Genomic DNA, 71,721 nt, shown 5'->3' on the forward strand with positions numbered 1-71,721 from the left:
TCAGTCTATCCTGTGCACACCAGTGAGCTGTGAGCAAGGATGCTAGGAGCAGGGAATGCAGCCATCCCCACAACACAGGTAGCTGCTTTTGCACACCTTTTTGCCAAATCATGTATCCACCCCTGGACTTCCCTCACTGTACAAGCTGCACCAGCTGCACTTGGCCCCCAACACACACTGTGTAGGCTGCAGTGGCAGTATGTGCCCCCCCCCCCACCTCTTATCACATGGGCTGCTTTACCTGGCTGATTCTGGAGGCTAAAGCGTTCATCAACATTATTTAGACCCTTGGGGGCCAACTTTTTGGCAGACATCACAAATTAGCCCTATTCCCTCCCCAAGTGCCACTCCAATTCCCTTACCCAATCTGTTGTTCAGCTTTGTACTGTGCCCAAGCTGCTGCTCTTTGTGCCCTGTGCTCCTTGACTGATCTGATGCTGATTTCTGCTCCCTACTCCATCTGCCACAGGGTTGCCTGTCCCCTCCCTAATCTTACTCACAGAGGTTGACTGTGTTACTTGGGGCATGTGTGCTGCAATTTACCCCCCTCCCCCCTTTAGATAAATCCTCATTGTTACTGAGCCTGTCCCTGGTGGACTATCCAGATGCTGACCTCAAGCTGTATCTCATTTTGCCTATCAGCATGGCAGATAGGGCTCTGGCAGACAGTAGAGCTCAGAATCTGTAGCACATTAGTGCCTTACTCCCACTTTGCCTTGCTTTATGGGTGGATCTTTCAGGGACCAGGACAACTTGTCTGGTCAAGTTTCTGCACCACTGGAGTTCTCCCTTAGTTAGATGCAAGATGATGGGGCCCCTCTCCACCCTTCTAGTTCTACCCAGCGTGCAACAGCCAAGGCAGGCACTCAAATTAGGGCTGTGGGAAGGTCCTGTACTTGGAAACCCCTATGAAGTACTCTAGGAATCTCTGTTTTGGTAGTAGGTATTCACCAGCTATAGCGATGGGCAGCCTAGATCTGCTTTAGAGACATAAAAAACAAGCACCCCCCCCATGCATTTTTTTTTCAGTTTTATTATTTTTTTGTAAAAGTTTAATGTTTGTCTAAAAGATAGTATTTAAAAAATTAAACCCAACAACAGTGAGCATGTAGTAAAATTATATGAAGGCAGCTACAATGAACATGGCTACATAGAAGGAAAGGAGAAAGTCACGTCTAACCAGTGAAGAACATATACACTCAGCAATAAAATTAATACCTATATAAAACTAGCAGTGCAATGATACAAACAGGAAGCAGCTTTACATTAAAAATAGAGCTTTTTAAATATAGAAATAGCACCATTTACAAAGAAATTGAGAAATGTAAACGTGGTAGGTAGATTCAAGTATATAGGTTATACACACACCTCCCAACATGTATTAGAACATAAATTTTTCTCAAACCCTGCATATCATTGAGCATGTGCACTTTCCTCAGCGTACACACAAATCCTGCTGTTCCTAAGCAAGGGTTGTCTGTCTAATGAACACTGTGATAAGAAGTGTAGGCTGCCTTTCCGCCTTGTCTATCCAAAGTACCCTAAATCTAGTTCAGCAGCTTAAATACTGCAAGCAACATTGGTTTGACAGGTTGTTTAAAATGCAGCAGGCCCCATTTCCTTCTTCCATTTACCTCAGTTAGAGCTTGGTCATTGATGTAAATGGGATGGTTCTTCAGACACAGTGTCAACCTTTGCCTACTCAGTAACTTCTAAATTGGCCTGATTTTACTCTCATTAGTACTGGTCAAACTCTACAGGCTTTGGTGGTGGAGTTACTCCTGATTTACATTAGTGTACCCAAGATCAGAATCAGGCTCAGTAGGCTTTAAGGGAAAGGCAAAATGTGGAAGTGGAAATTGGAAACTGAAGATTTATTTTCAGTCCCTGGATTTTCAAGTACAGCGAGGCCAGCCACAGACATGATACCCAGACTGACAAAGTGAGGTGATTTGTGCAATGATGTTTTAGCTGTGGAGCAAAACAAGTTTCAGTATTTTAGGTGATCTTTTCCTCCTCCCCTCTATAAACTGACATTCCACTAACATGCTGCATGTGGTTTATGAAAATGGAGAGTCTACAATACACTCATCACCTAATCTGGTTCCATTTCAGACCAGCTCACATACTGATTTGTACTAGCAGAGGAAGAGTAGCAGCATCAGCAGCTTCACCATGTGCTGCCACTAATTAGAGACTTAATTTCCCTTTGGAAAGCAATTTATGAGTGGGTGTATAAAGAAAAAATGATTCTGATACAATCACTGTAAACTTGCAAATTGTAGTGTAAAAAAAAAAAAAAAAAGACACTTAAAATTTAGCAGTGGTAAGGGTTCCATTCCCCACATTTGAAGTTTCCTATTAAAATTCTACTATACGTTTCTTTTTTTAAAAAGAGGGATAATAATTCCTCATAAGGCTGTTACTTTACCTACTTCTAACATAAGGCCACCACACTCCAACTTCCACCTCCACTAAAGTTCATTCTTAAATTCCATTTTTATAACATATTTCATTACAAAAATACAAAAGCATCTTTTTCTCCCAAGACCAGGGAAATAGCACATCAGACCATACATCTATTCTCAGAGAGAAATACCAGTAAACATATAGGGCGTCTTTATATGTGCTCCAGGATGGGTGGGGGTAGAGGGCATTTTAATTAGAGCATCTCTTGGCAGCCACTCAAATTAAAATGCCTGCAGTGTCTGGTGTATTCAGCATCCTGCACTTAAAAATGGCAGTGGGGGCACTTTAACTAAAGTTTGTTCAATGATCTTTAGTTACAATGCCCCATGCTGCCATTTTGAAACACGGGGACACTGAGTACATGTAATGCTGAGGCTGCTGTAGCACACTAATTAGCATGCTCCAGCTGACTCGATTAATCAAGTGTGCTCTGACATGTTCTAATTGGAACATGTCGGAGCAGGAGTCAGGCATGTGTATAGGTGCCCATAAAGTTCTCACCACGTGAAAAAAGAGCTGATATGGCTATCTATACATTTGCTAAAAACCCAAAGTAACATGATGACAATATTAAATAAAAGGAGAATGCATACTTGTAATTACAGGCTATTCTGTTAGAGAAAACACATCCAAAGTCAGTACTAACCATTACATTATTCTGTATTTTCCTCAAGCACTGACCAATGTCTGGGGACTTAGAATTCTAAATATGACATGCCCCATTTTTCTTACTTCCCTTCTCATGAGGGATAGCAACTGTTTCCCCATGAAAAATGTACGACTCCCAGTCTTTGACAACCTTTTTCCAAAATTTACCCAGGTATGTGCCAAAATGCAATACCTTTCATGATCTTCCTGTGTACTAAGTGTACTGGTCATGGCTTTTCCCACCCTGTCCATCTTGAGCCATATTAAAAATAACCAGTTGCAAACTGAGTAATGGCTACTGATTTTCCATAGATCAGGGCTTTCCAGCTAGGGGCATGAGGCCCAAAAGAAGTTGAAGTTGCCACCCCTAGGTTCTCACCCAGTCACTACTCCCTCACATTTCTATGGCTCTGACTGCAGCCATGGGCTCTGGGCTCCCCTCCCAAGCCTCTCCTGCTGGTGCATGCCATGAAGCACGCATTCTTGGCCTCTTAGAGGTTGGACAGGCCTGCTGTAAATGAAGTTATGCGTTGGACACAAGTCTGGCCATATGAGTAACTGCTCACCCATATTACTTGTCTTTAGAGTCCAAGGCATATGTTATGGGAGATGACAGGTTCACTCACACCTTTTAGAGGCTCACCATTCCCAATTGTATCAGATTTGTTTAGGAACTGGCTTTTGGGTTCTTTATGTCCATTCACTTGTACTGTCTGCTCAGAAAAGGACACACACAAAAAAGGACTAATACAGTTAATTAAACACAACAACAACAATGTTAAAATTCACAGTTATTTTGGTCTTAATCTTTTTTCACATGTATACATTCAACCATATCGTATTATTAAATTACTAGGCTTTTGTAAAACAAGTGCTGGGCAAATTGTACAACAACCAATCGACATTCAAGTAGTCATACCCTGAGGAAATCTGTTCTTCTGAAACTGGAAAATACAAACCAAAAAATCTTTTTGCACTAAATCCCATTCTAATGTACAGAATAAATAACAAGACTTTGCATTGCTGAGGCAGAACTTGACAGACTGGAAGTAAGGAAGCAGCTGGTTTTGCAACTGCAGGAGATTATGTCTTTCCACCACAGATTTACTCAGGGTAAGTAGAATACATGTAAAAAATGTTCACCCTACGTAAGTGCTAGACAGCTCACCTGAAAAAATATAAAGCCATGAGACTCCAGTAGGTCTCTGTTTGCATCTCCCCACAGCAATAACAGCATATTTTTAAATTAAAATTACAACAGTAATTTAATGCTCACATTGCTGTGCCAAGCACAAAGTTTGAATCCAAACTGGTGTTTAAATAAACCATTAATAAACGTATTTTAGCAGTAGGTGATGGCTCATGAGGAAGAAAGTTAGCAGACCTAGTGGGCAACCACATAGCAGGGAAGCATGCCAATAGGGACAACATTTTACCATGCATCTTTTGTTATGTTATAGCTGTAATAGCTATTTGCCATGCAATAGCTTTTGTAACAAGCATGAAGTCCTATTACAATCTGCCCACACTTAACTGCAAGCTGAGTTAGTCAGTGCCATTACTACCAATTTCTAGTCTTCTCTGAACAGAGCTGGAATTTCTGGTCTGGTTGCCTTCAGTTTTTTTCCATGCCACAGGGTCTCCAAGGCTGCCAGGTGTTTTGAAAAAGGCCTCGTTATGTGTAGAACGAATGCTTTTAGGAGTAAGGGGGATTGATGATTGCTATTTTATAAAAGAGAAAAGGCAGTTCAGTAGTGTCTTATCAATAATAGTAATAAAAATACACATGCATGTGTGTTAAGTGGAAGGGACTGAGTGAATCACCAAATAGAGTCCCCTGCTACTGCAGGCAAGCACATCATGAAACTCCTTTTATCAACTGATCAAGCTTCATCTTAAAAAGTGGAAAGAGTTTTTGCATGTCCTCCCCCAACCTCCATCCTCCCTGTTCTTATGTGCGTCAGAACGTCTTTGCTTTTGATGGCAAGACATCTTCTAATTCCGAAACTTTAGACTGGGAATCCATTTCCAGTTTCTACCCATTTATTCTTGTGCCCAACATTGTATTTTTGCTTAAATCACCCCCCACAACCTTTGGTGCTTATCCACACAGGTTATTTCTTAGATATAAGGCTAAAGTTTTCAGAACAGTCTTTTGAATTCTTGTTTAAACAAATGAAAAAAATCAGGTTGTTACTGCTGTATGTGCCTGTCTCATTTTGGAATGTGGATTTAGAAGCTAGCTTTAGACATCTGTTACCATTTGGCCATCTCAGTGTGACCATCTATTTGGTCATCTAGGGTCTCAGGGCCCAGACCTGGGCTGTCCAACTTATTTGGCTCCAAGGGCTGTATACAGACTGCAGGGCTTCTTCTGGATCAGGCAATCTACCTCTGGCAGAAGTGGCAGCTTGTTGGCATAGCTCTTGGGCTAAGGAGGTAAACATTGCTGCCTTTCGTCCCTTCTTTTCCCCTACTGCTGTTTTGCCAGGGGTGACCAAAGACCCTAAATTCAGTGATAGGCAAGAGGGCACAGAGGCAAATGGTGGTGACATTCACTCCCTGGGTTCCAGAGCTGTACCAACCTAGCAGCTCCAACAAGTCACCACCCCAGGGGCCACAATTTAACCCTTTTCAGGCTGCAAGCAACCCACAGGCTGCTAGTTGGACAGCTCTGACCTAGACAACCAAATCCAAATAGGAAGGATTTGATGTTCTAGATTCTTTTCTCAGGGCCTTGTGACAAGGTATTTAGCAGAATTCACAAAAATTTGTTGGAATCTGACATGGCCGTGCCGTGAGCGTTTCTGCTATGGCCTCAACCTCTGGGCTTCTAGTCGCTCGCTGCAGTGTCCATGCCACCGGAGTGGGGTTGGAACATCAGACAATAATAAAATGTCACTCCTACTCTGAAAAAATAAAATAGCTAAAGGTTTATATAATAGCTATAATATCCTTTTTCTGTGGATCCAAAACAATTCCCTCACATTAGCAGTTATATTTTACTGACTCACTTTTGTCAGCAATTTGCTATTGGAATAATTTTTTTTAAGTTTCCAGTTTCCATATCCCAAAAGTGTAATACATTTTAACTGTCTTTGTCATTCTCCAACACCCAAATAAACTATAATTTGAAAAAAATAAGACCAAAGCAGAACCAAGCATAATGATTATGAAGAAGGAAATACTAATGTATTAATTAATGCCTATTTGATCCCAATTATAGTATTAAGCACAATTGAATTCCTCCCCTCTTCTGAATTTGTAATTTCTTTACCCAGGAAAAACCACACAGAACAGTTTATTTTCTTGAATTAAAATCCTTGTTCTTTATGTAGCTTTTGCATTAAATATCTTCACCCCCTGTGATCTAACATGACCCTGCCTGCTAGGAGGGGATATTTAGTGGTTAAGAAATGAGTTTGGCTGGGGGCAGGTGGGAGGCAGGAGGAGATGCACAGACCATACATGATTTTTCAGTGCACTGGCCTCTGAATTAGAACAGAGCCCTTCTGAGCTTGCCTACTGGAGCGACCATGTGATACAGGCTTCTAGTGGGAATGTCAAATCCAGAGTGCTGGGAAAAAACATTGACTCAGATTTCTGAAAATGAGTAATCCCTATGTTCTCTAATGCAATATTTTCTTAAAGCTGACTGCATTATCATGTTACATTTAACCCCCTCTCTCCCAGAGACTGAAATGTAATAACCACTGTAACAGAGCTTATGATCTTCTCTAACAAATGGCGCGCATGCTCACTTAAGCAGAGTAAATACTCAAGGACCAGTTCGCTTGCACTCAGGCTGGCCCAATTATCTCTATCTTGTACAGCCAGCCATCCTTAAACTAATGTTATAAACCAGGGATCCTGGTTTTCTCCATTTAAAAATTGCAAATTCTCTGATAAAAATCTGAAGTTCTCCCATTAAAACCCCCAAAACCGCATGTTTTCTGCGATTAAAATAAAACTCCACTATATCTATAGATATATCTATATCTCCATTGAACACAACGTTTCATTGATATATTTACAATTTTAAACTAATCTGGGAAGCTTACCAATGTCTGACCTGAATCATTCTAACAAAATAAATTCTAAATGCCTCCACAGCCCAGTGGGTAGGACCCAGAGCAGGAAGGCAGAGCAACGTGGTGAGACTCATTGCTGCCACTGGGACGCCGGCACCAGTTACGCCACCAGCCGCATGAGGAGTAATGGACCAGGGCTGGGGGCCCATGTTGCCCTCACCTCCTCCCACCACCAGCCGCTCATGCACTGAGCTGTGGCTCTACCCCATTGCCATGGACCGGCCACTGCTGCTACCCCCTCAGGCTACCCACATTGTCTCCCACACCTCCCCTCCAGGGTAAAGCCATGGCCTGAGGGGAGTGGCAGTAGTGGCAGTAGTGGAGCCATGCCCCAGCATGTAAGCAGCTAGCAGCAGGAGGAAGTGAGGGCAGCAAAGCCGCCCCAGTCTGTTACTCCTTGTGCTACTGGTGGTGTGGCTGGTGCAGAGGTCCTGGAAGCAGCAGTATTGAGCCTCCCTGCCCTGCACCACCTCCTGTGCTGGGTCCCACCCGCTGGGCCATGGAGGCAGCTCCTGCCTATGCCAGTCCAGTCAGGCTACAGTCCCGTGCCCAATTGTGAGCACAGAAATCTGGGAGACATGTGCCCCCCTGCCATGTCACTTATGTCCCCTTATGCATTGCCTATGCCCCCTCTGCCCCATAGACTTACCCGTGAGGAGCCGCTCTCCATCACGCTGCCTAGCTGCCATGTGCATGTGTGCACATGTACATGTATGTGGCACCCCGTGCCGGTGATCATCCTCCTCCTGCTCCCCCAGCCCCAAGCAGCCCCTTGCGGGCTGGAACTGCCAGCCTGCAAGGGAAAATGCACTGTTTCCCACATTTTTCTCCTCTAAAGGGGAAAATTCATGTTTTTCTCCTTAAAGGGAAAATTTGCATTTTTCCTTAGCGAGCAGAAAACCCCCTTTCCCTGGTTATAACTCACCTGCTGTAGCTTACGAAGAGTGACTGGGTGACCCATACAAACTGGGGAGTCCGGTTCAGCAGTGCTGCAGGATCTTCTGAGTACAGGACTCAGGTGCACAGCAAAATCAGCAGAATGAGCCAGTTGCTGTGGATCCACTGAAGGTAACTGGGAGGTCTTTGGAGTAACCATTGCTGTGGTGCCAATGAAAATGGGTGCTGTTGATGCTAGGCCAGGCATAGTGAAACTCATGGATGCGGCATTTGGAAAAGAGCCAGGAGGAACAGGGGAAAGTGGACTGGTGATTGCTGGAGAGCAGATCAGAGGGAAGGGTGCAAAGGCTGTAGATGGCATTACCACACAGGGAACGCTAGGCGAAGGTAACTGGCTTGGAGACAGACCAATTGCACTGTGAGGCTGGTTTGCCGAAAACAGGAAGTTAAAACCACTTAATCCTAAAGCAGAGAGAGAGAAAAAAATATCACAAATTAATGCAGTTGGCAAACTGAAATTATGTTACTACCTCTTTATTCAAAAAGGGGAAAAATAACAGAAGAGAGTGAAGTTGCCTAGGAAACACCAAAAACACAGAAAGTAATGGACCACATGCCTGAGAGACCTGCTCACTATTTATTTTGTACTACACTCTATTGCGTTTTCTCTCAGCTTCTCTCTCTTTGTCTATTTAGATTGTGTTCATAAATACCAACTACCTTGGCTACTGCATAAGTAAGCAATGAAAGATCTATAAGGTGCACCCTGCATGTATAAATTGTTACCACACTAATAGAAATAATTTGTTATTGGACAACATATATTTAAACTTGAAATCAAACAACCCTGCTCCCCATATTCATCGTAGGCCCCATCAAAATTTACTGAATTTAATGGAAAGCCTTTCATTGTTTCCCAATGGAATTGGCCTCAATTTGCCTGATCTTACAAGCACTTTGACTGATATTTTCCTACTAAGGCCTCCATCCTGCAAACTCCATGCAGATAAACCTCTGTACCCACATGAAACCCTGTTGACTTCTATGGCCTCTTCGTCACAGTGAGAGCAGATTCTGAGGCGGTAGCCTCTAAATTCCCCAGCACCCTTCCCTTCCCTCTATCCAGCATGTATACAATCCAGAGTACTTAGTGGGTGTGTCTACACTTGCATTAATGCACTATGGCTACAGTGCATTAAGTTTAGTACCTCTGAGGTACTACATAAATGCACAGTAGTCAGTGCTAAATGTGCAGTAGCAATGGTGCATGGTCTTTTTGTGGCACTTAATACACAGTAGACTAATTCTACTGCACAATAAGCGCGTTAGCACGGTTTTTGCTGTGATGTGTTAGTAGAATTAGTTTACTGTGCATTAAGCATCTCATGTAGATGCACCAACTAATGTCTAATTCTTTGACTGTTTTCAGTTGTTTTTTCTATTCCCATTCTGTCCTCTAGGAGGCCACTTCTTGTCCCTCAGTCTTTTGATGTTATCCAGATGACACCCCTGTCAAATGTGTACCAGTTAACAGAAAAGCTTGTACCAGGCTTTAGCAAGTCAGCTTCTCAGAACCCTAGGTCTCAGTTGCTGTGCTGTCCTGCCTAATTCACCAGCCTAAGCTTATAATTTTCTATACTCTTGAATGCAAACTGTTTTTTCTTGCCACTGTGGAACACCATGGCACTTGTGGTAGTCGCAGACAGGACTGGGAGTTAAAATATAAAGTTTCAGGTACCCGGTAGATTCAGTATGGCCAATTCTGGCAGAATTGCAGATTCTGCCAATCATGGCAGACAGTGACTGAGGTCTATGACATCCTGGAACAAGGCAGATTCCAGGACTATGGAATCCACAGAACCTTGTGTGAAGTTCTCCTAGAATTTTTATTTCACGTCCTCTGCAGGCTCATGCGGCCACCACTGCACTAGTTACGCACATTTAAAGTTTTCTCTCTGCTAGCAATTAGTATTTTCTTTTTTAGGGATAAGAAGGTTTCTAAGGTTCAGAAGTACAATTGCAATGTGAAGAGTAAGGCAGGTAGCTCTGGAATACTTAGAACCCTAGCTATTCACTTAGATCTGCATTTTGCTATTTAAATAAAAAGTGGCCTAGTTTTCAGAGCTGCTGAGAACAAACAGCTCTCACTGAAATCAATGGCCTACTTAATCCACAACACTTATGAGAATTAAGCCATTGCAGCTTACAGAAATACAGATTGCAGAATCTAACTTTAGGTACTTATTTTGAAAACAGGCCTTCATCCTTCAGCCAGAATACATCTAGATGTGATTACAATCCTTACCAGCAGCAGGCTGAAGATAGAGATACTGTGGGAGAAAGGGCTGTTTGCCATTTTCTTGCTCTTTTTCTTGAAGGTCTTTATTCCTCAATGGCTCTTCTTGCTCCAGAGAATCTAAAGGTTTAGCTATAGCCTTTTCTGCAGACTTATCATCTGCAGGAGTTCCTAGGTCAAGATGAAAAGCTCCTATGTGCAGTGTAGATGCACAGCTGCCTTCCAGGAGAGATTCCCTGTCAGCTGACTCAAAAGGCTTCTGAGTGAAACAGAATTGGAAGTGAAGACGACAAATTAAAATAGTGCCATGCTGTAACCTCACACCCTTCCTTGATTTAAAAGTGAGAGTCACACCAGTACAGAGGGGCAGCACAAAAAATTGCACAATTCAAGTTTTGTTCTGAGAGGTTAGATGGGAGGTAAGTGTCTAAGTGGTGCCCAGGCTCTCTGCACAGGGCTGTATTTTGTTTCCAGTGGTTAGGGATATTATTTAGTTTTTATTCTCTTACAGGAACACTCAGGATGCAGCACTGTTTCTTTTAGTTGATTTGAAGGGGAGGAAAAAGCCGCCACCACAATGCCTTTCTATACGCTTCCAACACATCCAGTTCATAACACTGATTTGGAGCCAGAGCACAGCTCCTTGAGCACTTAGAACTCTGGAACCCTCCTCCCTTTGCAGGTGGCTCAGTGGCCCATACTGCAGGGAGTAACTGTCGGATTGGGATGCTATTGAAAGAAGCAGACGGGAGAGAAGGGAGAAGATACCTTTCCCTTCCCTCCCCTCTAGCTCTATGGATTGAACAATGCTGCCAGGCTGGGTCTCACTGGGGCCAGAGCCAACCAGTGTTGAAGCATGGGGCTTCCCAAAGATCTGCCAACTTTGGAAGGAATCTCCATGACAGAACTACACAAAGGGATACAAACAATGGCAAGACTCCTTTCCTGTAAGTTTTTCTAAGGTAACAACTAATCAGGGCCTTGGTTTTGTAGAGCATCTAAGCTGTACCTCGCACATCAAAGCAGATACGTTTCACTGGAAGCACAGTGCACATCTTCCAATTAACACTACACCAGATATATATACCATCAACCCTCCACATTTATATTTGCATGTGGGAGGTGGCATAAATAGATATTAGCAGTGAATTTTCATCTGGGAAAAGACTATTTCAAGTGAGATAATAGCCTTTCCCCTGCCATTATTACTAGTGCAAAACCCAAGCGCTAATTAAATGCACACACTTACCTTGGGTAGTACCAGTGAGATAGGGGCATCACTCTGCTCCATAGCTGGCTTTTTGGCAGCTGGCTCTTCACTGCTCACAAGCATAGAGGGCGATGCTAATTTCTGGGAGCTGCGCTTGTGGCAGGTAACTGAACTTACAGCAGCTTGTGGGTTTAGGGGTGAGGCCTGCTCCTCAGGGCTTCGGTTACCCTTTTCTCCTGAAATAGGGAAGTTCTCCCTTGAGAGACTTTCCTGTAGATTGCCGTACAGCATAAACAGGGACGAGGAAGGGAAGCAAACAAAGGGCTGGTTGGGGAGCACAGCTGGTTTTCCATTCTCTGTTTTGGAGACTGTTGAAATGGCAGGCTGCAGCACTTGGCCATTTGTTCCATTTGGCAGAGAGAGGTACAACATGTCTGATTGAGCAACAGGAAACACTCGGTGAGGCAAAGAGTTAAGGGAATAATCTGAGTCCCTAGGAACCAGAAGAACAGAGAAGGGAGAGATTATGGTTGGGTTCCTTGCTAAATTCAAGATGCCTTCAGGGGCACAAGTTTTATTCCTAAAGAAGGTAAAGAAAGGGGAAATGCATTTAGTGTAGAATTAAACTCCATGCCCCATCCTTGAATAAAACCGTTCTCTGGAGCCAGGTGTGGAGAATACCTGACAAAATGAGTTATTTTCAGATATGGTATGAAGAGAGTCATTTACATTGCATGTCAAATCACTTAGAGGCTGATTCATCAATTCTGCTTCTGCTGCATTATAATTTAGTTCTGTCTGTCAAGGGCTAGCATGGCTGCATAATGACATCCACAGATAAATTCAAACCACGATAGGTACAGACAAAAGATAAGATCATCAAGGAAGCTGGATCGTGACAGTGGAGCAACTCTGCAGTGTGCTTATCTCTTCCCATCACAAAGGTCTGTCCTGTTTTCAACCCTACTCTCTAGGCAAGTGGTTCTCAACCTTTTTCCCCACCTGACCAGATGGGCAGTGCCTGGGGCCAATGGGCAACATCTGGCCATGTGGAGCGGGGCAGCAGGAAGCCTGACCTGACCCTGGCCCCACAGGGGGGAAGGGAGCTTCACCTAGCTCCACAGGGGACCCAATCAGAGTGGGGAGGAGGGGATTGAAAGGGGCGAAGCAGGCATGGCTCAGCCCTGCAGGGGAAGGGGGAGTAGCTCAGTCACAACCCAGCCCTGCGCAGGGGGAGGAGGAAGGCAGGTGTAGCCTGCCTCTGTGTGTGTGGCCTAGTCCCTATGGGGGAGGAAGGGATAGGGTCCCAGCCCATGGAGAAAAGAGGGCATGGCAAATGTGACCTGGCTTTGACCAGGCACATAGGGCTTGGGAATTTGGCAAGAGGGAGTGATGGCTGTATTAACAGACACTGCTCCCCCAATGCCAAACTTTCCAACCTGTGGCAAGCCCCATAGGCCAGATACAATGGTTCTGCAAGCCACATCTGGCCAGTGGGCCAGAGGTTGAGCTATGTTAGCTCTAGACTATGTAGAGGTATTGCTTCCAATTAACATATTGTACCCCAGTTAAGGAGTTAAGTAAGCATTAACTTGCATATAGAACTGGCAAAAAAGGTTTGGAACATTTGGGCTAAGGACAGAAGTTCTACACAAACCGGTATAAATGATCAGAAACAAATTTCAAATGTGTAAGAGAACAGAAGTTCAAAATGGCTGAAACCAGTTTAAGATAAACTGGGATGGATGTATCAGACTTCACTATTTAGTTTAATTGGTTTATTGAACTTCTGTCTCAGGTCCCCTTAAGGCACTCCCAAGGCTGGGAAGGCCCAATGAGCTGACTGGCACTCTTAGCTGCAAGCTCGCCAGGCACCTGGCTTGTTACTCGCCAGTGCAAGGGGAGCCCAGGACCAGCCACAAAATTACTGCATGCATTTTATTAAATAATTTTGTGGCTTATTCCCTGTTTTATTGCACCATTAATTACATGAACATCTGGCCGAGTTACTACTTAAGACATAAATTAACTGGTTAATCATGTCCAGGGTGGATAAAAATCAACAACTTTTTTAAACCACATTTTTTAAAATTGTTTTTCTTAAAATGCTTTTAAAAAAAAAAAAAAGCCTATATAAAGAGAGTTTTAATTTAAGATATGTTAATGGAATAGGGATTATAACTTCTAATTACATACTATTTGAGACAATATATTCATGCAACCTTTTTAGAAAAGGTTTTATAAATAGGTCACAACAGGCCATGGACTATATTAGGGGCCTGATCTTATGGGGTTCCCAGAGGTTTCTCTATAGATTAGTAAAGATTAAAGAAAACCACTTTACCCAGTGGAACTTAGTGCTCAGTCTAGAACAGGGGTCAGCAATATTCTTGGGCAGAGTGCCGAAAACACCCGCAACCTCGACTTGTATGATGTTGGCGCGTCTGGGGTGGATGGTGGGGGAGCCACAAGGTGCCTCATCCTTGTTGAGGCAGTGCAGCCCTGGCCCCTTCCCTGCTACCTGCTCTGAGGTGTGTGTGCCAAGCAAAATGCCTTTGAGTGCCACACTCTGGAAACCCGTGCCGGGGGTTCCCTACCCCTGGTCTAGAAGATCCCATTAAGCATCTCTGTGATGCTTAGTTTCAGTTCTCAAAGTGTGGATTTGTGTCTCCAGAGACAACATCCCTGTTAACAGCAGTATATGAAGGTAAGAGAGAACAGACCTGATTACCCACCTATCAGCCCTGTTGTCTCTCTGCAAGTCTATATACAGAGTCAAGCCCTTACCTCTCTCTAAAAGTGCAAAGTTTCAAGAAGTTAAATGAAGAGGATTATTTGGGGTGGAGTAGATCTGGGCTAGGAGGAGGAGTCTGGAGATGAATGCAAGTAGGGAAGGGCAGTAAAAACAAGAGAGAAACATTTTGGGCAGAATATTTCAGAAGTCTTTTGGAATAAGTTTCTGAGTATAGCCTCTCCATTGATTTGAGATCTAGTGAGGGAATGAATGGTATGGTAGAAGGGAAAACCTATCGTGGTAGCAGGTTTGCTAGGCTGTAAAAGAAGAAAGTGAAGAAAACACCAAGCTAATAACATACGGCTGCAGCACTCATTTGATGTCCCCCTAATACAGCATGGCAAAAATATCCCCCAAATACCCGTGATTAATCTAGTGAATTGGAGACAGTTCACCTCCCAATGACTTCATAAATATCTGTTTCAATTAGCTTTGGTAAATAAAGTAACCAAATCATAATTCAGTTCTCTAATGTAGCTGCAAAATTAATTTGAAAAAATATCAAAATAAAATCACTGCTTTAAAATGTGTAGTGTGTATCTTCTAAAAATTAAACCTACCTCCATCTCCGAGTTGTGAATAATGTTTTAAGGTTGTATCAAACAACAAGAATGCACTTTTTGTAGAAAACAGTAATTAAATGGAGGCTTCCTGACCAGTGATTTAAATTGATTTGATTTTAATTAAATCAACACTGGTCATTTCTTAAATGTAACGTCTGTCTGCCAGGGGCCTAAATTTACTGCTTTAACATTTTCAGCTTTTTCTATATTTAAGACTGATTCATGTTCATGTGGACCTTGTAGAGGAAAATGAAAGAACAAAACACCACTGACCCAATTTTCCTCCCAATGGAAGTCACCTGGGATTATGCATCTCTATCCTATGAACAGCATTTGGCCTTAAATTAAGCAGAAAGGTTATGAACTGGAGCAGAGTATGAGTTTTAATAGGCAGCTCACCTTGTGTCTTCTTCCATTTTCTGTCTACAGACAGCTGCTAAATTTATCATTTTGGAGCAATATTCATCTGAACCCACAATACAAGCTGAAAGAACAATGGGATGTTTAGTTAATTACACACAGATGAATCAAGCATAATCAGATATTGGTAATATAAAACAATGGAAAGCAATGTTTCTACTCGGGTGGGTTTTTATAATATCCACTCATTGTTTGGAGTCAGAACCTGCAATATGCAGGAAGCATTCAGCATCATGAAAAATAAGGCCCATTAGCAGGGCTTATGACTGCTTTTTAATTCTTAAGTGCTATAAACTGGATTGTCACAGTAAGCTCCATCTTACAGGAAGCCATATAGCAAAGTATCTGTTCCCTTTCTATTTAAAGAACCTTAATCTGTCTGTGCCAAATTTCAACAGAAGAAACCTACTACATTTTCAGTCTATAGAGAACAGAACAATTTACTGGAAAATAAGAGCATGGCTCCAGAGCTCTAAGTGACTGCTACTGGAAAATTCAACGGGGTAAGAAAGAGCAAGTCTCCTTGATAGTTACCTGGCCTCTCCCTATGTGGGCTGCTGGGTTCAGAGCTGACCTTCCTTTTGATGCCTTCAGAAGGCTGGCTAGTATTAAACGAAGCATGCCGCGCGAGTCTTTGTTTCCCATTAGCACAAGTTTTATGTTGGGTACACACTCCTCTCTTCATTTCTGGTAAAGCAGCTGATGTTGGAATGTCCATTCTTGGCTCATCTAAAGGAATATTTTTTTTTAAGTTATCATCTAAAGGAAACCTGTTGTCATTCTAGTGTCTGCCTGGCAATGAGCTTTGACCTGGACACTAAAGGAACCTCTGGCTCCAATCCTCTGCAATTTGTAATAACCCAAAAACAACATTAAAATTAGTGTATAAGAAAAGGGCACCCTTCCACTCCCAGAGTCTGCAGTATCCTAGCTCTGCTGACTACAATGAGCAGACAAAGGGACAGAGCAGCAAAGGCAGCAGTAATATTAACCCACCTTTCTCCTTGACTCTGGTACTGTCAACTCTCAAGTACAGAATTAAGCAACAAAAGGACTCTATTTTGCACTAGCTTCCACGCACACTTCTGGTAGCCAAGGATCACCAGGTTGTAGAGATGCCCTTGCCTTGCCCCTTTTTTCTTCTCAGACAAACCATCTATGTCAGGGACCATGAGGCACAGAAGCAGTTCTAGATTAAGTCTATTTCCTCCTTACAGGGAGGATATTCTGCTGCCTGTTTAGGGCAGATTCATGGTCCTCTTTGCAGCACAGTAGACCACAGCCAGGACCAGAACTGAGTGCTGTGGACCTTATTTTTCCATTACTTTGCATGTTGTGTGGTTAGGCAGATCAGTGTAAAATGCAAACAGCCACAGGATCTCAAAGTATCTCCAATCTCAGCAGTTGCTGTGACATTGTGACAATAACATTTTTTAAGGAGCAGCAGGAAACAAACATTAGGAAATTCATCTACTATTTGTACATGGGAATAAAGTCACTTAATTCTGACTCAGTCTGTAGCTGGAACACAGCAGAAGGAGATTGGGAAAGGTGCTCCCAGAGCAAAAGACTCAAATTACCACTTTTTCCACTGAATTCCACAGGCCCAATCCACTTGAAGGCTGGTTTGCGACCCCGCTCTTCTGTGACGTGCACTTTCTTTATGAGCCCCAAGCTGGTCAGAACGTTGGCAATATCATACAATCTTCGTACCTTTGCTGAAAGGTAAACAAGAGTACAAACAAACAGGTTGTGAATATGTCTGAACAAGCCAAGGGCTTTCTGCCAAAAAAGTTGAGATGGATTTCATGAATGGACAGAAAGGGGTAAATCAGCTTATGCACAAGTAACTCTTAAGAACTCTTTCTAATTCCTCTAACTCCAGTGCATTTCATGATGTTTTAGCTGTGTCATGGCATCTTAAATTCAAATTGTGCAGTTAAACTTCTCTTTTCACCCCCTATGCTCCTGAAGTTTTGAGGGCTGGAGAGAGTTTTTTCTATGACAGTCATATGTATTTAATGAAAAAGACTTGGCTCATTCACACTGCAAACTTACACGGCCAGGCTGCAGCACCTCAGACATACCACACTGCTCTGTGCAGGCTACCTCCTAAACCAGCAGTGTAGCTGCATTCATAAAGCATTGTGCCCACACTTATCAGTCCTGATGAGCAACAGCACTAACTAGCTTATATGCAGTGCTGTGTGAATGCACTTCGTTACTGCCAGTTCAGGAAATAAAACATGCAACATGCCTAATTTGGGAAATTGATAGAGCGGACATAGCTTTAATCTCAGAAGATATGATCAACACTGGCTGAGACTGACAAACTACTAAGGCAGGGATCAGCAACTTATGGCCTGCAAGCCTGAACTGGCCAGTGGAAGCATTGGATCCAGCCCATGGGGGCTTCAGCAGCAGGAACCTTCCCTATGTTGTAGCAGGGACAGTGACAGCAACAAAAGGCTTCCCCATGATGTGGGGATACAAGGGGAAAGAGCAGTGGTGACAGCCATGTCCTAGCATGCCCTTTGATCCCATCTGGGTCATTCCTGCCTACAGCCTAAAAGGGTTGCTAATTGCTGACCTAAGAGATTTAAAGCACTATTTCGATTAATGTAAATAGAAACTGGGTACCTAAATCTTCTAAATAGTCTTTAAAAAAATCTCATTTGCTGTTGCAACTAGATGGGAAATTGCTTTCCTCTCCCAAACTGGGATGAAAGTTATAAGTCTCAAAAGAAAAAAACAAAACAAATTTGTGAACCAAAAATCCAAAAAAAAATTTCAGTTAAATAATAAAAATCAAATTACATGTTAACAATCATTTTTAATTTTTATATTTTGTGATAAAAGTCTAAATAGTTAAAAGGGGAAAATGATTTTTTAAAATTGAGTATTTTATGTTATGAATTGGCTGAAATCCTCCCTCCCCCTTTCTGCCAAAAGATGTTTTGTTGAAAGATTCCTTATCTGCTCCAATTATTATCTACTGCTTTTAAGTATGAATATGACCCCATTTTCCTTACTGGGCATACCTATATGTGCAATTAATGCTATTTGGCTTTACGGTGCAGTAAGTGTACTATCTGCACGTGAACTTAATAGATGCATATGCAGGTAGTAAATTTACTGCACAGTAGGTGCCTGCATGTGTAGACGGTGACATTTTACTGCACAGTAGATTTGGCTACTGTGCAGTAAAGTATCTCATGTAAACAAGACCACTCAGTATGTAATTAATTCACCTCTTAACAGTAATCCTTACTTTTAAACTTGCTGTGATCCGCTGCATCCTGGCTTTCTTCAATCAGTATTTTTGCTGCAACGTCGAGAGTGACTATCTTGGTTTTGGAGACAAGGAACAGCATGACAAACTTTTGGCTCATAATCCGCAACGACTTGTCCTTTCTGCTGTTTGCAGATGCTGCATTACAAATAACACCCAAGTCTCAGCATGTGTCATCCATCAAAGCCAAGAAAGCATTAAGTAGGTTTTTCATGCATAAAAAAACCCAGTAAAATATTTCCTTGTTGGGAAGCAGAAATCTTTTTATAAGCAGCAAATAATTGTGTAAAACAGATGGACAAGAAATAGTTTAGCTCTCTTCAAAAGGCAATAAAGCCTAAATCTTAAAGAATTAGCTTTAAATCTAAGAGACTCTGGACCTGATTCTTTGCATCATTACACAACTTTTGTGCCAATGTAATTTTGTGGACTCAGACGAGCTTTATTCCAACATAGAAAGAGCATAACAAAATAGTGAAAAAAATTGGGCCTTCTGACTTCTTTGATCGATAGGAGCAAGGCAATTAGAAGTAGGGATAGAGAGAATTAAAGCATATGATGAAGCCTTGTACAAGAGGCTGCTGGATGCATCATTGGAAGTGCTGCAATCTTTGATGCGCTGTGGGTAAAAGAGGAGCCTTATCTCGTCAGTTCACTGAGTGTTTTTCACAAATAATAAAAATATGTTCTAAATCACAGCAGTCCAGCTAACAGCCCATGGGCCAAATGCAGCCTGCAAAGGATTAATATGCAGCCCCTGGGCTTCTACCTGGTCACTGCTCCTCCTATCACTGCAGCTGCTACTGCAGCAGGGGTCTCTAGGCTCCCCCTCCCTGCACTGTGCTTCCTGGTCCTGCCCCAGGGGGCAGGGTGATGCAGCCCATGACACTGGGGGTCCACAGCACAGTACAGCAAGAGTAGGAGCTGCCCACACGATGCAGCAGTGTGTGGTGTTGGGAGAAGCATTTACAGCAAATACAATGCAGCAGGGGGATGGGGGAAATGCAGCACAGAGACCCTTAATATACACTAGTGCTCTACTGGTGCCCCCAGCCACTTAGAAGTTGAACAGCCCTGTTCTAAGTTAAGGAGAAAATAAAACTTATTGTCTGCTGAAGACAGTGACCAGATCAGCCTGCTCCATCTGAACCATCAGCTTACCAGAGGGGCAGTCTGCCTCCGAAAAGTCAAGCAATGGTCTGTCTTGAGAATCTGAAACATTCTCCTTCTTGCGCTCTCCAAATTTATACTCAAGGTCTTGCTCTTTCTGCTGGAAATATGCCATTAGTTCTTCATACTTCTGCAGCAAGCCTATTTCCTGAAGACTTTTCAGAGTTTGCCTCAGGTTGTGCTGCCCATGCCAACAGTATTGATTCTTGGCCACACGGCTCACGAGGTGCAAGGACTCCAGAACGTTTACTATGTCATAGATACGCCTCCGCTCAACCCCTGTTTCAAGGAAGCATGAAAGGCTTAGAAATCAATTAATTTTTCACAGGCTGGCCAATGGACTACTAATATTAAAATGTTGCTGCCCCCACCCGCTTCTTTTCACACACATGTAAACTGACTAAGATCTTGTCAAACTTCCCAGCATAGTTCCCTCTCCTCATTTTCCTAGGTAAAATTTTATGAAGCCTGATTCTGTCTCCACAAGAATTAATCCTCCAGCCCAACTCCCTGCTCTCGCAATGCATAGTGTGTTGTACACATTGCAAACAAAATAGGCACATCTACACGAGACACTGCCTGTGTAGTAACTTGATACTACTGTGCAGTAGTATTGCATGACAAAAACCATGCCAAGACTCTACTGTTCAGTAGCGTCACTTAAAAGGCGTTCGCCAGCACTACTACATAGTAACTTTGGTTAGTGCACATTTATTTAGCGCTTGTTTACACAAGTGCTAAATAAATACACAGTAATGACTGTGTAGTAGCATCTCACGTAGATGTGCCCACTAGGTGCTAAGGACTTGACACATGAAGCAACAGTTAGGCCGACCACCCCAAATAGGAATTGAAGCAAGCTCTCATTATCTAGCCCAAATATGATTTTTAAAAATTTCTCACCAATGTTAACAGTGGCTCAGCTTTACTAGTGTTAGCAAGTGTTGGAACCTCAATACAAACCCGCCACTGGCTACACTGGCCATTTTAAACATTGTCATCTATCTCTGCTCGAAGCAAGTCTGTGCGACATGGAGCACGAAGAGCTGGCAGCAGCTGTCTGCACCTGGCCATCTGCCACTGCTAGTGGCTGTGGAGCTGAACAACAGTTAATAATACTGGGAAATTGGGAAAGGTTTCCTGAAGGAACACAGGACCTCTAGGTGACTGTTCACCCATCTGGAAAGTATGGAGAATGCTCACCAGCTTCACCTGGGCATTGGGATAATAAATTTATTAATATTTTAAAATGATGTGGAAAACCTTGAATAGAATGCATTACAGAAGAGTGGAGTGCTATGTGCATGCAACCAGTTTTTTTTACAAGGATAGCTTATTTGAACACTAGCATCATAAACCCTCTCCTACATGATTTTATCTACAGAATCCAAGCACAGGGATGGTGTGTTTATAGGAAAGAGAGATAATGGCATGCTTTGTCAAGATACTTGTTTAATGATTGGCAGCCCTCCTAATCTCAGATGCTATACTCTGAAAGCAAATAATGTCAAGATTATATAATCGGTAGTAAACTACATCCGAGCTGCCTTCCCACCTCTGAAATCATCAGCATACTGCCAACTGGTGTGGCAGCTGGCGTTAGAAAAAGCAAGATTTAATCAGTGGAATTGGTGAAAACTGTGCATCCTATGTTTTAAGATATTATTTGTCCTCCATTCATTGTCTGATCCTGCATTTCTTAATGTTTCTTTGGGCCAATGGACTCGTGGGAATTATGGCTGCACAGGGACCACTGGATCAGACAGATGCCCCGTGGCTAAAATTTATTAGCCCGAATGATATTAGGCCTTTTGAAGAATGTGTGCATAAACAGAAAGGGAACAGAAAGAGAAAACATATGAACTAAAGCTGAGAGCTTGACTCAAACCACCCTGTCCCAGTGACAGTGGGATATGGGAAGGCAAACTGTTGCAAAGGGCAGAAGAACAATAACTATTTCCCCCTTTCTCCTGGCACTTAAAGATGGTGACTTTGTACCACTGGCTTCTAAACAAGCTGTTCAAAGCCAGAACCTTTATAAATACAGCCTTATGTATTTACAGCAAATGGTATTAATTCCACTTAGGAATGGAGCACTACAGATGTTTAGCTTTGGGAGGTCACAATATTGAGACTGTCACTCTAGAAAAAGGGGACTAACATTTAAAACTTCAAATTGTCTGAAAACACTTTTTTAAAAATTCCACAGGAGCCAGTCCTTCACTCCATCTGTTTTTCCCCCCAAATCCTTCTGTTGGAACTGTCTCTTCTCTTGCCCAGAAATAAGCACAGATTTTAGGGAGTGGTCTCACCAGCTCTTCAGTCCTGCTCTACTTTTCTTTCCACAGTATATTGCACTGGGTTTTTTCCCTGCAAGTCCACAGCTAATTTGCTGCTTTTTCTTCCTTTAGATATCTGGCTTCTGAATTATTTTTTCTCAGAAGTAGTATTTTACATTAATTCAGTTGTAGTCTTATTCTGCCATGTCCTGTGGAAATTATGCATAACCTCTCTTGGTTCTTTTGTATTATTTTTTCTGTCTTGGCTGATCCTCACAATCTCTCTCAGTTTTTAATTCTTATCTCAAATGATTAATGAAGAAATATAATAATCCTGGATTTAACAATGGTCCCTGAAACAAATGGTTAGATACTTCCACCCAATTTAATTCTTGCACTTTATCACATTCCCCTCTTTGTAGCCCTCTTGCCAGCTTTCATACCAAAAGATAACATTCACAGCTGAGACCATGTGGGTAGGTAAGATTTCTGAAGATATTGTCAGATGCTTTACTGAATCAAAATATAAAACCTACTCAATTTCCCTTATCAATTTGTAACTCTATACAAAAAAAAAAAATCATAATTGATGTGATTTATTCTTTATAAACCCTCTTTCTTGAGAGTTCAGTTAGGCCAAAGCTAAAAATCCAGGCATATATAAATAGTAGCAGCATTTGCTGGAAGATGACACTCAGAAAGCAATCTTGCTTTCTGTGGTTGGGATTTGTGTAAGTGTAAGGTTGGGATTTGTGTAAGTGTTAAAGACTTGCTGCTCCTGTTGAATTCAGGTGGGCTGGAGTATTCAGCATTAAAGCAATCATCCCCTAAGTGTATTCTGTGAACTGGTCTTTTTTAAAATGTGCTTCTGCTTTGTTTTAAGGGATCTTTTATGGGTAAACATTTAAGGACTGAAGTTATCACAGTCTCACACTGGTGCTCACTGGTATACATACCAAGACTTGAAGCCACTTCGTCCAAGGAGATAGTAGTTTTTTCTGTTGACAAAGGGTAACTTGGATAACGAGCTAGAAACTTTTGGCACAAGAGTCCTAAGCTTTTCTGTTTTCTGCTTGGTCTCTGCTTGTCAAATTCATCCACTGCGATGTCATCAACTGTATCATACTGTTAAAAAATAAATGGTATCCCTCTGCTGTAGAACTTCAGAAAGCAGGATGGTAGTAAAACAAGATATTTTTCATGTTCTAGCATTTCTCAAAATACAGACTTCTATTAGAAAAACAAAATACACATGCCCAACCCTAGTTTTCCCTACAGGTTTAAAATGTGATCTTCTCCTAAGTATCTGGGTCATATTTAAGCTAGCAAACCTCTTTTATTCAAAATCCTTGTACAGTACAGCTCAGTAGGAAAACATTTGCCAGGACATTCCCTGGTGGCTAAGTGTTGGAAGACAGACCATGTACGACTGGTATTGTTCCACTAGGGCCATTTATACACGTGTTCTGGGAGTGAGGAAGCAGGGAGAGGCAGGGAATGATTTTAATTAGAGCTGCTCCAAGAGCCAGTCTAATTTGACCTGGCAGGCCACTTAAGGAGTTTTGGTGAGTTGTTGTGAGGTGTGGGAGAAGGGGTGTTGACTCAGCCCCAGACCCCTGTGGGCAGGGCACACTGGGCCAGGCAGATGGTAAGGGTCTGTGGGTGGGCAGGGAGCAGTATCTAGGAGTGGGATGGGCAGGTGGAGCCAGGACTGGGATCGCAGGACAGTGAGAGCGTGGTGCTACAGCCCGGGGCAGAGAGCTAATTGTGTGCAGTCTGTTTGGCCTAAACAAAAAATTAATTGCCCAGGAACTATTTTTAATAACAAAAAGTGGAGTATGTTAACTGCTTCCTGTTGACCATCTTGCAACAAACGACTAATAGCCTTGGTTTTCAAATGGGCCGAAAACATGTTTGGAAGCTATTTCCTCATAAAACAAAACTTTTCACTTCTGCAATCCTATACATGAAGAAAGTTTAAGTGTGTTCAACTTATGTACCAAACTTTACGTCTGAAAATATTCAGATAAGTTGGAGCTGAACTAGATTTTAACTATTATACTTAAAACATGGTTAGTTTAATCAGTAATTACACCCTTTTTTAAAACACTCACCATGTGATTGCTGTGTCACAATTCCTTTGGTGACACACACAACTAAAAACTAACATCGAATAATTCTGTGTACATGGCTTGCTGAGAGCTATGTTGGCAGTTAGCTTTTGATACTTTTGTTTGTTTGGATACTTCCCCCATCTATCCAAATTGGGGAAATGCTACATACTGGTCTGGTAGTATAGTTACTTGCAAACAATGACCTATGCCTGTGTACCTAACTAGTAACACTTTCTTAGCACAAGCACCTGGTGATTAGACTCTAAATAGTTTCCTGTTCCTGGTGTTGGAATCAATTGGGAAATGTATACCATGATAGAAGAGTAATGGTAATGGTTCCTGGATGGCACTGTAAGGTGGCAGTGGTTATGATAATGGTAATGGTTCCTGGAGTAAGATGCAAAAAAAATGAGGATGTGAAACTTGCTACTAAAGAAGAGTTAAATTTGTTCCCTTCCCCCTCCATGCTGTTAGGTGAAGTGCATGGTGGTTTCCTTTCTGAAGAAGGCCAAGAAAGGAAATTCCCCAGTAAGGAAACTTCATGTAAAAAGCTTCTAGCTTCACGATTTAGGGATAAGATAGACTGTTCGAATGAGATTTAAACATTCAGCATCCTGGGTGAGAGAAGGAATATCTGCTAACACCATACTTAAAAATATGCTGAAACTTTATTAGCCTAAGCACCTACAAAACTTATCCACTGGATCTGCTTTTGTAGGGGCCTGGCCTTAGCTGCAAATGGATAAATTTGGTAGTGAAGTGCCCAGCATATTGGTACTATAGAAATGATAACTTTTAAAATGTTTCCATTGGTAGCAACAATGAGTTAAAGGATGGACTGGGAGAAAGTTTGTGTAGCTGCACTACTATTACTCAGTTAAAAAAGTGTCACTAACTAGTAACTCATTACTTTTCACTTGCACTGGGGTAACTGTTCTACACAATCTTATACATTTGAAGTCTCTTACCTGTAGGGAATCAGAAAAAGCCTCATTTTGTTCACTATTTTCAATTGGTCTGAAGAGTTCTTTCTTCTTTTCTCTGTCCCTCATGTCAGGGCTAGCAGCACTAACCAGCATCTTCAGGTTAGAGGTAGGGGTCCATGGATCTGCTAGGGGTCTGTCAACTGGCTTAATCGGTGTAATTGGATTTTTTTCTGGAGTGCAGCCTTTTTGCTTCGATAAATCAATTGGCTCATTTTTCAGGGGAGTCTTTGGAGCGATTCTTGATTGATCACATATGTTTTCCTATTTAAAAGAGAGAGGTTTGTTTAAGCTGACAGGAAAGAAAACGGTCACTGCAGCCATGTGTACTGAATAGACCGCACATAGAATACCACCATGATCTGCGTAAATTGAAATCAGTGAGTCAATCCTGTTGTGTCAGGGTTTTGGGTTTTCACCCTTTCGTTGGCATGGTCAACTCGAAAACACTGGCTAGCCAACTAAAGTGGACTGAGGCTTAAATACCCTACTACTTCTCACTGTCCCTAGTGGGACAACACAGCATTTAAGAACTCCCTAATAGAAAGTACTTTGTTAAGGCTTTAGTACAGGTTATTGTTAGACAGGATGTCTAAATGAATGAACCACTTCCTTCAAATGAAGGGAAGTCTTCTGATTGAAAGATCTGATATTCAAAGCAACAGTATACTTATAAAAAGGATTAACTGATATAGCTGGGCAAGCTGCTGGGAAGTGGAAGACTACACAAGTCACCAGCTGATCCAATTCAGATTTCAGACTGTAAACTAACCTCACTCTTTGCCTCTAGCTAGTTGACTCCTTTCTTAAACTGGCTCCCTGGATCCTACACAGGACTGAGGCCATAATTATCATCTTTTCTTCCTGTTGCTTTCCCTTTGTAGACCAGTTTCTAGTCGACTTAAAACAGGTCGACACAAGGAAGTGACAGTGCTATCCCTTAATTAACTGAGGTTTGTTCTAGAGCAACAAAAGATCCTTCCTCAGGCCATTAACTCAGTGGTACCCAGACGTCTGGCCCCATGAGCTGGATGAGTAGTGCAGGGTCAGTCTGCAGGCTGGATCCTGCACAAGGTCAGTGTATGGAGTAGGTCCACGGGTGAAATCCAGTGCGCCAGCCCAACACTGCTTGCCTGGATCCAGCCCCACAGTGATGTCACCCTGTGCAGGCTTGATCTAATGCAGAGGGCCACATTATCTGGGCAGCCAGACTCCCCACAGATCCAGAAATCTGGCAGCAGGAGTGTGGCAATGCCACTGCTCCCCCACCACCAGATTTCCAGACCTGTGGGGAGCCAGGCAGGCCAGAAGACATGGCTCCACAGACCAGAGGTTGAGTAGCACAGCATTAACTGGACTGGCTTTCCTCTCAGCTCTTACAGGCTGAGGACAAAAGGAAGATGCGAGACTCTTGTGCGCATTTTCTTTGCTGAAGAATATCTGAAACTGATTGACTGAATGTTTCCTGAACCTGCCAAGTACCACCGACTTTTCTTTTTTGGAGAAAGTCACTAGTGCTAAAAGCCATGACAAAATTCTTCTAGCCCTGAGAGATCAAGCCTCAGATCCATCCTATTAATGCTTAATCATTTTTCCATTTTTAATCCTCAAAAATGAGAGAAACTTCCAATTTTTTTCTGGCAGCACAACTCACTGGGTTCTGGATTAGTCAGTCTGAAATGATTGATTGTTGCTAATACCCAAGATAATGAGAAAGCTATTAGTGTTAGATTGCATGACTTTCCAAACTTGGAAGGTAACTTTTTGGTACTACGGGTAAGTGTTTTCAACCATAACGGTAGAAATTAGGCCCCGAGAGGTATTACTTGTTCAATCAAGCAGTGATTTTGGTGCTCTCAGAAAGTCTTACCCTCACGCTAATATTTTAATTGTTGCAACATGAATTTTATAAACAGAGTCAACTTTGCATAACAATTCTTGAGCTACATATTATTGTATCATTCTCGTTTTGTAGATGCTGCAAGGCGTAAGTTAACAAAAAAGTATACAAAATGCAATAAATACCTAAAAATTATTAAGTTTCTCTCTGCTTACTTTAGGAGGAGGATGGCTAAAGCAAATTGATTTCTCGAGTTCTCATATCTTAAACATGATAAAATATAGCCAAATGTCGCAAGGCACTAAGGTGCCTGCTCCTATAAGAGCAGAAACTGCCTGGGGAGAGGGTCCTAAGAGCCTGGCAGAAGCCCACAGGTGCAGGTTACTGTGGCAACAGGCCAACGAGCAAATTCGCCTGCACCTGCACCCAGTCAGCTGACTGGGAGGCAGGGCCCTGGGCAAATATAAACCCCAGGGCTGGGAGCAGGAGAGTTTTCTGTCAGCAGTGGAGTGGGAAAGAGCTCTCGGAGAAGAAGCTCACAAGAGAAGCTTGGCTGCTTGGTCTACCCTGGATAGGATTAAGGGGCTCCAGGAGCTCACCTGAGACTCTGGTTTACAAGGCACTTAGTGCTGGGAGAAGCTGGGTCTTTTAAAGGGACAGAGCACACCTGGAACCGCTTATATTATGTTATAGCCCAGGGGCTCAGATTTTAGTTGCTGTTTGACAGATTGATTGGGCTGAGGCCACTGGGGAAGGAGGAGGCCTCATTGGGGGCCCAAGACAGTGTGGAGAGCTCAGCACCAGCATGGGCGCAGACACAGGGCTGTGGAGAGCCCAGTGGGGACAAGGGGCTGAGGTATAGCAAGGCCCAGGAGAGACAACATCAATACCATCTGCGAGGCTTGGGGCATGGTAAAGGGGCAGTTTGGAGCCACACAAGTAGCCCATAAGGCTTAGGGTGTCCAGTGAATCATCCATTTTGAAGTGGGACGCCAAGGGATCTAAGAACCCACAGGGTTCAGAGAGGTCCAGCAAGACTGTGTACAGACAATAAGATCAAGGGCAGCCTCCCTATATTAAAAGTACCAGCAAGACATGGTGGGCAAGAAAGAGGGTGCCTGTTGGGCAAGATGGGTACAGTCAAGGAACTCTAGGGAGTATCACGGCCATCCCTGGGAACCCCATCCTGTGACACCAACTAATAGAAGGACATCACAGAATAGTTCATGTTTAAATTGCCCTGACTACTTGATCAGAGTGCATTCTAATTGGAATGTAGAAAATGGGATTTGAAGAGCAAACAGCCATATATTACAATTCTTGACTTAAAAAAAATCTTACACAGTTTAGTCTTGGGATGAGGAGACAGCACAAGAGCAGGGAGAAAAGCTGCTAAGCTCTAGGCAGTCTGAACATTTGCATTAGATGCATACATGCAGAACTGGATTAGTCACAAGGATGTAAACTGAGGCATTTTTTTTTCAATTATCTCTTAGTTGTGACAATGCATTGGTGCTTCTTGGAGTACACAGTCAGTGTAAGTGGCACAGTATATCCTTACAGTTTCAAATCTAGTGAGAATTCAAACTTCGATCTGTAATAGAGAAACTCTACCTCCATATATAGTTATTGTTCTTTATGCTTGGTGCTAAAGGAGCTGTAATGGAGCAAACAAGCAATTCATCTTCAAGTTACCTTCCTGAGTGCCAGTTCATACAACCACGTCTGTGAACATTACACTGAGCAACAGTTGTAAGTGGCTGCAGAACACAACTACCCACTGCCTACCCTTTAAACCTTGGTTTCTTGTTGCTATAATTCAGCCTGTCCTAGGAAAAAACCTTCAGACTTTCTGCCATCTGGCCCTTGGGGACCGTTTAGATCCTGAATGTGCCCTCCAATTGCATCCATGTTTTGTGAAAGTTGTTTAACCAAAAGCAGAAGAGATTTCTGGGATCTGTCTTGCTTCAAAGCTAGTGGATCTTGGTTGTGTAAACAAGAATCAAAAACAAATCTCTGATGGAACTGGGGATGGGCAGGTCTCAAGGTGTTCTATTATTGACAAAAAAAATATTGGTATACAACAAACTTCGAATAACTCAAAAATTTAGCACTGCCTGTTTCTGAAACAACATTGCTAAACTACACTAACCTGGAAAACCACCGCAGACTACAGAAAACTATGTATTAAAACATGCAAAACAAACTAAACAGGTTATACTAAGACAGTATTCCACTCCATAGAATTTTAACCTTAAGGCACACATAGGTGTGTCCTATATTTTATAGCAATGGTGTTGATAATTTTTTGATCTCATACCTCTTTACCTACAGAATACTGCCCATACTCCCTACACCCAACACGCTTCTGCACTTTCATCCCTTAGGAAGAGTGTCAACCCTGATATGGCAATTCCGTTACTCACTGTGTGTTGATCACTCAGCAGCTCCACTGCCATTATTAAAATTCAAGCAGGTACTCCCAGGGATATGTGGGGGAGGGAATATGTAAATCATATTCTCCTGACTAACTGGATCATACACCTCCAAACTTGTCTGGTTCATTGCCTACTTCAGATAGTCATCTGCCACGAAGCTCTCTTGGGCAGGGTTAGTCTGGGGTAATGCAAGGCTATGCATTCTGTATCCTTTCACAACCATATGCGACTAACTGGTTTGATGTGCTGTACATACAGTTGTTAGACAATATGGCTCCATACACTAGCTTCTCTATAATCCCTTTCCCAGATGGCAACGGCCTTGTTAAAATCCTCTAATTAATCCTGACTCAATTTTGCCTGCTTCTCAAAAGGGAAGAGAGAACAGGAGCTTTTCTACTCAGTTAAGAGCCAAGATGCTACTCCCTGTTCCCAACCCCAAAACTGTCTACCTGACAAGTGGGAAGAGCAGCCAAACTGGATCATAGCCAGAAGGCCAAGGATCTTCAAGCCTGGTGTCTGTTCTTATCAGCTGAACTAGATGAAGAAACTATGGGAGAGAGGAGCATTACAAGGCTGTCCATCAGGCAGGAGGGCGCTTGTGTACACCTGTGTTGGGCTAAGGGTCATCTTTGGTTGTTTTCCTTTTTTAAATAGCAAGTTTATTCCTGTTTCCCGGTGTCTAATTCCAACACCTGCCGTGTGAGGAACAGCTTTGTGCTCCTCCATGCCAATGGACCTCCCCAACAGACCCGCTCAACAGCCAGGCGTCAGCCCAGTGTATCACTTCCCACTACTTTTACTGGAAACGGTTCTACCTCTGCAAGCCCCCCCGCAAACTTCCCGTTGTCTGCATCTGGGAAAAAACAGCTGACGCAGGTGGAAGCTGAAGGCGCCTCACAGCAAGGCGTGGGCAGGTTTGGCTTCTACTCACTTTCTGGGCGTTGTCTCCGTCTTCATCAGCCAGGCCGGTTCTTGCGGGCCAGGTTCTGCTCAGGTCTTTCAGGGCCAGGCAGCCTCCCTCCATCTGAAAGAGCAAGCTGCAGCACTGAGGGCTTTGTGCACTTCCTAAGGGGCTGATCTCTCCCTCCCAGCCCCCCAGAGCTCTCCCTCCCGCGACCTTGACCAAGCCCCTGCTTTACATCAGGGCTGTCTCTTAGAAGGGGGAAGAGGGGAGCGAAATCCGTAGGCTTGGGACGTGGTGCGAGGGGGCAGGGAGAGCGGGGAGTGGAAAGGGGACGTGTCATGCGAGCTCCGGGGTTCCCGCGGGTCAGTTAGTTTTGGCGCAAAGAGCGATCGCGGCCCCGCTCAAGCCTCCCGCCCCCTCTCCAGCCCGGAGGGTGGGTGCAATGCGTGCGGGCTCTCCCCCACCCCAGCCCGGCTCAGCCGCCTCAGGGGCAGGCTCAGCGCCTACCTCTGGGCTACAGCCCCACGGCAGCTCCGAGCCGTGCGGAGCAGGCAGGCGGCGATGGCATGGGGGCCGCCCCGTGTTGCTGCCGGCGGCGGAGCCCGCACTGGGCGCTCAAGCTTCTATTCTGGCGCCCTGAGACATAGTTTTTCGGATCCGGCCAATCAGGCGCGGCCCAGGGGGGAGCCCTCGCGGCTCTTCCCGCCAATCAGCTCGCGGCCCCGCTCGGAAAGTTTGGCGCTAGAGTCGGCGCGTTCTGCCCGCCCGGGCGCGGCCCCTTGGCTCCGCGCCCCCCGCCCCCGCCCACCTGGGCACCTGGGGCCCTTTGTTCGGCCTGGCTGGGCAGCGCGAGGGGCCCCGCTGTGGCGGGCCGGGCCGGGCCGGGCCGGGCTGGGCCGGGGCGGGGGGCGCCTGGGGCTGGGCAGTACTGGCACTTGGCTTCCTTCCTTTTCCCCGCCCGTCCCCTCCCGGCAACCTGCTGTGGAGGCTGGTGCAGCGCCTGCTGCCTTCCCCGCCGCGGCTCCGGCACGGCCCCGGGGAGCCGCCGGCCTCTGCCGCGAGGCTGCAGGAGGCTCCTTGTTACCAGAAACCCCAGTGAACCGCTGGCAAGGAACCGCACGGGACTCAAACCCACTTCCTTCACCCCCACCTGTCCCCACAGGGGCTCTGAGTCCAGCCCCTCCCCAGTCAGAGCCCTCCCTCCTTCCACTTCTGCCCTCTTCTCGACGGTGTTTGAACAGGTGAGGCACGGGGCAAATGGTTGAAAAGGGCAGTCCGCCCTGCAAGCCCCAGCACCTAAATGAGAGGCCCAGGAGCCCCTGGGGAAGACCGCTCTGCTGCCATGGGATAGTGCCCGCGTAGGTAGTGCGTGGTAAACCTTGGCTTTACGCCCACTTTACTCCTCCCTAGCTTGTTCCTGGGGCCTTATGGCTGAGGGCAGGTGAAACTCAGGGATATCCGAACCCCATGCCTCCTGGTTTGAGCCTGCGAGTTGGATGCCCGCCAAAGGATTTGGGAACATCTGAAGCTCCAGGTGGGGGTGGAGGATGTTTGCCAGTAATACGGCCACTTTTGGGTCTGGACTAACTCATGGATTGTTTTGGCCATTTTGGCTTGCAATACGGACATTTAAAAAAATAAAAATAAATGGGAGGCCCAGATGCACCCACAAGGGCTGAGGTGGACAGCCAGCAAGGCTTAATGCCACGGGAAAAAAAAGGATGCTCCCTAAGAAATGGGGAAAGTCTGCATACAGACCTTTCATACCCAGCTTGTTCCCTGCTGGAGTTCAAGCGGCAGAAGCAAATCGCTTCTAAATGTTACAAGCCTCTGGCCTCTCAAAAGAAGAGTACAGAAATACTTGTGGCCTGAAAAATCCACTATAACGTAGTGCAGCAAGCAGGATGCTGTTTCCACTTGCCAGATGCCCACTTTTTGAAGGAGGTATCAGAAAATGGGCCCAGTGTATTGTACAGCTATACAGTTTATGGCGATGAAGGATTGCTTTTGGGCTTTCCCCCTAGTTTGCTCCTTCAGCGTTTTGGCTGGGGCAAAGACTCTGGGGCAGCTGAACCCTCAGGCCACTCTGCGTGTGGGGTTTGCATGTAGGATGCCTGCCATGGAGTTGAGAGTATCTGAAGCCCCAGACTGATGAATCTGGGAGACAGGGTACTTGCTGGTAGTAGTGCCACACAGGCTTGAACGACTCCGCTCTCTTCAGTTGAAATTTGGAACTTAATTCAGAACTGTTTTGGCTCTGGAGACAAAATGTTATTTTTTTTTTTAAAAAGCAAGCCCACAGAAAAAATGCGGGGGAGACCATGAACGTTCAATATTGGATAGAGTCAAGAAAAGTCAAATAATTGCTGTGCAGTAGTACAGAGTTGAAGTATCCAGTCATCCAAGCTTGAAACCTTTCAGAATGTTCCCAAGTAATTCTCCTGCTGGAAGCTCCTATTTAGTGTCATAAATTAATATTTAAGGTGATTATCCCTTTGCTGCTTTAACAACAAGCCTACTATTATGCCACACTTGGTTTCTATTCTCTTGTCCAAGGATTCTCCCTTCGCAAGTTACTTGCAAGTTTTTATGGCAGTATTTGCATATTTAACTAAAGCAACTATTTCTGATAACCTTGTAAAAGCATTACTTGACATATATTGTTAAACCATTAACTGTAGTGAGCTCTAAATATTGACTTGAGAAATAAGTTCTTCGCTTGGAAATAGGATGATGTGTGGTATTAATTGTACAGATGAAGGCCTTGATTAACTAAGAACTGTAACCTTCTCCTTTCAAGGTTCCTTTCTCAGAAAATTCCCAGTGCTTGCTGAACTGAAAGGAGTATGAACCTAGGAGGAACCTTTTCTTTCTTTTTAAAAGAAGGCGTGGGATTCTTTAGTACTTGTTCTTATGGATTAAGGAAAAACAAACACCAGTTTGTAATCTACAGCATAAGGAATGTTTTGATAATAATTTATGAATCCCTACCAACAATTTCTAGTTCGCAGTTGCACGCTAAAGACAGTTATTCCCAATAGGTAAACTAACATCACACATACAGTGACCTTCAAAATGCACTCAGCTGAAAAAACAAAGTTATAGAAATGCCAGATAAGAAATGTTAAAAGTGTGTGCCACATAAACTTTGTCAGTGCCTGGTTCTGGGCACTGATGTGGGGAGAAAGCAAGGTAAAAAACTAAGAACCTTTTTGGATATGCTACATCTCCCTAAAATATAATCATTCTACCCTGACAAAACCCATGACTTACTGCTGTTTTACACAAAATATAGGTATAAATGTAAGCTATGAAATAGTACTTTTTTAAAAAGCAGCTGTACATTTATTACTAGTCAGAAATTGGCATAGGTCTAGGAAATGTATTTAAAGAAGTAACCCCTTTAACTGCAGTAACCCCTTTAACCCCTTTAACTGTACTGGCTACAGTTCCAGTACAATGACTTTCTAGTTGCTTAAGGGCTTTATGTTGGATCATTTGGTGGAACTCCATGCTCTTGTGTTATGTAGAGGGTCAGAATAAAAAATGCTCTCTGGCGTTAAAAATTGAAGGCCTATAGTTTGGCATGAGACCAGGGAGGCAGAAGTCCAGATACTTGTCATCTATTATCCACTGGTAAATACACAGCCTGTGCTACTTATTTAAAATGCTGCTCTGATTTTTAATACCTTCAACTGGCTGCTGGAATGGACCCAGAGCCTTTAATAGACATTCAGGGCATTGGCTCTTCTCATTTTAGGTTAGATGTCTCTGAGTATAAATAGCTTAGTTTTAAAGCTCTCTAGAAGGGGCCAATTAAAAAGACTCAATGCTTTAATTTGTTTTTAACGTTGCACATGCACACTAATCTTGTCATGCTGAACTTCATGTTGTGGATGCTCAAACATGATGCTGTCTGAACCTACTTAAAAGCTCTTGTGCTGTTAGTAAGGTAATGGATTAAGATAGTGGTTTTCAACTTTTCATTTGCAGACCTAAACAATTTTCAATGGAAGTGCAGATTCTTTTCGGAAATTTTGAATGGAGGTATGGATCCCTTTGAATTGTAAGAATAGGTATTCACATACTTTTGACTTATAATAGTCATCTTTTGTGGACCCCTTAGACATACAGTCTGTGGACCCCCAGGGGCCTACAGACCACAGGTTGAAAACCATTGTATTAAAATATTAGTGCTTGATAAACATGAGTTGGAATAAGTAAAATTGACAATATCTAAGAAATAGTTCTGTGTAGTCTACCCACTCTTAAACGTGCTGAGGCAAACCAGAGATGTGTGACAATAACAAGTAAAGATACCATGAATCAGAAAGTGAGGTGTTGGGCTACTATCCGTTAACTTACAACCTCACTGATGTTAGTGCAATTTCATGGAACATTATCCAGAGTGAAATTTGGCTTGGGACATTTAGGGTGTCTGTACACATGCAGGGATACTGTTCTGACATGTTTTAATTACTTTATGTCAAAGCAAATTCGATTAATCAAGCCTGCTGGAGCATGCTAATTAGCGTGCTCCAGCAGACTCGGTGTGTTGTGTATTCGGCATCTCCACACTTCAGAATGGTGGCGGGGACACTTTAATTAAAGCTCAGAGAATGAGCTTTAGTTAAAGCTCCCCACTACTATTTGAAGTGCTGGATGCTGAATAAACCAGAAATTGTGGATGCTTTAATTAGATCATCTCTCAGAACCACTCTAATTAAAGCACCCCAGCCCCACTCCTTGAGCATATGTAAAGATGCCTGTAGTGATCACTGGATTCAGTAAACATAGGCATATGGGAATGAGAAGGACTAAATAACAAATTTTACTATGGAGCAGCTGACAACCTGCAAGTTCCTGGTCTCTTTAACTAGCTGCCTGCTCCCTGACAGAGGGACATTATCCCAGTTCCCAACTCCCTCAGTCTCCAGTTGGGAAGCATCTCTACATTATAACTGCTATGACTATAGGACAAACTTGTTTTTAATGTGGAATTTGGCCCCTTGTGGCTGGTCAGCAAAAGGCCATCTGTTGCAGAAGGCCTAAATGGAAGGAAGAGAAATTCAGGCAGGGTAGATACAGGGTACTCTGCAATCCTAAGTAGTGAGGAAGTAGAATCCACACTGATCTTGGATGGGCCACTGAAGTGGGAAGCATAAGAGTGGTGTGTGTGCTTTGGGGTAGGAGGAAGAAAGGTGACTTGGCACCTTCAGTAGTCAGTTGCTGAGAACAGTAGTGGAAGGACAGTGGCTTCTGTTCGAGTCCTGGTAAAATGTAGATGGCAGGCAATGTTGGCAGCAGTTTTGATGTAGTTGCTTGCTCTCTTGTAATAAAGCAACTAAAAAACCCCGAAACGATCATGTTCCCTTAAGATCAGAAGCAATAAATTACACCCATGTTACATAAGAGACAAGGTCTTTTTTTGGATGATACATTTCTTTGGATCAAGTACACAGTTGGGATAAAGTCAGACAAGCTTCTTAATGGGTAAAGGAGCACATGCATTTGAAAGCTCATCTAACTTCATCCCAACTGGGCAGGTGGTCCAATAAAGTTATTACCCCCCCCAAAATCCTTGCCACTTGCATAATTCCTGGACCATCATAGTTACATCATCACTCTAACACCTTTGTTACCACATTTAACTAATGCTAACGCTTTCTAAAGGTTGATATGTTACCGTAATGCATTTTAGTAAAATGATTATTTTTCACTGAATCTCTGAGAACATAATGCAAAATATCACTGATTGCTTAGAACCCGTGTTCTTCTCGACTCTATTCAAAATGGTCAGATGTCAAAATAATATGGGTTGTGAGCAATCAGTGTGGGGTCGGGGAGAGGAGGAGGAGCAGAGAGGTGTGCTGCTGATTGACCAAGAGGCAAAAACTGTGGCAAAAATAAGAGAGTAGAAACAGTGCTGCTTGTCATGGAACACCACTGTGCTTTTGGTAGGTCACAGAAAAATGCGGATTCTGCGTGTTTCCATGGGAAAAAGAAAATTAGGATCCCTGGATATAACGGTCTCAATGCCATGGAAGGATGCATGACATGCTAAAAATGGCGGTGGGGGTGCTTTAATTAAAGCTCATCGATTGAGCTCTAGTTAAAGCACCCTGCTGTCATGGGCAGTAAAGTGAACAGGTACCATATCAGATATAATCTTTTTATTTATTTATTTTTTTTGCTTCTAGGGAAACTTTCTGACACATGATCAAACCTATTTGTGGCTTGTCTGCAGAAAATAGTTTAAAGGATACAATATAGTTGTGAAGTTTTGTACACAACTATTATAATAATTAATACATCCTGGAAAAGATGTAAGTTGTGTAATATCTTTTGGCTGTGGGGCTTCCAAAATGGCTTTAATCTTCTCTTGAGATTTATGGAAGCCTTCTGCATCAATAACATGTCCACAATTAGCAATTGACCCTGAAAAATTTGAGTTTTGCACAATTTGCTCACAACCTATATTTTTCTAGGCTCTCTTCAAAACAGTCACATGTTCCTCATCATTTCCCCAGTCAAAATAATCTCATCCAAATAATACTTTGTTGACTGCCTTGTAACACGTGATCCATTGTTCATTGCCATATAGCAGGAGCAGGGGCAATGCCAAACTCTAGTCTATTATACTGCTATGGCATGGTATAACTTTTTGCAAGTTTATGACAAGATAAACATTTTAAATCTTCTATTTCCATCTGTAAGTAAATTTGTGTGGCAGTCTGGCTGGTGGCAGCTTGGCTTTATGGCTTGAGTTGGATGGCTCAGGCTGATTGATGGGGGCATTTCCCTTCCCCACCCATCAGGAGAAGGCAGGAGGAAGGCTTGCCCCGCCCTGGACTAGGGGTGAGGTCAAGAAGGGGACCTGAGTGGAAGCTAACTCCTCAGGCTCTCCCGTTGGTCCGTTTCCAATCTGGGGGTAGAGCCTCCAGAAGGAATCAACTACGCGACACTGGTCAGGCTGCAGCTGGAATACTGTGTCTAGTTCTGGGCACCCCACTTCAAGAGGGATGTGGACAACATTGAGAGGGTCAAGAGGAGGGCCACCCGCATGATCTGGGGACAGCAGGGCAGACCCTACAATGAGAGACTACAGGACCTGAACCTGTTCAGCCTTCACAAGAGAAGGCTGAGGGGGGACCTGGTGACCATCTATAAACTCACTAGCGGGGACCAGAAGGGTTTGAGGGAGACCTTGTTTCCCCTAGCGCCCCCCGGGATAACAAGAAATAATGGCCACAAGTTGTTGGGAGAGTAGGTTCAGATTAGACATCCATAGGAACTACTTCACAGTCAGGGCGGCTAGGATCTGGAACCAGCTTCGAAGGGAAGTGGTGCTGGCTCCTACTCTGGGGGTCTTTAAGAAGCGGCTCGATGCCTACATGGCTGGGGTCACTTGAGCCCAGTTTCTCTCCTGCCCAGGCAGGGGGTCGGACTTGAAGATCTACAAGGTCTCTTCCAACCCTACTTCTATGATTCTATGAACTCTGTTTACCCAGCACATAGCAGCTTCAATGAGGGATGATGAAGACGGGGCTGCAGAAGAGTTGGTAGAGCTGACCAGTAGGGCGGAACAGTTGCCCCAGAAGTGCCCTGAAGATGCCTTTGCCGAGCAGGAAGCATCAGGCAGCTGTCTCAGCCCCGCCATGGAGGGAGCTACGGTGTCGGTGCACAGAGGGTCCAGAGAGCGGATCGGACCTCAGTAGCTGCACAAAGTAGCACAAGTCCCCAACTTTGCACAATGCAGGCGCCCCTTCAATGCACAGGGCGGCGTATGGGGCTAAGAGAGATGAGCGGAGCTGATGAGACATCGCAGCTGCATGAGGTAGCGCAGGTCACCACCCCTGCACAAGGCACCACTCTGTGCATCGGGCTGAGAGAGCACGAGGCAGTTTGGGCCTTCCCGCAGCAAGCAGCTACCAGACAGGTCAAACATACTAGTGAAGAAGGAAGCCTCTGCAGCCAATCCACAGAAAGAGACGAGCTTAGACCACCATGCTGGGAGTCATGAGTCACTCGGGAAGGTGATTGCAGTTCCCAAGAGGGGAAGAGAAGGGAATTTCTACAGGGGAGGAGAGGCCCTCCCCAATTTAGGTGATTAAAGGGAACCCCCATGATGGGGAGGTGGAACGACCTCTTTTGTACGGAGAGAAGAGCTAATGGCCCCATTTATTAAGGATGGCTTCGTGCTTATGCCCCCCCCCCCAGTTGTGTGACCTAGGGGAAGGTGATGGTGTTCCCTTAAGGTAAAAGGTTCTTTCCTCCCCGGTATCATTTCTTCTTTGGGCACAGTTGCTATGCCATTGTTGTGTTCTGGTTCCTTGTGGCGCAGAGGTGACTGATGCCTCCCGAGTCTGGGGGGGCAGAAGTTGGAGGTGGGTCAAAAGCCCCATATCCACTCGTATACTTCTGTGCCGCAGCTTAGTGTCCCCCGCCCTCCGCAACACACTTCACAACCCGCACAGCAAAAAAAACTGCCCCTTCCTGAGCGGTGCTGAGTTGGGGGCCAATCTCAGGGGGGGGCATGTGCCCCCCACCCCCCATAACTCCCCTACCAGTCGCCTGTGCCTTGTGGTGTTGGGATTTTTGCTGTAAACTTGCATCCTTATTTTTGTATTATGAGAGGATTGTAAGCTGCTTTATTTAGCCTGCTAGTAGAGCCTGCTAGCACAACCCCGACTCAACACTTAAATTTATTGTATTGGTTATCTTTATGCATTGTATCTTATTTGATGTAATTTCACTTACGTATGTTTAGCTATTGTTACATCACTGCCAGATCTTCATTTGTTGATTCGCTGTCTAACCTGTGTTTTATCACTGGGTGTTCCCTTGCCTACCACTTGGAAGGCCCTGCTGAGGGCAAGGGCTGCACACTAACTGGAAGGCCAAGGAGGGTCAAAGCCTGTGCTAATATAGTGCCTTTGTCTACCATATCCAGCTAAGATTGCCTGGGTTTAGGGTTAATAAGAGTTGAGGACTTTTAAAAACCTATATCTGTAAATAATGTGTGTGTGTGTGTGTGTACATGTTTATAAGTTTTTATATTATATTGTACAGTTAAACCTGTAAATAGTTAAGCATCACTGGGTGTCCCTGGTCTCTGCTCTGTAGGGAAAGGAGGTGAGCTGGCCTGAAGCTAGGCAGTCACGCTCCCAACATGTCGCATCTGCTAACATCCCTTCAATTGAAGAAGGGGTACCAGCTGCGTACCACCCAGGCTACGTTTGCACTAAATCAGTTTTGCTGAATTGCTGCCCCTCGATAGTGCAGTAAAAATATCTTCAGTTAAAGGCAGGAGACATTGCCAACTTTCAAAACATAGTTTCTAGTAACCAAAATCTCCACATACCCTTACTGTACCCCATTTTTACAATTGGCACTATAGATATGCCCCACTCCAGGTTGCTTTTGAAAGTATGCCCTCTGTGGTTAAGTTCAGCATCTACTTTGGCACATAGGCTGTAAGGAACTGCCCGAGCTTTGTGAAATTGGGTCTGTGCATTTTCTTCTAACATTAAACATATCAGACCTCGGATAATGTTTCTATGCCTTCCCTGAACATTGAGGAGGTATACCTTCCAATGGTTGTTTAACTGTTTTTGCAGAGACTTTTGAACATGGCTGCAACATCTTTATACAATTCCAGTCCAAGGAATTGCTTTTAACCATTCATGACCCCACAGAGCAGGTCCCTCTTTTTCAATGACATGCAAGTCTAGAGGTTCCACTTATTATTATATTCTACTTGCATTGACATCAGCCTCTTTGGCACAATCTTCTCTCCATGTTTTTAACAAGCTACTTATTCCTTAATTTAATATTTTTTTAAAGATTTTCGTATTCTGAATATGAGATAACAGACACTGCAGAACCTGTATCAAACTCTATTTTAATGGCTTTCCCAGCAACCTGGGGTATCAACCGATGGCTTATTTATCATCCTTTTTCACAGGATGCAGGCCCAGACTAGCTACTTCACTCTTGCTATCTGTGTCACTGCTGTTTCTATTTATCATATATGCTTTTTTATTCTCTTTTTCTGTATCTTGTACTCTCTCCTTTATTTCTTTTAGTATGACACACTGCCTGGATATATCTTTTTTATTACTGCTTTTGTAGTAGTATTCCTTAAACTAGCAATCAGTGAGGGTGTAAGATCCTTTTCTACACATTAGGTCGTTGCCTGCACTGGCTCTTCTCTTGTATATTTAATAACTCATTCATTCCTATATCCATAGGCTCTCTTCCTTGCAATCCTATGGCAACCTTTGCTGCAGTTTCCATAGCTGTTCTAGTCTCAACAGCAGATTTAAAGATGAGGTCTTCCTTTTTGAGAGCTTCCTTTGTATGGCTTAATTAAGTAACCCATGCACAAATCTCTCTGAGGGCCTCATTAAGTCCATCTTTAAAATAGCAGTGTTCTGACAATTTATATAACTCTGTTGTAAAAGGCAAAATCAATTCATCTTCAAGTTGATTTCTCTTATGAACTTGAATCTTTGTGCAATAATCAATGGCTTGGTGCCAGATGCTTTTGGATAATTTTCAAAAATTCTTTAAAGGTTTTGCTTGCTGACTTTTCTGGGCTAAGCCTTTGCAGTAAACAGTACATTTTTCATCCCATCAGACTCTCTAGTGTGGTTGCATGTTTCTGTGGGAGAATCTTATTTACCTCAAAATACTATTTTAGCCCCTCTATATGCATAGGCAAGTCTTCCAGGGTCCCATCCTAAGCTCCATTTATTTCACTACAAGTAGCCATTTCGATTCCAACAGATTTCAGGTACTAACAATTACAGAAATTCTTCAGGTTTATTTAATGGGCCATTAAAAATTGGTGACTCCAGCCACAAGTGTGGGAAAGAGTGCTGCCAGACTGGCAAGGGTGAAATATATTGGGTGCAGATAGAAATGACAATTTTTACCCAATCTGACCACAGAAAGCAGTTTATAGCTATGACCAATCACAAGTGCACAGCTGCAGATAGCTTAAAACCCAGCCAATCAGTTGAAAATCTGACCCTTCATTGCATGAGGTATGAGATAAAGACATTTCAAAATGTAGCACCTTTTCTGAGGAGCTCCCGGCCTGTCACTGTTTTCAGAATGGGAAGGGGGAAAGGAAGCAAAGGGACTTCAGTCTGGGGATTTTTCAACACCCTCTTAAAGGGTGGGGTGGGTATATTAGAGCCCCCCCTGGGGCATCATCTGAACAGCCCAAGAATGACCTCTCTCTGCTGTCTTTCCCCCCTCCAGTTCTTAAAACAGTGAGCACTGGCACAGAGCTGTGGCTGCTGCTATGGGAACCTGCTAGAAATGCCTCTCTCCTGGAATCAACAGTGAACTTCTGTTTGGGGTAATGTAACACAGATCACTTTGCAGTAATTGTTTGGAGTCACAGCTGGGAACTGCACTTCTGTCTGCCCCTGTTATTGTAAACAAAGTAAAACTGCATTCACTACCCACAGCAGATTGAACAGGAGGCAACTTTAGCTTTCCATGCGTGCACATAAAACACGTTCACGTATCTTACACCTTCCAAACATGGATTGCAGATAACTTTAAACGTTAATGATTTTAGCCTTCACAACACCCTGTGAGATGCATGTATACTATCCTCCTTTTTTAAGATTTAGGAGCCAAGTTTTGGCTAGTAAAATTACTTATGACGCCTAAAGTTGTGCTAATAGCAGCAGTTCTGGACATGTGTATTGTGGCTGAGTATCTTGGTGCCTACCTTGTGCTTCAGGTCATTTTGGATTTACAAATTAGATATCCCTTCACTGAGAGCGGTGGGTCTCAATCAGGGTGCTGCAGTGCTGGCATTGTTGCTGCCTTCACCTTGGGGTGAATTGCTCTGCGTACCTCTGTTTTCAGGAAGCATGGTGGAGCTGAACTGAGAAGCGGCTGCTGCAAAAAGGTGCGCTGGCTTGGATAACCTAGCTGGCTCCTTCCTAGCACATGCTTAACACAGAGATAGCACTGAATTTGACACAAAGAAAAGCCATTTCCTTTCTGAACAGGATGGGAAGAGACAGTGGTTGTGGTGGGAACTTCATGTGCATTTTTCACACTTTAAATTTGGAAACAAGAAGCCAGGAGCTTTGAGCGACTGGAAACTAGGATTTGCCATCTAGTGGGAGTGCTTTAGGCTACAATCTGACTCCCTGTTGTAGTCTGTTTCTGATCATATGACGTTTGCATTCTTTTCTGCACAATGACACAATTTCAACAAGAGCAGCAGAGAGTATCCACACCCAATTTAGCATATATTCAGGGGCATATTAATGCACAGGCAAACTCAGCACATGCCTAGGGCCCTGACCTGTGGGGGGCCTCGTCCTCCCCTCTGCAGAAGTGGCACGAATGGCCTCGTCCACCTTCCTTACTTTCCCTTCCCCTCCCCTCCGCTGGCCTTGCTACCGTGGGAACTGCTTCCTAGCGGCAGCTCCAAGCCCCACTCCCTGCAGGCGGCAACACCAGGGTGGGAAGGAGGGGGTGGTCTCGGCCAACCCAGGGCCCACAAATTTGTTTGCCTAGGGCCCACTAAAGGGTTAATCTGGCCCTGCCTATATTGTGGTGGTTACGGCACTCCCTTGGGAGATTTGCATTAGAGTTCCCTTGAGGACAAGGTGTCTTCTCAGACCAAAATGGCTACAACCTTTATCCCTTGAGCACAAGGTGACATATAACCATTGTCTGGCTGAGTGCTCTGGTTGCTAGGCTGTTATAAAAGGTTCGTGCTGGCACCATAACTGCTGCTTCGTAGACATTTTTTAGAAAAGGATTCAGTCCAGCTGTCCCCAAAGGGACTGACTTAACCTGTAAGGAGCTTCAAGCTGTGAATGGCAGTTTTAGATTGGATGCATGTCACAGGGGCCTTTTCCTCTCCCACTTTAAGAGGGAAAGAAAAGCTGAGCTAAAAGCTAGCTATATTGGACTGAGCAGCCAGGTAACAGCAGGAGAAGGGCTTATTTGAGCTAAGAAAAAATGCCTGTTCATGATGGATTAGCCATGTGACTGGAAGAGTGGTGCCTACCGCTCAGCTCTGGAACAGGAGGAGACAGTCTGGTTTTGTACTCTGTAGGAGAAAGACTTGAAGTACTCCAGAAAGGAGACAACTGAGAGGGGAGTGTGAAGTGCTGTGGGATAGTGACTCAGAGTGAGGTTTGATCTTTAGTTGAAAGCAATTTGCTTGTGTCTTGATTTATGTTTATAACCAGAGGACCAGGTTGTGGCTGTGGGGGAGATTTGAAGGACATGTAGCAGGGTGCCAAGTGGTGCTCTGAATTTTGAGAACTAGTGCTCAAGGTAAGTACTCTAACTTCTATACACCTGTTCTGAGGTATAGGAATATGTGGCATACAGATTTAAATATAGGTTTCTAATCCATTAAGGACCCAGCAAAGAAGCCCAGTCTGGCCTGCAGAGGTCACAACTGGCATGGAGAATCTGGTATAGAGCAGTGCGAGGCCCATCCCATCTGCAGCACTCCCCTCTTACAGAGGCTGCTGTGCCATTGGGTCTGTGCTTCCCCCATTGCAGATGGGTCTGGTTAGTGCTGTGGGGCAAGAGGGGACAGAGGGACAGAGACTTCTAGACTGCAGACACAACCAGGTTATAAATTCCAGCAGACACTGGCAAATGGTTACTGACTCTTACATTAAGTAGCATATATGGCGATATGCACGTTTATAAGTACATCAAACTCTGATATGGTTGGAATAACCAGAAAAGGAACTTTAGTTTCACTGGATTGTTGTTCTGCTTAACTTACTGTATGCTAACTACTCATATTTTGAGTTATGTTATCAGAGATTTGGGTTTTTACTTCACTGTAAAATAATTAGTTTACTAAAATGCATTGCGGTAAGATAGCCAGTATATCAACCTTTACAAAATGTTGACATTATTTAAATGTGGTAACAGAGGTGTTTAGAGTGGTGGTGTAACCATGATGGTCCAGGAATTATTCAAGCAGCAAGGATTTTGGGGGGTGATGACTTATTGGACTAAGTGCACAGTTGGGATGAAGTTTGACTAGCGTTCAAATGCTTGTGCTCCTTTACACATTAGGAGGCTTGTCTAACTTTTTCCCAACTATGCAGTTGGTCCAAAGAAAGATATCCCCCCAAAATCCTTGCTTCTTGTGTAAGAGGCGCTAGTTTTATTGCTTCTGATCTTGAGGTAAGCTGGTAGTTCTGGGGTTTTGTAGTTTCCTTATTAGGAGGGAGCAAGTGACTACATCAAAACTGCTGCCAACACTTCCTGCCGTCAACATTTTTCCAGGACTGGAATAGAAGTCATTGTCCCTCCGCTGTTGTTCTCAGCAACTGACTGATGAAAGTGCCAAGTCACCCTTCCTCCTCCTACGCCAACGCACGCACGCACGCTTCCCACTGCAGTGGCCCATCCAAGACCAGTGTGGATTTTACTTCCTTATGACAGGATTTCAGAGTACCCTGTGCCTACCCTGCCTGAATTTCTTCCCTCCTCATAGGCCTTCTGCAACAGATGGCCTTTTGCTGACCTGCCACAAGGGGCCAAATTTCACATTAAAAACAAGTTTGTCCTATAGTAATAGAAGTTATAGAGATGTTCCCTAACCAGAGACTGAGGGAGTCAGCAAGAGAAAAGGGGCCAAGGTTGGGAAGGACAAGGCTCAGACCAAGAAATTAGTGTTTAAGCGCAGAGTATACAGCCAGGACTGAGGAGCCCCATGAAATTAAGTGACTGACACCAGTGAAGCATGGGCATAGCTATAGGGTTGAAGGCCGTGAATACAGCTTCTGATGCGTAAGGCATATGTGGGTGAACAACTGGTGCCTGACCAGTGCTGGTAGGACTTGAAATAGTTTCCAGTCCATTACCAAAATGTGACTGAGTAGGTTAAGTTAGAGTTAGGGCATCATCAATAAGATTATTTCAAGACTGTGCGGCAACCTTCCACTGTAATAGAACACTTCCATCAAGCTGGCATAGGTGACACTTGAAGTGAGGGGGTACAAGGAGGAGCTGGAGTAGCCTGCACGGCCATTAGTGTGTGCTGCAGTCGCCCCAGGTCCAGTTCTGTCAAAATGCCTTTCAGACAGATGTAGGGAGGTTTCTAAAACCAGGAGAGATTGACACTCCCCTCTCTTTACAGTTTCCTACTGGTTGGTTCGATGTCTTATTCCCAGTTCCTCCCATTCGTAGGTACCTAATTCTCCCCATGCCTTCTTAATACATGATCTGTACAGAAACCTGGGGCGTGTAACATCAGCTTGTGAATTTCACTTGGGGAACTTAGATGTTAGGTATGGTGATGCCTAGTGTCACTACTATCTACACCAGCGCTCCCCAAACTTTTCCTCAGGATGACTCCATTTCCTCAGTATGGCCCCTCACTCTCAACCCACAGCTCCTCACCTCTGATGTTGCAGCCCCATTTGGGGTCGTGACCTACAGTTTTGGAACTGCTCTTTGTGGACTTTTACCCAATTGATTTGCCTATGACTGGTCACGCTAGAAGCCTGATACCAAACAAAACTGATGGCCTGAACCAGTCTTGCATTTCAGCTGTGTGACCACTTACTCTCTTTACAGGGTCTTGCATCTTTAACAAAGGCAATCTTGTACTCAAGTGTTTTTTCACTTGTTTCAGTTATATAAGTACTAGCAAACATTAAGCACTCTGAACAAAAAAATACTTCCCTCTGTAGCAGATTCGACCAGATTGGTGTCCCATACTGTAAATCTCTCTACTAGCTTTTCTACCAGCTATGGTTTTTCTAGAAAAAGGAATGGACACAGGCTAATATAGGCCCCTTCTCTTCCTTCCCTTGCCTTCCTCCCACCAAGTACTTTATTTCTGGAAATCTCAGGCTTCCCATCTATCCATAAAGAAGGCAAGAGTCTCTCTACCTTTCTTTCCCTTAAAGGTAAAGTTTCGTAATCTCCAGTTTTGTATTGCATTAGACATAGAAACATTCAGCAGCCTATTGTGTTGGATGCTGTTGAGACAACAAGATCATGCCTGCCCCAAAAAGCTTGCAGGTGGTTTTTGGGTTTTTTTTTTTTTTTTTTTACTGTTCTAACTTTAATTCCAGGTTTGCAAATCTAAATGCTGAATTATGGAAATCTAATAAACAGCAAAGGGCAACCATTTCTTCATAAGATCCATAAATAAGATTTTTAGTTCTGTACATGGTGCTGAACATGGACATATTTTGGTGTGTGTATAATGTATATATTCTGTTGCTCAACTGCTACTTTGTTTTGCAAGATGTCCTAGAGGGTGGTGCTCTCTTTATGGACTTGTCACTTGAAAAATTCAGCTTTGTGAATTGTGGTGCAGAAGGCAGCTTAAGTCTCCTTTTCAGCTAGGACAGCAGCTTTTGTTCATTCATTTTAAAAACAACCTCTGTAGACGAAGCGTAGAAAAATTTCAGCTGAAATAGGGAATTGATCTGAAAGTTGGAAGCATCCAAAGGTTGTAATTCATGTCTAGGGTAATTCTAACAAATAGAATGCTTCGCTATTACAAGTCTATGTTCTCTATAGAAATCTAAGTCTTCCTCAAATAGAAGGCTGTATTGTGGTTAAAAATCAAATGTCCAATAAAGAGTCACATTTACCTATGAGACTATAATTTTGTAGCACAGTAGTCTCTGGTTCCATTTGCATTTAGTCCAGGCAATGAATGCCACTTCACTTCCCTTTGTCTCATTATTCTCTCCTCTGTCCCTTGAATCTATAAAACTGCTTCTAGATTATAATGCCAGAAAGAACAATTAGATCATATAGTTTGACCTCCTATATATCTCAGGCCATTAAACTTCACTCATTACCCTATATTGATCCACATAACTTGTGCATGCCCAAAGCACAACTTTAGTACAGACATCCATTATTGATCTGAAGGCCTCAAAAGACTGAGACTCTATCACATCTCTTAGTAGTCTGTTCCAGTGGTAATTGACCTTTTATTAGAATTGTGCCTTATTTCTAGGATGACTTTTGTCTGGCTTTAGGTTCAAGCTATTGGTTCTTGATACAATTTTTCTTCACTATATTAGAGCCTTACTATTGGTTCACAGGATTTCTCCCTGTGAAAATACTTGTACCCTAATCAAATTAGTCTCTCAATCTATTTTGATTGAGCTGCTTCTGGCTCTTACTAAGATACCTAGTGATGGCCTTGAAGTTAATTTTGGCTCTTTTCAGACCCTCTCCAGTTTTCGATATCTTTTAGACTGTGTGCCTTGTAGGAGGTATTTCTTGGTGTTTGTAGGAGGGCTGGGTTTTTTCGCCAAGTTACTCATAACTATGTACTAGTAGCAATAGATATCACACATGAAAGCAGCAGACTAAATTTGATCACTTCTTGCATTTCTGGCCTTTTGGCTAAGATCAAGTTTAGTTTATTGCTACGATGTGTGATATCTTTTGCTATTGGTACATAGTTATGATTTAACTGAGAATTTTGAACTGAATATGGAACGAGGTTTTCCTGAGCCTTTCTAATTCATACATACCTAGCTGTAACAGACTGACTATGGTCCTTGAATGAGAGGACTAGCTTCAATGTTAAATGAGCATCATGCTTCAAAGTATCGCAAGGATGTGATTGGAGAGGTGGGCTGTTCTGTAAAATTAAATATTGCTCCATTTTCTCGTAGAAGAGATACTCCGTTGTTTCTTTCTCTAGTATCTGATTAAATTAATAATTGTTTGTCATCCTTCCTCTGCAGCACAAATGTAGATGTGTATAATTGGCCAGTGCCTAACACATGCCATATCAATGTCATTGGAAATTAAACATGATGGATGTTCTGATCCAGTGCAGTATGGCATGTCTTCATCTAGAGTAGAATCTAGGTCCTTTTAAAAAAACCAACAAAAAGCCCAATTTCTGTGGTACAAGATGAATTGTGTGAGCTTGGTAATTACACTGAAGAATTCTTGGGAACAGATCTGTTGAAACAGTCTCCATTACAGCATCTTTTCAGTCGAGCTGAATGATTGGGAGTGAATCGAACTCATGATCACAGGTTATCTGTCCTCCAGGTTTGTCTAATTCTCAAAAGGAAAAAAGGGGAACTAAAACAAAAAAGTAACAAAGTCGTGGAGAGACATCCATCTTGATATCAAATCCAGTTTAAAGCTGAGTTAATGTTTGTGGCCTTTTCCCCTGTCCAACAGGGTACTTAAACTTGGCTAAGCTGTTGAAGTATTGAGGAAAGTATCTTGTGTAAAAGCTTCTGTGTATTTTGAGAAGTTATTCTTCTTAAATTGTCTAAAATATTAACTAGGTGATCATGTTGGGGTTTTACCACGCACGCACGCACGCACGCACGCACGCACCCCCATGAGAAATATGCAAATGCAAGTGTGTGTGTGCATGGTTAAACTTTAATAGAAAGAAGTTAAGTAACTTCCAAAGCTGTCAGTGAGAGCCATGGGAATGAGTCCTGATTCTCTTCTGATTTAACCACTGGAGGGAGTCATTTCTGGAACAGATTAGAGCATTGTGACCCTTGCCTCAGCAGTTGCTGCTGCTTGCTTGTTCTAACTTGTCCCAGGACATCTGGGCCAGTGACCCAACAGAAATGACTATTAAGTTCTTCCCTGCTGTGGCTGTGTTGATAAGACCAATGCAACTCATTATGTTGTCAGAAATGAATGAAAAGTTACAATTTCTTAGCCACATTTTTTAAATTAAAATTTCTGACTAATTTAACAAGCAGAACATGGCTCTGCTTCAGAAAGACCATTTTTTCTGACAAGGTCACATTTCATAGATTGATCTGGGATTTGTGGGGGGAAGAACAAATGAAAATTACTTATTGGTCTAAGCCTGAATAAGGATTGCATTTTACCTCTGTAAATAAACAAGTTCCTGTTATACTATAGCTTTCTTTATACTTCATATGGTTATTTTTTCATAAATCATGGGAGGAGTATATCTCTTGCTGAATCTTAAAGTACCCTAAATTAACAAGTGGTCTGTCACCCTTGCAATGGCTGTTGCTGTTGGGATCAAGATCTATTTAAGGTAAGCTGTTTTTTAAAAGTGAACAATACTGGACTTGTGTTTTGGAATACCAATATAGGATTTAAGCACTATGAACACTACATAAAACTGTATAATTATGTTGGAATGTGATCTTTTCTCCTACAGCTTTCTGATTGCGCACACTGCAGCTCATTCAGACAATCGGATGATTCCTTGGGGAATTCAGTTATAGCATGAAATTAATCTTTCAGCTGTTCTTGTGAGCAGGTGAAAAGTGGAAATAATTATGAAAGCTCTGTGGCCTCTGATAATTATGTGAATTCTCTGAATATGCCTGTGCCACAGGTTGCTAACATAGTTTGTGATTGTCTGAAATGACTATGCTTAAAACAGACAGTAGTAGTTTCTTGAATGGCTGGGAAGCTTCAAAAATCAGGTAGTCGATCACATGGCTGTTAAAAGCACCTCATTCTTAATGCAAGCTTTGAGCTTGTTGAATAAGCAATTCATTCAATGTCCTAACATTCTCTGAATAGCCTAGACTGTGCATGTAATTAAGCTCAATAGATTGCCTGCCTTCTTGGCCAGAATAACAGGATTGATTTTTGCTAGTAATGCATATATTATCACTTACAATGCTATACCTAACCTAGAGAATTAGAACTGAACCTGAAATGGATGTTTTGGTTAACGGATGTTGTGGTCTTATGCTTAGCCATATCAGCTCCAGTTAAATACGTTCATTGCCTTGTTCTTTGATTGTGTGTCATATGCTACTGAGCTATTTTTTACCCACTTTCAAAATAACTTACAGCAGCTTCTTAATGAGTCAGCAAGTGATTTTTGGCTGTGATTAGTTTCTACTTTAAATAATATACAATAATGAAAAGGTCTTCAGTGGGGCAGTTGAATGGAATAGTTTATTTGCATCTATCCTCCTCAATGATGTAATAAAATGTTGATGAAAATGTCGGGACCCAGGGCAGCCAGCCAGCAGCTCTCCCTGACTCCCACCCGGGCAGTTAAGGATCCGGGGCCTTAGAAGGCCGTCAGGCAGGTATTTGTGACGCTTGGAGTGGAATTAATTAGGCGGACGCTTATCGGTTGTAAAGCAAGATTATTTATTTACGCCGTCAAGGTGGTGAATAGCGGAGGCCAGAGATATTTGGTTAGTTATAGTTTAGGGTTCGTAGGTCATAGGTCGGTCTGTATAAGAGTTCGTCGGTCGGGCAGATAAACGGAGAAAAAAGTCGGGCCGGCAGGTCGTTGATTTATGTCTGATAATTGGGTCGAGACGGGGGAGACTGACAAGTGATTAATTTCTCAGTTATTTTTATGTATATGTTGAGAGGTTTTTTAGGTGTGTGCACGGAGGCCTCCCGTTCTTCACGGAAGTGAAGACGGGTTTTATTTGTGTAATAGCCAATTGTTTTTTGTCACGTCATAAATTTAATTAGAATTGCCAATTATCTAGCGGTCTTCGCTAGGGTGTTATCATAGGGTTATTCCCTGTTTTTTTTGACCAGTTATAATGATTTATGTACAGCACAGAAGGCTAAGTTTTATTTTATGTTGGTGTCGCAGTTATAAACTTTTTTTTGACATGCGCAGCAAAAAAGCGGTTATTATCATTATTGTTAACCCTTAGTTAACCTAGTGTAGAAAAAAACTGTTTTGAATAGTTTTATTTGTTTGTGACATGGGCACTACTTAATTGGGTTGTGACATGCCCCCTTGTCTGTGGCACAGCAAGTCACATCATGTTTATATATAGACCATTTTGTTTATCATTGTTAGTGTTTGGCAAGCGGGTGTATATAAAAGCAAAAAGCGTGGTTAACTTTGTTTTGAGATATTGTAAAATTTCATAACCAAAACACACAAATATAACAATGGCTATTATGATCCATGGTAAACACAAGATAATCAAAAACGCTGACACTTGAATTAACTTAAACGCAGTAAACTGTAACCCTTGATTTTATATAATCTTTTTTAATTCGATTTTTTAAGGTAACTGAGAGTGAGGTATCAGATTAATGTCCCCTATACGGAGGGTTTTTAAAATTGTGGCTTATTATATTTGAGTTAAATCGTAGCTTTGAAAACACCAATTTTTTGTATCGTTATTAGTGGTCTTTTTTTATTTTTTTTATTGTTATCTCTCTTTTTAAATCCTTTTTTTTTTTTTGAATGTATAGGTTCCTTTAGAACCTTGACTGTTTGCCCCCTTCCATCATCATCTCCCTCATCTCTTTTTTTCTGTTTTTTTTAATCAATGCTTTTGTCCACACCCGACCTTTTTGTGATATCCCCTAAACCTTTAGACTATCAATGTTGTTTTTTTTTAATAATTTAGAGCTTTTTATTTAAAACATTATGACTTGGCTTTACTGTGTAAAGTCTTAAAAAGGCTTTAAAACAAAACAAAACAAGTATGTATAAGATCATTAACAGGAAAAGAAAAACCATAAAATGAGTCGTTAGTTATGTCTTTGGCCTAAAATGACAAAAGGTTTAGGACCGAGTTGGAGGTTTTGAAGTTAGCTCCGTTTGTCAAGGAACCTGTTGGTAACAGCAGGAATAGAGTGACGACCCTGCTTGCAACATATGAGCAGGCGGTCATTGTGGCATTGACCCGGGTGTGCTGTAGGTGGGTGCTCGGTGATTTTTGTGATCGGGCAGTCACAGATTGTTTTTTTATCACCGCTGGGCCTGTAAGGGAACAAAATAAACAAACAGACAAACAAACAAAGAAAACTAAAAAACAATAAAATTGTCTTTTGTATATCTACGAGCATAATGTCGTAGTGGTTGGAATAGTTTATAGATGCCCCCTTCGAGTAGTTGTTTGTTGGGGCAGGCTGTGGTGTTATCCGGAATGCGCTGTTAGGCATGGGTGCCTACGGGGCCCGGACCAGTTGGCGGGATCAGTCGAGGTTGGTAGCCTAGTATATGTGTCAGTTGTCGTTGTTTCGCATCTTTTAGGACGTGTAGCCGTTGTTTGGTAAGCGTGAAGTAGTTTAGGAGGAACCCAAACATGGCTCTTTTCTCCGGTGTCCTCTGGGGTGGTAGTCTTGATTTTTTTCGTGAGTTGAATTGGGAATGTTTTGATGTTTGACTGGATATGTAGTAAGATAGCTTAGGGCGACGGCTGAGTTTGTAGTTGTTGATTTTATAAGAGCTTGTAGCCATGGAAGTTGACTTAAAAGATTTTTTGTTGGCTGAGTAACGAGCTGGTTGAGGAGAAGGCGAAGATTGATGGTATCTTCTTCTCTATAAATCTCCATGCATGCTTTGATAACGTCAAGGGTGGTGGTGGTAGTTGCACCCTCTGGGTTGGTTATTTGTTTGGTTATTGTTATAGGATGAGCGGCAGCTGTAGTTGTTATTGTGTCTGATGGGAGGATCGGATTTTCGCTCGTTGCCCCCTCCCTGTGGTACGGAGGTGGGGCCGTTGGGAGCAACGTTATCTCCTGGGGCGGGGTAGCTGGGTGGAGTCCCGCCTGTTTTTTTGTGGCTCTGCCCTTCTTTTTTAGGTCCTCCGGGCAGCTCATATTTTTTTCGGTGTCATTTTTTGGTGGCAATGGAGGGTTTTGGCACGCTGTCATCGCCGCAGCAGCTTTGCTGACTGTAGCTAACTGGGTTTTTAAGTTTATATTTTTACGCAGTAGAAGTGACACTACGTTAATCATCTTTTCTTTGTCCCACTCGGAGCTTGTCCACTCCTTTTTGACTCCCTCCTCTCCTCTCAGCGAGAAGTAGCCGCTGATGCACCCTGTCTCCGCTCCGCTCGCTTGGTGATAAGCGATGTGAGCCCATAATTTATCCGCGTTATCTATGTGGCGCCCCCCACTATATCAGGGGCAGTTTTTAATTAATTTTCACTCCATCACATTTTCTCTTAATCCTGTTCGTGACGCCATGTCGGGACCCAGGGCAGCCGGCCAGCAGCTCTCCCTGACTCCCACCCGGGCAGATAAGGGTCCGGGGCCTTAGAAGGCCGTCAGACAGGTATTTGTGACGCTTGGAGTGGAATTAATTAGGCGGACGCTTATCGGTTGTAAAGCAAGATTATTTATTCATGCCGTCAAGGTGGTGAATAGCGGAGGTCAGAGATATTTGGTTAGTTATAGTTTAGGGTTCGTAGGTCATAGGTCGGTCTGTATAAGAGTTCGTCGGTCGGGCAGATAAACAGAGAAAAAAGTCAGGCCGGCAGGTCGTTGATTTACGTCTGATAATTGGGTCGAGACGGGGGAGACTGACAAGTGATCAATTTGTCAGTTATTTTTACGCATATGTTGAGAAGTTTTTTAGGTGCGTGTGCGGAGGTCTCCCATTCTTCACGGAAGTGAAGACAGGTTTTATTTGTGTAATAGCCAATTGTTTTTCGCCACGTCATAAATTTAATTAGCATCACCAATTATCTAGCGGTCTTCGCTAGGGTGTTATCATAGGGTTATTCCCTGTTTTTTTTGACCAGTTATAATGATTTATGTACAGCACAGAAGGCTAAGTTTTATTTTATGTTGGTGTCGCAGTTATAAATTTTTTTTTGACATGCGCAGCAAAAAAGCGGTTATCATCATTATTGTTAACCCTTAGTTAACCTAGTGTAGAAAAAAACTGTTTTGAAAGGTTTTATTTGTTTGTGACATGGGCACTACTTAATTGGGTTGTGACAGAAAAAAATTTCACTTAACTGTACTCTGGGCTTCTTGTATATTCAGTTTTTAATCTGTAAACCTGGGGCAAGTCCTGTCTATGAACTTTCTCAAGTGGAAACCATGAAGGTCTAGGTACAGTTCAAAGAAAGACTTAAGCCCTGTTCCTAGGTGCCTCAATGGACCCAAAACATGTGAATCCAAAACAGAATCCTGCTCCTCAACTGCCTGACTCAGGAGAAGCCCAGACTAGTGATTCTCAACAGAAGTGCCGTAGCACCCTGGGGTGCAACCAGATTCTGTGAGGAGTGCTTCAAGAGATGGCAGATGGGGGATTGGCTCCACCTGGCCAATCCTCCGTCCCCACTACCTGGCTCCTGTACAAGGAGGTAAACCCTGTAATATAAAAATTAATTGCTGAAATTGGATGCCAGTCAATTTACAAGAGTTAGAGGGGTGCCTTGAGTCCAGCGAGCAGTGCCTCAAGTTTGAAAAGGCTGAGACCCCTGGCCTATACTTTACTACTTGGGCATTCTCTTTTTTTGACATAAAAAATACCTGTCCTTCTTCCTCCTGAACATGTAAAGAATAGTCCTGGCCTCAGCAATGATGTGCCTAGCTTTTGCCTAATACTGGTTTGGATCTAGAAACTAGGCAGAATAGTACTTAATTCTCTTGAGGGCTTAATGTGCTTGGTACACTCCAGGGATGGACACACACCCCTGCCTCCCCCAGCAGTTGCAGAGCTCATTATTATACATGGCAGTTTCATTTTCTGCTTCCAGGGCTACTTTTGTAACCTATCTAATGTAATGTGACAGAAGCTGGCCTGGGATTAGGGACTAGAACCCAGGACTTAATTTTCCCAGGTGAATGCCCCAGCCACTAGGCTACAGAGTCAGGCTAGTTCTTATTCTTTGAATGAATGTTGCATTTCTTTCTGCACAGTTCATCTTCAGCAGGATGGGGAGGGGAGTGCTCCCAGCAAGCCTATCCTTTGTCCTTTGGTAAAGGCATTCTCCTGGCAGGTGGAAGATGAGAACTTGAATTCTTTCAGGCTGAGGCTCTAAAGCTCGTGGGCAAGTTGTATTCTGACCAGGAGAACCGCAAGCCTGCGTGTGCTATTAAAATTACATCATCTTTGTAAGGAACCTGATTCTCTGTGTTAGGTAACCTCAGCACATCATTAAATTAGGAATTTTAGGAGACTTAGGTAGAGGAATGTCGTTCCCAAATCCAGATTATAGGGTAGGTGCTTCTTTTGTATGACAAAAACAGTGTCCGTATTTTTATCTTTGTGCATTTTGGCTTTTTTTTTTTTATTTGGCAGCTCTTGTTCATCAGAGATGTTACCGGGGATCACTACATGGATCTCGTCGATTCCCAGGTAGGTGCTGAACTGTTCAGAGAAGGGTACTTCTAGGCACATGCAGAAATAAAATACAGGCACATGGGGGCTTGAAGTAAGAGAAGGTAGCACCATGGAATTTAGGACTTGTCGACAGGGTTTTTGGATCCCAGCCTTGGACTTGTCTCATAGCCAGAATTAAAACAGTTAAGGAAAGCTGCCCCTTGCAGGAATTCATTTGGTGCAACATGTGGCTTTCTTTGTGAAAACTGCAGCACTTGTCAATGGCAATGGCAAAAGTGTTGTCTTCCCTGGGGACTAACCTTCAATGCATTTGTATGCACCCACTGTGTCTCCCTTCCTGAAGTCTTGAGCATTCCTCTAACTGGGAAGGAGGAACAACTTGCTGGTAAATAGCCTTGCATATCTGTACATCAGTTAACTAAAGCTTCTTAGGTGTTTTGAAAACTACGAAGTGTAATAGATGCAACTATTTAAGTAGCAACTAGAAAAGTGTAAAATGAGTTTGACCATATCAATTGTGGATGCATCCAAATAAAGTATTTTTTTTTAACTGAATACAGGTGCATTGAGCAGGATTTGATTCATGAAGATGCTGATATTCAAAATGATTGGTTGCTAGCACTGACCCTGGAAAGCAATGACCACTAGCAAGATTTGATGATACAATTTTAAGCATCTGTCACCACTTGCTTGTCCTCCTAGGCCATTTTTAAGGATATGGCATCAGTCCATGGTAGCATCTGAAATGACAAACTGCGGTGCTATAAATCAGAGATGAAAGCAATAGTAGGTGCATAGACTGTGGAAGGAAAGTACAGTAGTTTTTAGATGAATAGGATAACACTCAGACTGGTGGTGAGGAGACTATGTTAAATCAAAAAGGGGGACAGACTCGCATCAGCTGGAGTATTCACAGCTAGGCTGTGACTTTTGAAACCCAGTTTATCACCACTCCAAAACCTCCAAAAAATTCTATTCCCTCCATGCACAGCTTCATATAGTTCTAGATGGCAGGAGAGAAGTTTTTCTAACTTGTTTTCTGCAGTTACAGATAACCCACAGGTGCCTAGCTAGTTTGTGCATCTCGTTCACATGCCAAGGGTCGAGGGTCAAGTTGATTGCTCTATTTGGGTTTTCCATTTGCAGAGAAACATGGATTTTCTCCTTTAAGGGTCAAAAACATGGACAATTTCAGGTTTCTGCTTGCAGGCTGGCAGAGTTCCAGCTTGCAAGGGGCTGCTTGGGGCTGGGGGGAGTGGGAGGAGGAGGATCACAGGCAAGGAGTGCCGCATGTATGTGCATGTGCACACATGCACGTGGCAGCCAGGTAACGTGGTGGAGAGCAGCTCCCGCACCTCCTTCCATGTAAGTCTATGGGGCAGGGGGGCATATGTGATGGGGAGGCACATGCCACCTCAGACTTCTTGTGTCCACAGTGGGCATGGGACTGCAGCCTGGCTTGACTGGCATGGGCAGGAGCCACTTCCATGGCCATGCAGGTGGGACCCAGCACAGGAGGTTTGAGTGGGGCAGTGTGAGGAGGCTCAGTGTTGCTGCCACCACTGCCAGGACCTCTGCACCAGCCACACCAGCAGCAGCACGAGGAGTAACAGACTGGGGCAGGAGGGGACTGTGCTGCCCTTACCTTCTCCCACTGCCAGCCTCTTACATGTTGGGCCATGGCTCTACCTTGCTGCTACCACCGCTTCCCTCAGGCTATGGCTTTACCTTGGAGGGGAGGTGGGGGACAATGTAGGTGGCCTGAGCGGGTATCAGCACTGGCCAGTCCATGGCAGCAGGGTAGAGCCACAGCCTGGTGCATGAGTGGCTGGTGGTGGAAGGTGGAGAGGGCAGTGCGGACCCCTTGCCCCCTTGGTCCATTACTCCTTATGCTGCTGGTGGCACAGATGATGCAGGGGTCCTGGTGGCGGCAACAAGTCTCACTGCTCTATTCCACCCTCCTGTGCTGGGTCCCACCTGCTGGGCCACAGAGGTGGCTCTTGCCCATGCCAGTCCAACTGGGCTGCAACTCTGTACCATCTGTGGGCACATAAATCTGGGGGTGGGGGGACACGTGTCCTCCCTGACATGTTGCCTATAGCATTGTCTATGGTCAGGCACCCTCCCCGCCCCACACATCCACCCTTTTCCTCACAGATCGGGGAGCTGTGGCCTGGGGGTGGAGGACAGTGTGTTGGGAGTGAGGGGCACTGGCAGGACTGGGGGGGACAGAAGGCTACAGGTTGGGAGTGAGGGGCACCAGTGGGGACGGGGGAGGGTGGGGAGGAAGATGTGGCTTGGGAGTGACAGGCACTGGCATATCTGGGCTGTTCAGTACCATAAAGCACCAGAGGGAACAGCTGCAGCTGGACCTATGTCCTGGTGAGCAAAGGGGGCAGAGGGAGCTCTGATTTTTCCATGATAAAAAAATCCAAATCAAATGCCAAAATATATAGGTATTTAGAATTTATTTCATTATAATGACTGAGGCACTGGTAGGCTCCCAAATTGCTTTAAAACTGTAAATATATCAATAAAACATTGTGTTCAACTGATACGTGTGTGTGTGTGTGTGTGTGTGTGTGTGTGTGTGTATAGTGGCATTTTATTTTGATCATTGAAAAACACAGATTTGAGGGTTTTTATCAGAGATTTCTAAATTTTTAAACAGAAGACCAGGATCCCTGTGGATCAGGGAGGACTTTTCACTTAGACTAGATGAGGCTTTTGTTTTTGTCCTCCCCTCCTGCCCCCCTTTCTAGCATTCATATGAGCATTCACCTAACCATTTTCTTATTACAGGGGCCTAATATTCAAAGCAACTTTTTTCCTGTTCTCTACCAGTGGCATACATTTAGGTATTTTAGGGCTAAAATATTTGACCTAATATTTTTCATGAGTTGGTCTAGGATCACAGTGTAGCCACACCCCCTTTGGCTCTGTGGTGCATGCACAATGAAGAGTACTCGTTGGGCTGTGCCACACAGCTAAAGGGGATGTGGTCACAGCCCTTTGCTATGATCCTGGATCCCAGTGAGCTCTAAGTGCCACATGTGGTGCTAGTTGTATGAGCTCCCTGGTTTCCCTGCTCTCAAACAGCTTTGGAGCCAGCTGCTGTTTGCTCACCCTCTCCCCTCTTCCTTCCCCCCTCTACCCCCAAATTCAAATTCAGCAGTAAGGAAAAGGAGGGGGTAAGTGTCAGCAGTTTGTCCCCTCCTTTCTCTTGCTACTGAATTCAGAGTTGGGGAGGCAGAGGAGGAAGGGGAAGCGCTCACAGCACATGCAGTGCTCCAGGAGGAGCTGTGCTACACGCTCGGAGAACTTGCTGTGCATGCAGCGTATGGCCAAAGGGGGTTGGTGATTGTGCCATCGCATCTACATATCATTCATATATATATATATATATATATATATATATATATATATGATATGATATGATATGATATAAGGTATCTATATATATATCATATATAATATGAACATAGAGTCACTATTGTATTGATACCATCTTTTGTTTTGACAGTGTCTTTTATAGCCAGCTGTCTATAGCATATAGTGCCATTGTATAGTAAGGTTTAAAATATCACTAATTTTTGGGAGGAGGGGAATGGTGGTAAATAGAACCATAGACTGGGACTTGGGTCTGAGACAGGCCTGTGATGTGACAATGAGCAAGTCATTTCACTGCACCTCACCTCCCAACCTTTTTTTCCTTCTTTGAAGTGGGGATAATGATACTGATCTCTTTTTTTAAGGCAATGTGTGCAATTTTATTTACTAAGTTAGTACTCTATAAGAACTGGGTGTTTTGTATTTATCCAGTGTCCTATTTGTATCACAACCTTATAGTCTCAAATTTCCTAAAATGGTACTTCTAGTCTGGCAGGGTTGAAGAAGAAACTAATTTGGAAGATGGCCGCTTTAAAAGAGCTGCGGGGAGTGGAACAGCTTGACCATGATCCTTTTGCTTTATGCTTCCATTTCTTCTAGGAAATTGACACACACCCGTTAAAAACAGCTCTATTTCCATCTGTATTTTTAGGCTCATGATGTAGCCACCTGTGAAGATGCAGCTGTCAATTCGACCAGCAGTCTGCAAGCCCAAGCTTGTCTTCTCTGCTGTGAGTGGCACAGTAGATGCTCCCAGCATGAAAGTGGGCTGCGTTCTGTTAAACTGTAGAAAGGAGGTGGAGAGGGGAGGCAGACAAAGGAATATTAAGTAACAGAGAAAAATACACAATAATAGAAGGAGAAATAAAATAAAAAAGCAGGATGAGTTTTCTCAGCCCAAATGGGAAGAAAACAAGTAAGAGAATTGTTTCCTCTAGTACTGATGGCATACTCTTTGTATATAACAGGAATACAGCCAGGCTTCCAAAGGCTTCCTAACTTCTCTTGTATTAGTGGCAATTACAGCAGGGCCTGGTGCAGATGGACACAGTGGGAGACACCTAACTGATCTGTCCCTAGGAATATTTCATTAAAAAATACTGAACTGCAGCTCTGCAGTGTTTTAAATTCTCCCTTAATCAGAGCAAATGCCAAGCAGGATCAAACAAGCAGTCCATCTAATCTGTTATCCTGCCTCCTGTGTCTGTCTGTATCTGATTTTCACAGGAAGCCCAACCCCTGGCTTTCAGAACTAAATAATACACCTCATCAGCTGTACAGTGCTGTAAATGGTGGGGAGAAAAGTAGTAATTTCAAAATATCAACCCTATTTTTTTTCTACTGAGTTGCATGAAGGGATCAATATACTGAGGCACTCGAGAGTACTTCAAAGAGATAAAAGTATATAGCTTTCTTCAAACGGAGTCCAGTCTCCAAGTTCATTAACTAGATCTTTGTTCTCTCTTAGCTCTTAGGATCATAATTTAGTTGGCTTCTTATCTTTGTGATGGGAAAATCCTATATGAAGCTTGCAGTCAAACTTTTTTGCAATAATGAGTAAGGTGCATGGGGCTGTTAGGAAAGTGTGGATGGCTACATTTTATAAACCTGTGGCTTAGATATTTAATGATAATTAATTAGTTTGAATATGTTAACTTCTGGAGACCTGACACGAGACCTTTTAAGAAAGGCTTATGTTTCAAAGGGAGTCAGTCAGCATTTTATCAAGAGAAGACACTGAAGGTGTCTCAGGTGGTACTCCCTAAAATCAGGGCACTCCTAGTCACTGGTCAGTTTTGAAAGTCTCAGCCATGTTTATGTCAGAATAGAACATAACAAGCTAAATTCTGGTATCAATGCAACATTTCAGCATTGGTAACATAAACGGACTCTAAAAGTGGAACCAAGGAATCCCGGGTAGGCTTTGTAGGTAGTCCAGTGTTGCTGGCCTGTGCATTAAAAAACCATGATACACAGAACACACCAAAAGGATCCAGACCGTGCCATGACAAGAAATGCAAAACCTGCCCCCACATCTCCACCACCTCCACTATTACTACACCCTACAACAGAGCCATCAGCATCCCAGGATCTTACAGCTGCACCTCCAGGAATGTAGTATACCTCATCCAATGCACCAAATGCCCTGATAGAAGATATGTAGGAGAGACCAGACAACAACTGCGCGCTAGAATGAACACACACCGGAAATCCATCAAAGACAGAAACACCCAATTACCGGTGGGGGCACATTTCTCACAGGAGGGCCACTCTCCCTCCAATCTCTCAGTCCTGATCTTCAAGGGAAATTTACACAACACATCCCAGAGACGAGCCTATGAGTTCCATTTCATCAACCTGCTGGATACTAGAGATCAGGGACTAAACATAGACATTGGATTTTTGATACATTACAACCTGCCTGGCAACTGACTCCCCAGCCCAGCCCAGCCCCTGGCTTGTTTACTTTTCATTCCATCCAGGAAGAGCACGCAGCAACTGCTGCAGCGTCCTTAGCCTGACGAAGGGTTTTTGAACCCGAAAGCTTGCTTAATAACTATTCTCCAACCATTTGGGTTGGTCTAATAAAAGATATCAAATTCACCCAAGGAACCTTGTCTGCCTATATCCTTAGACCAACACAGCTACAACCTAAACCCCTGCATGATACACATATGCATGTACACCATGAGACTGAATATAAATTTCAGATTTATTTGCTTTCTGTGTATGGTACCTTTTGGGGACTATATTTTTAGGCTTTCTCTCTGAAACCTAGAAGGCTGAGGGGGGCAACACCTATAACAATGGGGGCAGTGCTTACTCTTATGCTTGGGGGTGCCAGGGATAGGTTACCTGTGGCTGTTGGTATAGTTGCTTTTCTACTTTCCTTTCTCTACTGAACATGAGTTCAATAGACTTGAATAGCCTGAAAATGGCCAAAGGCTGAAGTGTGCTTTCTTGACTTGTCAGGGGAAGGAAGGTATTGCTTGGATCCATGGTTTTTGGTTCCCAGGGGCTGCACAGCATGATGAGGGCCTGTGATCGAGTAAGGAGTGAGGACATCCCTCATTGTTAGCAAGGAAACTAATTGATTTTTTTTAAGTGCCAACAAAAGGGTGGAGAAGGGGCAGTAGAGTTCTGCTGTGTTCCAGAGCAGCCAGTTGCAGCAGTGTGCGGTTAGGGTGGGGTGGGGGGAAGGGGAGGAGCAGTGCAGTATGGGATATGTAGAGTACTGACAAGACCCACATCACAGAATGCTTGGTGTCTACGTATAACATTACCAGTGAACTAGTTCAAAATACTGCTTGATTTCCATGTACACTTTTGAACTGTTCCAGGTAGATGTAAACCTATTTAGGAGCCTTGTATTTATGTTCACTTTAGGCTTAAACTACATTTTAAACTGTTTGAAGGGTTATGTGGGTCCGTGTCCCCACAACTATTTTTAGTGGTGAAAGTAGAGTTTCCCATAGTTGTATGACTCCAGGAGCTGAGTCTTTAATACTCATATATTGGGGCACTTGCAATAAAAAACTGCAGGAGTGGATCCTGCTGTACCCCTTAACCTGATTCTTTCTCCCCTCCCCGACATTGCAAGCTTTAAAACAGAGTCTTTGTGCCTTTAAAACAGGGGTGCTCAATCCTAACCCATGGGTCAGACGCAACTCATGGAATCATAGCATCTGGCCTGTGGGCTCCCCATGGGGCAGGAACTTTGGTTGTAGGGGAGTGGTTAATACTATCACCTCTCCCCTCTGCCAAATTCCCAAGCCTGCATGGCCAGATCAGGGCTGCTTCCCGTCCCCATCCATGTGGCTGGATTATGCTCACTGACCTGATCTGGCCTGTGGAGGGACTGGGTGCTGGCCATCTGGCCTGTGAGACAAAACGATTGAGCACAACTGCTCTGAAACATATTAGAAACCTGCTGACATGACATTGGTTCCCCAAATAGATGGTACAGTTAAATTGATAGAAGGCAAAGTGTCTGTATACAGAAAAGCACCAAGGTCTTATGTGGCCAAGTACATGGTGACTTCAGCAGAAACATTAGAACTCTTAAGGCCATGGGAATGTCTGGGCATGAATTATGATGATCCATGCACGCATTAGTATTTTATTGAGCAAGTTAAGGATAAAACAGGGAAATCAATCATACTCGAGCAACCCAAAACTAACATACATCCTTAACTGCAGTAGGCAGTATCTTATTTGTGGGCCATAATTCAAGGATGGTGTTTGGAAAATGGCCTCAGTTGCGTGTCGAGTGGGGCACTGAGTAGTGACACCAACCCAGACACGCTCGGGGATGCCAAGTGTGAGAGAGGAAAAAAGCGCGACAAGTAGTAGGTGAAGAAAATTCATAAATTTACTTACAAACCAACAAGATGATTAATGAGTTGAATACTATTTACAGTAGCAGGTAGACACAGATGACATGGTACAGGTAGAAAAATGAACAACTGATGGGTAGCGGGGAGTAACAAGCAAGGTGTAATCGTGAAGGTTGACTGCAGCCGAAAATACTATCAGTACAAGTATGATGCCTAGTTGGGCAACACACAGAGCGTTCCGGATTGCGTGTGGTCTAGCTATAAGCTGTGGTAGCCTATGCTAGGAATCTAGCTAGAGGCCTAGGGGTCTGTCCAGACAAGACAGGTGATCAGGCTGTCTTCCTGAGTTCGGGAGCGTCTGGGGACCTTGCGCCAAGGCGCGCAGCCCCCTTTATAGACTCCCTAGCCAGTCAGGGTCCCCCCTTGATGGAACATTCTGGAGGCCTCAGCATGCTGGTCCAGCCAGTCACGCTCTAGGGGTAACTCCTGATTGGATAGGCTACAAGCGATCACGCACTGTCCGCATGATAGTGCAGGTTAAGGTCATATTCCTCCGCCACTGCATCACCGAATACCAGTCATGGGTAGTCGTGTCACTTAAATGTCCCAAACAACAATCTGGTGGAGTCACATCACCTCCTGACATTATTTAGCTGTACAAGCAAAAACTTTGGTTTCATTATAAATAAAATTAAAAATGGTATTTTTATCTCTGGTCAATCCAAGCTCTGCTGCATAATGGAAGAGAAAGGCAAAATAGCTTAAGGATAAACAATTTATTTTAAAAGCCAATAACTTCATCTCTCTATGCCTAAGGCTTTGTATATGTTTAGGGAAAAAAAATTCTCCTGCTTTGGAACAAAATATTACTTTTCAGACTTTTGATCTTGGTTATGATTTTAATTTGCATTTTGAGGAGGCTGCTGAGGTAAAAGTAGGATCTGAACATGGAGTGCTTTAAGAATTTGTGGAGTGCATGGAGTGCATTTAAGAATTTAAATGGCATGTAAAAGACCAAATCTGAAGAGATTTTTACATTTAGCTAGAAAATGTATTATTAGAGAGAGTAAAATACAAATCTGGCTGTATCTTCTAGAATATAGGGTTTAAACAAGTGAAGCTGTGGAATTTTGTTAAAACAGAGTATGTAAGCTTATTCCAGCTAGCAGTCTGCGTTTTTCTTTGTGAGACGGTGACATGAAAGTGAGGAGGGATGGCTTTGGTCTTGCAAGGTCATGGATTTTCATTGATGTAAGGTCATACTGAGAAGCCCTACACAAGCCAAAGATTCTAGGTATATCCAGTTCAACAGCCAAGTGCTGGAGAATATCAAGTGGACTTGAAATGAGGAGCTGGTCTCATAAGTTTAGGCATCTTTGCATATGATTCTTTCATGTAATGCTCTGGGTAACACTGAAGCTCCATTCTTAATAAACAAAGCTAGCACTATGATAAAAGAAACACTTACAGAGACCCCTGGTCCAGCGGTAAGTTGTCCCTAGCTTTGCACACACATTTGCTTCCTCACTAAATTGTTTCTTCCAGCAACCTGTGTTCAGCTAATTTGATACTTTATAATAATATGTAAGTAGAAATTAGTGTGATAAATGTGCTGAGCAATGAGCATGAACTTTCTGCATTTCTATTCCTCCTGCTGAGGAACTAATAGAGGATGATTTTTTGGCAGTGAAAAGGAGTTGAGGGAGAAAGGGCCTCTTGGTAACTCCAGGAGAATCGTAGTGGAAAAGGCATATGGGGCAGCAATCACCATTAGGGTATACAGACATTCGGTGCTACAGTATGTTTCATCTATGGTTTAGCAGGCAGTGAAGTACTAAGAAAGCTTTCAAAACTAAGGCTAGGTACAGACATTCGGAAAGCCTGAGGTGGATATGAACCAATTTACATGGGTTTCTGTAAGTGGACTAGGCTTAGTGCAGGAGCGAACAGAACACAAATTTTCCCTTTTGGTAGGGGTTGGAGGGGGGAAGCTGGCCAAGGCCAGGAGTTTGGGGGCTTTTCCTCACGCCTCCCAGTGGCCTCCCTGGGCCAGGCCACCCTTGATGGCTGCTGGGCACAGCTTGAGCACCCCTCCCCATATGCCTGGCAGCGTCGGACACAGGCATGACAGCTGTTGGCATGCAGCAGAGGGAATCTTGCTTAGCCATGCCCAGCTTCTGTCCTGTATGAGCTGGCATAGCCTCAATGAACAGGACTGGAGCCAGGCAGGCTTCCTTCCCCCTCTCCCAGCAACAGGTGCACGCAGCCCAATGCTGTGTGGCAGGGAAAAGTAGCCTGCAGTTTTCCAGAGCTCTGAGGAGCCCGATCCTTTCTTCTGTAAAGTGCCTCTTTCCTTGCCACACAGCATGAGGCTGCAGGAGAACTGCTGCCGGGTTCCTTTTGTTCCCTGGGGCTCTAAGGGGCCTGACGCTTCCTTCTGCAGAGCGCCACCCTCCCAGCCTAGGGACATTTGTATAAAGATAAAAAAATGTTGAGCTATAGACACTCCCTTCCTCCTCACACCCCTCCCCTCCCCTCCCCCCCAACCTGTGGCTGACACTTTGGAGTAGCCAAGTATGGCTGAGCCCCAGTGCACTGTATACTTCAAGGGGAGTTAGCAGAGGTCTGCAAACCAGCCTGGGATGCCAGCAGACAGCAACCTAACTTGAATTGGAAGGGTTTAGGAGACTGGAAGAGTAGGAAGTCTCTCTGTAGTTGGAGACAGAGGCAGCTGCATGGGGAAAGGCACTGCTCAAGGGTCTGAAATGGAGTGCAGCTTCCTGTACTGAGGCTGTTGGTAGATATGTGGGGGGGGCGGTCTGAGAGGAAGTTGCAACAAGACTAGCAGGCAAACTTTGAAAAGTTTAGACTGTACAGCTAAAGAGAGAAAATATCTGTCATGTTATTGTCTCCTGGGTTCCTCTTTAGTACAGTGTAGATCACTCTATCAGATTTCACTAAGCTCTGGTACCAATAAAGTTACTGCTGTCAGGCTGTCTAACTTTTGTAATCTGAGCTGATGTAAATCAAGTATCTACAGAGAAGTACAAGAGAATCTCATTACTACCCTTCTCATTACTTTGGGAAATCATACCTTCACTTCCTGAGAGTCATATTTGCAGGAGTGATTTAGGAAAACTTGACTAGTCCCTCACTAACATTGTCCTAGAAATGAACAATCACCATGACATGCACTAGTGATATAGCATGCTTCAGCTGTACTAAAATTCATTTAGAATGCTAAGAATTTAAGGGTTTTTTTTATCAAACTTAGAAAAGTACATGTTCTTGCATTCATCTGTCTTTTTAATTATGTAACATTTGGACAGATACTTAGCTTCAATTCTTGATGACAGGCCAAATATGATAACATTTTTAACTTTCTCATATTTCTCACTACCTCTTCAGTCATAAAGAAGCAGTAGAGTTTCATTTGATTTACCTTTTCTAAATGATAAGAGTATAAAAAGCAAAGGCGGAATGGAGAAAGGATTCAGTAATCTGGAATTAACAAGAAATTTCCAGAAGATGCTGAAGGCTATAATTCTGCAGATATTTCAAAAGTATAGCTTTGCAAACAGGCCATATAAAGATGGATGCAAACAACACTCGATGGTGAAAATGAGGAGGTGAACAATTGAGTTCAGTTATGGACTTTTTACTTCCAAGAAGCAGAGATTTTGTTTTGTTCTCTCAAACTTCATAATATCAATTCAGTTACAGCTCATCTCCATATGTTGACTGTTGTTATCTCCCATTTGATGTAGTGTTGATGGGGAGACCTAGTTTTGCAAGGGCCAGAGTGCTTCCTGAGATGGTGATCCAGTTAGTCTCTGCTGAATTCTTAGGCAGGATTGTCAGATTTCAGTGGGTTTGAGGGCTGCACGTGGTGTAGATGTACACCACTGGGCTGCAGCCCACATGACCCCCAGGATTCGCTCCCCCACTGTGTGGGTAGAATCAGCAGCATGCAGCCCCCACTACCTGCTGCATGGGTTGAATAAGTGGTACATGGCCTTTTGCCCCAGCCGTGTAGGCTTCATGGTGTCATGCAGCTTCCTGTTGTATGGGCTGCTGGGCCACCATTTGAACAACCTGCGACTTAGGTATTAAATCAGGCCATCTAAAACTATTTCAGGAAGAGCCTGGGGCCTTTTAAGGTTGGGCCTGTAATTACTAACAAGACAGAATGAGAAGAAATAAAATGTAGCGTATCACTCATTTGGTTTCAGGAGTCAATGTCCTGAATTTTGATCAATGACTAAAATTAAAAATGAATTCTGCTATGTTTTGAAATAAATACCAATTATTAGATGGAGAGTTTTCAGGATTCCTGTTCTAAATAGCTGTGTTCCTTTCTTCCCACCTGACCTATTGAAAACCTGCTCAATTATCACTTCTGGATGGAAAAAGGACCAGTATCATACTATTTTATTTGCTGAAAAACAAAGTGCATACAGCATTTTTCAATTTAGCTAGCTTATTAGTTTTCTTTTTCTAAAAGTGGGCATAAAAATGAGCCATATCAGAGACACTGTGATCTCAGAAGTTAGATTAATGTGTCAGGTTTACATATACATGCACAACGGAAGAGGAAATGGGTTTGTTTGAGGCCATCTAGAAGTAAGCTTCCTCAGAAATTATATGGCATTCCAGACCCCTCTTATCTGTAACCCAAAATGTTCTCTTTTCCAAAGACACCATGATTAACTAATATTACTCCATTAGAATCATTAATATAAAAGCGAATTTAAAACTTATATTTAAAAGAAATAGTGCGTGGGGGCAGGGAGGGGTGGGGACGATGGGGATGACAAGCTTCGCAGATTTTGCTGGGTTTACTGTTCTAGTGTCCAGTATCTGAGGTGCTTCTCAACCTTTGGATTCTCACTGGTCCCTTTCCCAATCATGTTGAAATGGGATATCAGTCACTATAATAAGCACAGCACTTTGTATTGAAATACAAAGTCAGATTGGCCCTCACTTGAACACAGACACATTATATATGAGGTGAAGTCCAGTTATTAGTGATGAAGCAAATCTTAATACAAAGGGTGAGGCTTCCAAAGGCCTTAATGTAGAGGTTGCTGCCTGTAAAAGGAAGATTGGTTTAAGTGTAATAATTGAAGTTACTGATTTGATTTGAAGTCATTGGGAATTCACATATGGAAGGCTTGTGAGGTTGGGACCCCTGTTAAAAGTTTCCTTTAGGACACCAGCTATGTGATATATGGTATAGGAAATGGCATGTGACTGAGCTTTGTTTTTCAGTATCCTCATTCAGACAGTGGAAACCATTTTGGATACGCTTTTTTTTGTAAGAGTGCTTCCTAGCATACACTTTCAATACTTCCATACTAGATTCTTTCTCCTTCCTTTTTTCTACCCTGCACCTGAGTAAAGTAAAAAATTAAAAAATAGGAATTATAGTCCAGTAATGGAACCATTTAACTTATATATTTTGCATAACAAACTAAAGGAGGACAAAACATTGTGTTCACAGTACAGGTCAACTTCATCCTGATTCAATTTAATGAATTGCAGTGAGTTCTGGGTGCCCAGCAACTTTCAAATCCAGGTATCCTAGTTAAAGTACTCAAACTTGACAATAGCTAGGGACAGACAATACACATAAGCCAGTTTAAGTGATCAGAAACTGGTTTAAACCTGTAACAGAATAGATGTTCAGTGCACATAAACCAGTTTGAAAATAGTTTGAAATAAACCTGGTTGAATGTAGTATTAGACTTACTTGATTTGGATCAAACCAGTTTATGCAATGTCTGCCGCAGACCCCTTCCTGGTTTAAGATGAACCAGACTCTCCCAGCATCCCAGCATGCTCTCTGAACGGGGCTCTCTGCTCCACAGCAGGGCTGGCCCCTTTCATCAGCTCCCTGGCTGGAGCTCAGCAGAGACTGCAGGTTGCTTTCCCCCTCCCCCCCCACTCCCTACTAAGCAGGAATTCCCCCCTCCCCTCTGCCTTGCAGAGAGGTGTCTGTGTATTAGCCAGCAAACCACATGCTGGGTATGGTTCATGCTGTGGCAGACAGACAAAGGCAGAATCAACATGTAGCTGGTAATGTCCCTTTGTTGTTTTCTTAATAGGTAATAAACACTGTTATCAATTCCCTACTGGGCTAATTAAAGCATCCTGCTGGGGCCTGGCCATGCCCCCCCTGAGCTCAGTGCTGTGGAAGGGAAAGGAAGGCTGCTCTAGCAACCCCCGCCTTCTAGCCTGAGCTACGGCAGGCATGTGCCTGCATGTCTGGGATGTCTTTACAGTTACAAACTGATTTAGTTTAGCCAGGTTAGAGTAACCTAAAAAGATTGAATCAATTCAGGCTTAGACTATTTGAATGTCTGCCCTAGCCAATGTCAGCATGCAAGAGCAAATAAGTAAATTGATCCTTTGAGTAAAGATATCACCAATTTTGCTAAATATTAACTTGGCCTATTGAATCTTTAGCAAAAACATACTTAGAAGAATGCTGGATTTCTTGTAAAAGGATGCAGTGAATTTAGGGGAAAAATACACTTCTTTGGGAGAAACAAAACTAGCTTTGTTATATGTAATCCTTTTACCTTTATTATACTAATAGAAAACCTAAATAAAAAGGAATTGCTTTATTTTGCCGTTTTTACTGCTTCATTCTGTTTTGATGGAAAGGGCATAGACAGGGGTAACATCACTTTTTTTTTTTTTTTTACTGTGGCATTGTAAAATATACTCAGTTTAATTTAACAATAGAAAAATCTGGGAAAGGTCTAGGATGACTGACCTTTCTTCTGTTCTTCCACAGCTCCCTTTCATCACTCATACAGTTTAAAACTGTGAAAGTTGCTGGATATATTGGTGCTGCAGCTATTATCCTTCACACAATAGTCAGGAGAGAGGATGATGTAGTTCTGTCAACTCAGTCATGGCTATTATATTTAATTTAGTGTTGCCTTCTGCATCAGCAAATAGTCATGGGGGGCTGATAGTTCAGGGAATTGACAGTAAGCTAGAGGGTGTCATACTTCTAGGTTATTGTGCTGAGTCATCTGAGACTAGTAGTTACTAAAAATAATTAACAGCTGTGATATCTTTGAGCTATGTAAAATGTACTGGCGTATTTGTTGGCAGTTTCATCCGTTCAAGGACTTGAATTGGTAAGAACTGTATTTATGCACCACAGATGATTTATAGCACTAAGGCAAGGGTTATGAGCCAGGTAAGGTGGAGATATCTTCTCTTGATGAATCTTGTGCTGCACCTCTATAGAAAGGAGACTTAAGTTTTCAGGGAATTAAATCTAGCTTCTTTTCATTTATTACAAACATCCATGGGAAGAAATTATAAATATATCCTCCTTGTCTTCTAAGAAGGGGACGGTGGCTTCTCAAATCCCCTCATTGATGCTTAGATATAAGTTGAGAGACACTTGAGTTAAACTTAAAATGATGCTAGTGCATGAGGTCTGAAGAAGACTTTCCAATCTATTGTGTGGATTTGAAGCATTTGGTAGGAAGAGTTGAATTTGGGGCTCCTGTCTGCAAGTGTGACATTTTTAAGGATCTGAACACTTGTAACTGCTGAAACACTGAACAGATTTCATCCTCCAAGTTGGTTTTAAACGGTTTCTACTAGCTAATGCCCATGGTATTGTTTCAGTTATCTAACCAGATGAATAATGTTAATAAGGGAATGTATAGCTAAGTCATTGGGCTCATGATTCTTTCAAGCCAGAGGGTAAGAGCTATTTATGATGCAGCTCTTACTTTTACAAAGAGTAGGATTTTCGGGGTGATATTGTACAACTGGACCAATAAGAGTTGGAAAAGACGCTAGACAAGCTTTCAATCACAGATTTCTTTTCTTCAGGTCTGACCTGTGATTTTTAGCAATTTATAATGTGTTGCAGTTTCCATTTTTTATATAATTGTGTGTGTGTGTGTGTGTGTGTGTGGGGTGGGGTGGGGGGTATTTTCATTTCATGGGAGTGCTGTGAGGAGAAATTAATAATGTAGGTGAGAGGTTCAGAAGATGGTACAGCAATGAGACTCAAATAAAAAATGACTGAGAGGATAGTGCTGTTTCTAGTTCCAGGTCTGTAATTCATGAGCCTTAGTTGATATGGCTTCCACCTGAATCTCTAAAACAAAAGAAATTTTTGTTCTTAGTGGTAATATACATCTTTTACAGGTCGGAGACTTTCCATTAATATTTGCAAAAAAGCAAATAAAAACAGAATTCTTTAAATTGCCACCTAGCTCTGCTTAAAGCACATGACCAACACTCTTTTTTACCTTGAAACTAAATGATGCCAAACCTACACGTGTCAGAACTCTTCAGTGAGATGCTCATATTAAAAATTGAAACTGTACATGACAAAATAGGAAATACAAAAGACTCATTTACTATTATTACTCTCTGTCGCAGGGCACCTTAGTGCCTGCTCCTAGAGAGAGGAGAAACTGCCAGGGAGAGAGTCCTGGCAGAACCAAGGGAGCACAGCTGCGGGTTGCCGGAGCAACTAAGGGGAGCCAGCTG

At 43.2% G+C, this 71,721-nt stretch overlaps 1 protein-coding gene and 1 long non-coding RNA gene across 5 annotated transcripts; one reads left to right on the plus strand and one right to left on the minus strand.

Moving 5' to 3' along the window:
* Positions 1–1,013: 1,013 nt before the first annotated feature.
* E2F7 (E2F transcription factor 7) lies at positions 1,014–31,071 on the minus strand. 3 transcript variants are annotated; one of them, XM_014595830.3, is made up of 13 exons: positions 30,919–31,071; positions 30,439–30,531; positions 25,212–25,490; positions 23,086–23,254; positions 19,842–20,129; positions 18,660–18,818; positions 16,969–17,106; positions 15,923–16,117; positions 15,368–15,452; positions 11,651–12,191; positions 10,411–10,660; positions 8,134–8,567; positions 1,014–4,839 (listed from the first exon to the last, which is right to left on the minus strand). In XM_014595830.3, the coding sequence occupies exons 2-13, from the start codon at positions 30,529–30,531 to the stop codon at positions 4,663–4,665; spliced, it is 2,808 nt and encodes a 935-aa protein (XP_014451316.1). In that variant the 5' UTR covers positions 30,919–31,071; the 3' UTR covers positions 1,014–4,662. The 3 variants fall into 3 exon arrangements, with proteins under 3 accessions (XP_014451316.1, XP_059582093.1, XP_059582092.1); XM_059726110.1 differs by lacking the exon at positions 1,014–4,839 and adding an exon at positions 7,804–8,001 and having other exon boundaries at positions 11,651–12,104; XM_059726109.1 differs by lacking the exon at positions 1,014–4,839 and adding an exon at positions 7,804–8,001.
* Positions 31,072–31,307: 236 nt separating this feature from the next.
* On the plus strand, positions 31,308–57,660 carry LOC132250033 (uncharacterized). Of its 2 annotated transcripts, none has more exons than XR_009461623.1 (3): positions 31,308–31,652; positions 55,418–55,474; positions 56,020–57,660. It is a non-coding gene; the product is annotated as an uncharacterized LOC132250033 (long non-coding RNA). The 2 variants fall into 2 exon arrangements; XR_009461624.1 differs by lacking the exon at positions 31,308–31,652 and adding an exon at positions 52,953–54,476.
* Positions 57,661–71,721: the final 14,061 nt, after the last annotated feature.

The sequence above is a fragment of the Alligator mississippiensis genome, chromosome 4 (assembly GCF_030867095.1).
Source record: "Alligator mississippiensis isolate rAllMis1 chromosome 4, rAllMis1, whole genome shotgun sequence".
NCBI classification, from domain to species: Eukaryota; Metazoa; Chordata; order Crocodylia; family Alligatoridae; genus Alligator; species Alligator mississippiensis.

Excerpts from the sequence above, each read along its gene's own strand:
- E2F7 (XM_059726109.1), bottom strand. The coding sequence starts at position 30,531 with ATGGAGGGAGGCTGCCTGGCCCTGAAAGACCTGAGCAGAACCTGGCCC. Across the intron at positions 23,255-25,211 it reads CTTTTTCTGATTCCCTACAG|TATGATACAGTTGATGACAT; the intron begins GTAAGAGACTTC and ends ATTTTTTAACAG. Across the intron at positions 18,819-19,841 it reads GGAGGCAGACTGCCCCTCTG|CATCTGCAAACAGCAGAAAG; the intron begins GTAAGCTGATGG and ends TTTGTAATGCAG.